Source organism: Trichomycterus rosablanca, unplaced genomic scaffold, assembly GCF_030014385.1.
Source record: "Trichomycterus rosablanca isolate fTriRos1 unplaced genomic scaffold, fTriRos1.hap1 scaffold_244, whole genome shotgun sequence".
Taxonomy (NCBI): Eukaryota; Metazoa; Chordata; class Actinopteri; order Siluriformes; family Trichomycteridae; genus Trichomycterus; species Trichomycterus rosablanca.
Window position 1 is genome coordinate 1 of NW_026947072.1, and position 57,150 is coordinate 57,150.

Here is a 57,150-nt window from a genome sequence, read left to right on the forward strand (position 1 = left end):
CAGTCTGCAAAAGACCTGAGACTGGGACGGTGATTTATCTTCCAACAAGACAATGATCCAAAACATAAAGCAAAATCTACAATGGAATGGTTCACAAATAAACTTATCCAGGTGTTAAAATGGCCAAGTCAAAGTCCAGACCTGAATCCCATCGAGAATCTGTGGAAAGAGCTGAAAACTGCTGTTCACAAACGCTCTCCATCCAACCTCACTGAGCTCGAACTGTTTTGCAAGGAAGAATGGGCAAATATTTCAGTATCTCGATGTGCAAAACTAATAGAGACATACCCCAAGCGACTTGCAGCTGTAATCGCAGCAAAAGGTGGCGCTACAAAGTATTAACGCAAGGGGGCTGAATAATATTGCACGCCCCACTTTTCAGTTTTTTATTTCTAAAAAAAGTTTAAAATATCCAATAAATTTCGTTCCACTTCACGATTGTGTCCCACTTGTTGTTGATTCTTCACAAAAAATTACAATTTAATATCTTTATGTTTAAAGCCTGAAATGTGGCAAAAGGTTGAAAAGTTCAAGGGGGCTGAATACTTTTGCAAGGCACTGTATATACAGTATATATACAGTCCCTGACAGAAGTTCTGTCGCTTATCCATGTTGTGGAAACAAAAGCTTATAACCTGACTTTAAATTCATCCATTGGTTTTAGAAATGACTCAAGTTGTGGTGCTATTAGAGCCATATTTAATATTTTGTGTGACTTCCATGAGCTTTAAGGACTGCATCCATGCGGTTCGACAATGATTCATACAATTTATTGATGAAGTCATCAGGAATAGCAAAGAATGCAGTCTTACATGCCTCCCAGAGTTCATCAAGATTCTTTGGTTTTGTCTTCCAAGCTTCCTCTTTTATCCTACCCCAAACATGCTCAATGATGTTAAACACTTGTGATTGGGTGTTTAACGGCCAAGTGTTTGTTTCAAGGAGCATTTTGTCTGTGACTTCAAAAACAAATTAAACCTCATTTGGGAGGGTTTCAGCTTTCATATGAGTCATTTCTAAAACCAATGGATGAATTTAAAGTCAGGTTATAAGCTTTTGTTTCCACAACATGGATAAGCGACAGAACTTCTGTCAGGGACTGTATACTGTATATATATACAGTGTATCACAAAAGTGAGTACACCCCTCACATTTCTGCAAATATTTTATTATATCTTTTCATGGGACAACACTATAGAAATAAAACTTGGATATAACTTAGAGTAGTCAGTGTACAACTTGTATAGCAGTGTAGATTTACTGTCTTCTGAAAATAACTCAACACACAGCCATTAATGTCTAAATGGCTGGCAACATAAGTGAGTACACCCCACAGTGAACATGTCCAAATTGTGCCCAAAGTGTCAATATTTTGTGTGACCACCATTATTATCCAGCACTGCCTTAACCCTCCTGGGCATGGAATTCACCAGAGCTGCACAGGTTGCTACTGGAATCCTCTTCCACTCCTCCATGATGACATCACGGAGCTGGTGGATGTTAGACACCTTGAACTCCTCCACCTTCCACTTGAGGATGCGCCACAGGTGCTCAATTGGGTTTAGTCCATCACCTTTACCTTCAGCTTCCTCAGCAAGGCAGTTGTCATCTTGGAGGTTGTGTTTGGGGTCGTTATCCTGTTGGAAAACCCAGTTTTGGAAGGGAGGGGATCATGCTCTGCTTCAGAATGTCACAGTACATGTTGGAATTCATGTTTTCCTCAATGAACTGCAGCTCCCCAGTGCCAGCAACACTCATGCAGCCCAAGACCATGATGCTACCACCACCATGCTTGACTGTAGCCAAGATACAGTTGTCTTGGTACTTCTCACCAGGGCGCTGCCACACATGCTGGACACCATCTGAGCCAAACAAGTTTATCTTGGTCTCGTCAGACCACAGGGCATTCCAGTAATCCATGTTCTTGGACTGCTTGTTTTCAGCAAACTGTTTGCGGGCTTTCTTGTGCGTCAGCTTCCTTCTGGGATGACGACCATGCAGACCGAGTTGATGCAGTGTGCGGCGTATGGTCTGAGCACTGACAGGCTGACCTCCCACGTCTTCAACCTCTGCAGCAATGCTGGCAGCACTCATGTGTCTATTTTTTAAAGCCAACCTCTGGATATGACACCGAACACGTGGACTCAACTTCTTTGGTCGACTCTGGCGAAGCCTGTTCTGAGTGGAACCTGTCCTGGAAAACCGCTGTATGACCTTGGCCACCATGCTGTAGCTCAGTTTCAGGGTGTTAGCAATCTTCTTATAGCCCAGGCCATCTTTGTGGAGAGCAACAATTCTATTTCTCACATCCTCAGAGAGTTCTTTGCCATGAGGTGCCATGTTGACTATCCAGTGGCCAGTATGAGAGAATTGTACCCAAAACACCAAATTTAACAGCCCTGCTCCCCATTTACACCAGGGACCTAGACACATGACACCAGGGACGGACAACGACACATTTGGGTACAATTTGGACATGTTCACTGTGGGGTGTACTCACTTATGTTGCCAGCTATTTAGACTTTAATGGCTGTGTGTTGAGTTATTTTCAGAAGACAGTAAATCTACACTGCTATACAAGCTGTACACTGACTACTCTAAGTTATATCCAAGTTTCATGTCTATAGTGTTGTCCCATGAAAAGATATAATGAAATATTTGCAGAAATGTGAGGGGTGTACTCACTTTTGTGATACACTGTATATATATATACACATTTGAGGCAGTGCAGAACATCTTTGTCGGACTAGGAGACAGGTGCACCAATAGAGTTCAGTGCCTATAGAATAAACTCTTCAAGCTGTAGACAGCCAAAGTATTGCTTTCAGTTGGTGGGTGTTTTACCCTCGTTTATCATTGTAAAGTCCCTTCAAGAATTAAGAAAAGTTTTGGAGAACTTTTGTTGTGTTTCTGCGGTGGTTACTTTGGAACTGCTAATTTTGGTTTCTTTTTATGGTGGGATTGGTGTTAGGTTTATGTATCCTTGATGCATCAGCTGAGGCTGTGAGATTAATAAAACAAATCTTGTTTCTTCTAAAGTTTAAAGTGTCCTCCATTTCTTTACACCTCACACACCAGCTGTAATCTTTAAATTTTATAGCAAAACTTGATATTTCTTAGTACTGATAGTTTTTAGCCAACTCAACTTGAGAAAGCTTTGTTTATTAGGCGATAATGTAAGGCTTACATTAACTAAATTTTCTTTGTTTGGTAAACAAAAGAAAAGTCAGTGCAACTCAAATTGTTTTGCTCAAGACTACTTGTAGTTCATAGTACAATGAATGTTTTCATGTTTGCTCAACTTAATATGTATTTTAATATTGACAAGAAAATGTCAGTCAGTTTAACAAATGTGCAAAAGTTGAGTAGACAGGAAAAATTTCAGGGAAATTTTGTCCCAAGGTTTTTTTTTGTTTACTCAACTAAATATGTCTTTTAGTGTTGACAAAAAAAAAGTCAGTCAGTATAACAAATAATTTATAAAAGTTGAGTCAACAAAAAAAAATATGGGGAAATTCTGTACCAAGTTTTTTTTTGTTGTGCAAGCAAATAAATACTATTGTGGTAGTTCAGGTGTTTTCTTATCATGAAGGTGACCAATTGACCAAGACCAACTGAGGGGTCAGGAGACAAGTGTTTCTTTATTGATGAGTCCTCTGTGTGATGAGAGTTTGGTTTTGAATCTGATGTCAGCAAATGTGTCCATGGTTGTTAAATGGGACTAAACTCACGGTCCATGTATTTGTATGTAGGCTTAAGCTGGAGTGACAATAGAAGATAGATGTAAAGAACTGGGTGGGTAATAATTCTAAATAGTTCTTCATGTAACCTGAAATTCTATTCATAAATCACAAATAACAAAATAAAAACTAAATTGTTAATAAAGAAGATTGGAGAGGAGAAGAAAACAGGAGAGGAGAAGAACAGAAAAGAGTAGAAGTGAAATTCAGAGCGTTTAGTATTTTAAGTGTTACTATTAAATGTTCTTTTATGAGATCTAAAACGATTATAAAAAATGAATGAAATGACTAATAGTTTAATGATAAAATATTACTAGCTGTAATACTAATGTAAACAAAATACAACATACATACAAAGTGTCATTCGGAATGTAAAATGAAACTATATTATTATTAATAATAAAAGATTCACTAGTAGTACTGCTCGATCATTTGCCATTTCACCAATATCTGTGACACCCTGGATTCTGGGCTAGTTTCAGCTTCAGGGTTGATTTTAGACCAGACATTAGGCTGAATAATTTTATTAAACCTGGCAACTCTTGCGATTTTCCTGCCAAATTGGGCTTGTTTAAAAATTCAGTCATGGTTGAGGATTTGCACTCACATACCTATGAACAAGGGCTGCTAGTTTTAGCATGTGAAGGGCCGGTTTAGACAGACTTAGGGGCGGGTATTTGTGCTGGACTTGGCAACCCTGGGTAGAGTTAAATTGTTTGGTGTTGGTTCCAGTTGCTGCTGGAGGTAAACAGACCGAGTACAAGTACAGTCTGTGTTCCTGTAGTTATGAACTGCTCTCATTCTCAGCAGTTTGAACAGGATTTGAACGGAAGGTAAAGCTCTTATTTTCAGGTTTTGTTTCCTTCCCTTTATTAATCTTTATGTTTCCTCAGTGAGCTCGTATCACTGCTCAGAATGTAGAAAGTGTTTCAGTAAATCCAACAGTTCACATATTTCTACACCATAAATACAGATAAATCTATAGGTGGGTGTTTCCTCTTATAGTTTTCTTATTGTTCCTCATATACAGTAGAAACTAATTCACACAAATATACATACAGCATTTTACATGACTTAGATTTGTCACGCGAGACCAGGGTAGTAGGGATCCAAATGCAGGTTTATTTCAAGATACAAACAGGTACTTACAGACAAACAATACAGAAAAGGGCAAATCCGATAATCGTAGTCGTTACACAAAAGCTAAGTCAAAAACCGGCTCAAACTAAACACACTGACAATAGATAGATCGCTCACGCTTCGAATTGAGGTATAACCAACAAGACGTTGCACCTCAGCTCAGGTGCAGCATCCTTATATACCTTGCTAAATGAGATCACGAGTAACAGGTGAGCGATTCAATATTGAGGCGAGGGTGACCTCCTCTGGCGCGGAGGCGTAACTTCAGGGTCATTTGTGACATTACCCCCCCCTTGACGGGAGGCCCCAGCCGACCGCTGCATCCCCAGCCGGGGCCGACCCCTGGGTCGAGGAGTGGGACGATCTGGGTGGTCTCGATGGAAATCCGAGATCAAGGATGGATCTAGAATGTCCTTAGACCACACCCATGACTGTTCCTCAGGGCCGTACCCCTCCCAGTCCACCAGATACTGCATCCTGCCACCCCGGCACCGGGAGTCCAACAGCATCCGTACGCTGTAAGCGGGGGTATCATCTACGACCAGCGGTGGGGGGGGTTCCTGCACTGACCCTGAGTCCGGAGAAAAAACAGGTTTTAGTAACGAGACATGGAAGGTAGGAGCTATGCGATACTGAGAAGGTAGCATTAACTGATATGAAACAGGAGTGACTTGTTTGACTATCTTAAAAGGACCTATATAACGAGGACTTAACTTCTTTGAAGGTAATTTCAGTTTCAAATCCCTCGTGGACAGCCAGACCCTCTGTCCCACTTGGTATGCTGGTGCCTCCTTTCGCCGTCTGTCCGCTTGTGTTTTCATACGCCTCACGGCGCGTTGCAACCTGACGTGAGCCTCCTCCCATGTTTGCTGGCTGCGCTTCATCCAGTCGTCCACGGTGAGCACATCGCTAGGCTCCCTCTCCGGAGGTAAGAACGGGGGCTGAAAACCGAGCACACACTGGAAAGGAGTTAGTCTGGTAGAGGAGCTGATCAGAGAGTTTTGCGCATACTCCGCCCAGGGTAGGAAGGAACTCCAATCATGTTGATGTCTATGGCAGTAGGAACGGAGAAAGCGTCCTATTTCTTGGTTAAGTCTCTCAACTTGACCATTGGCCTGGGGATGATAACCCGACGTTAGGCTGACATTAATGTTTAGCACTTTGCAGAAAGCCCTCCAAACCCTGGAGTTAAACTGCGGTCCCCTATCAGACACCACATCCTCCGGCAAGCCGTAGAACCGGAAGACATTCTCAAACAAGGCCATTGCGGTTTCCCAAGCTGAGGGTAGCTTGGTAAAGGGCACCAACCTACAGGCCTTCAAAAACCTGTCTATTATGACAAGGATGGCAGTGAATCCCTTTGAGGGGGGAAGATCTGTGATAAAATCGATTCCCAAATGCGACCAGGGACGCTTGGGTATCTCCAAAGGCACCAACTTACCCGACGGCGGGGACCGGGGTGTTTTACACTGTGCACATATGTCGCATTTTAAGACGAATCGTGTAGCGTCCTTCACAGACGAGGGCCACCAATACTTACGGTGCAACTGCTCTACAGTGCGTTGGATGCCAGGATGACCAGAACTAGGGGAGGTGTGCACAAGCGTAAGTACTCTATTACGTAACGAAGCGGGAACATAAGTTTTGCCTTCTGGACATGAAACAGGACTGGGATCATTTACTTGCGCTGCCCTAATTTCACTATCAATGTCCCAGCTGACAGGGGCTAAAATACATGAGGTGGGAATTATGGTTTCAGGATTTTTAGCATCGGATACGTTAGAGGGGGGAAACATACGTGACAGGGCGTCGGCTTTGCCGTTCTTTGATCCTGGTCGATAGGTAACCGTGAAACTGAACCGATTAAAAAACAATGACCACCGAGCTTGTCTAGAGTTCATTCTCTTTGCAGTTCTCAGGTATTCTAAGTTACGGTGGTCAGTGTACACCAAGAAAGGTTGTCGAGCTCCCTCCAACCAATGTCTCCATTCCTCCAAGGCTTCTTTCATCGCTAACAATTCCCGATTACCTACGTCATAGTTTTTCTCGGCACTGTTTAATTTACGTGAGTAGTAAGCACATGGATGTAATTTAGGAGGTGTGCCAGAGCGCTGGGATAGCACGGCTCCTATTCCCGTTTCCGATGCATCAACTTCCAAAACGAACTGTATTTCGGGGTTCGGGTGTTGGAGAATGGGTGCCGTGGTGAATTTCTGCTTAAGAGCTGCGAACGCGCGTGCAGCCTCAGTGGTCCACCGCAGAACTTTGGTGTTGCCCTTCAGCAAGGAAGTGAGGGGTGCTGCGATAGAGCTAAAACCCCTGATAAAGCGACGGTAAAAGTTGGAGAAGCCTAGAAAGCGTTGCAATTCCTTCACAGAATTGGGTTGTGGCCACTGCACCACCGCACGTACCTTGTCTGTACTCATGCGTACTCCTCCAGGTTGAACATGATACCCTAAAAAGGAGACCTCCTTGACATGGAATTCACATTTCTCGATCTTGACGAATAGTTGGTGCTCTAACAGCTTCCGAAGGACCATTCTGACATGACGAATATGTTCTTCTTCTGTAGCAGAAAAAATCAGAATGTCATCAATATAGACCATAACCCAGCGATCTAACATGTCCCTGAGCACTTCGTTCATGTAAGCTTGAAACACAGAGGGGGCGCAAGCTAGCCCATATGGCATGACCAGATACTCGTAGTGCCCTCTAGTGGTCACAAAAGCCGTTTTCCACTCGTCGCCCTCTCTGATACGGATTAGATTATATGCGCTTCTAAGATCCAGTTTGGTGAAAATGTTCGCCTTTCTGAGTTTCTCAAGGGCGGACGGTACTAGAGGTAAGGGATAGGGGTATTTTACGGTGATGGCATTAAGGCCCCTGTAATCTATGCAGGGACGGAGGCCACCATTCTTTTTCTCTACAAAGAAAAAACAGGGGAGGTAGAAGGGGAGGTAGAAGGTCTAATATGGCCCAACGCTAGAGCTTCCTCTATGTAATTTTCTAGGGCTAACGTTTCAGGTTCTGATAGAGGATATACTCTACTGCGGGGTGGCACCGTGTTCGGTAGCAAGTCAATACCACAGTCCCCAGGCCTATGTGGTGGTAACTGTGCAGCCCGTTCCTTACTGAAAACATCCTTCAGATCATAATAACATTGAGGAATCGACACAGTTTTGTTCACGTCCGGGCTTTCTATGGAAGTGGCAAAACAAGGGATGGACATGCATTGTAACTTACAAGTGTCACTCCATTCCTTTATCTCTCCTGATTTCCAAGAGATCAGGGGGTCATGTACAGCTAACCAGGAATATCCCAATATGACGGGGTGTTCAGGGGAGTCTATGATTAAAAAAGAGAGTTTTTCTTCATGGAACAGACCTATCTTGATCACCAGTTCTTCTGTGACTTGAGAAACCGTCCCTTTGCCCAAAAGACGTCCATCCAAAGCCTTAACCTGGAGTGATGAAGCCATTCTTCTCAAGGGTATCTGGAGTCCTTTAGCCAGGCCAGAGTCCATGAAGTTACCTGCAGCCCCAGAATCTATAAGGGCTGACACAAATACATTACCTAAACCCCAAGCCAGCTGAACAGATAATACCATTTGATTAACGGTAGATGATAGGGGTGATACACTTACCCCTGTCGTCCCAGAATAACTGGGACGTGTAGGACAAGTTGCGCAGATATGACCTGCCTGGCCGCAATACAAACACAGACCCTCGCGACGCCGTCGGAGTTTCTCCCTCGGGGTCAAACGGGCTCCTCCCACCTGCATTGGCTCTGGATCGGGTTCGAAGTGAAGGTTACTGGGGAGTGGTCTTGTCTCCCTTGTCATCCTGCGTTTTCCTCTCAACAGGTTATCAAGTGAGATAGCGGTTTGAATAACTTGGTCCAGTGTCTTATTATCTGTGCGAAAAACCAATTCTGCCTGAAGATCCTCCCTCAGACCTCTCTGGAAAACTGTCAATAAGGCTGGTTCGCTCCATCCACTGCCCGCGGCCAACGTGCGAAAATCTAGAGCATAAGCAGCTGCAGAACGAGTGCCCTGTTTGAGTTCCATCAAACGAAAACCCACCTCCTTTCCGGCTTCGGGGTGATTAAACACGGCTTTAAACTGCTCCAGGAACTGTGTTTCTGAGCGTAATATTTCACTGTTAGCCGACCAAAGAGCTGTAACCCATTCTCTAGCCCTCCCGGTTAGCAGGGACATTACAAATTCAATTTTGTCCGTCTCCGAACGAAATTTAGCAGCGTTATGGTTAATATATATGTTACACTGCATCAAAAAACTCACGCAACTCTCCGGGGTGCCGTCGTAACGCTCAGGAACAGCGATGAAATCCGAGGACGGGGTTGCGTTCGCCAGGGCTTCGGCCGAAACTGGTGGTTCGTTGACAACCGGAGGTTGTTGTACGGGTGGTGAATACTGTTGCATCCAACCCTGCACCAGCTGAACCAACTCGTTGAGCTTTTGTTCTTGGCTTTCCAACCGTTGTTCAAACCCTGCTGGATCCATAATAGGCAACGTCTTATGTCACGCGAGACCAGGGTAGTAGGGATCCAAATGCAGGTTTACTTCAAGATACAAACAGGTACTTACAGACAAACAATACAGAAAAGGGCAAATCCGATAATCGTAGTCGTTACACAAAAGCTAAGTCAAAAACCGGCTCAAACTAAACACACTGACAATAGATAGATCGCTCACGCTTCGAATTGAGGTATAACCAACAAGACGTTGCACCTCAGCTCAGGTGCAGCATCCTTATATACCTTGCTAAATGAGATCACGAGTAACAGGTGAGCGATTCAAAATTGAGGCGAGGGTGACCTCCTCTGGCGCGGAGGCGTAACTTCAGGGTCATTTGTGACAAGATTCTTATCATAAAAGCTTTATTTAAGTTCATGTCATTTCACTTTACAGAATAGCCTTTCAATTCCTTGTTTGTGTTTAGGATTAAATGTAAATAACTTCTCTACTCAGATAAATAGGTGTAGTTTGACTTCACCCATCATGCTTTGTGTCTTCATCTAGTTCATTTGCACACGTTCCATAGATAATGAGCTAGTACTTCACACAAGAAGGTGTGAATAGTTGTCTGATGATTGACCAATGCAGAGTTTTGAACTCGTCTTGGGTCTTTGTCCTCAGCTCTATTTAAGGACTAAACTCTAGACTTGTAGCTGAGTCACTTGGTAAGAAGGATCTTCTGCACGTTCTTCATTAGAAACGACCTGCTGGAGACGCCAGCTTTGTTAAAGTGGCTGCCAGGATTCTAACAGGAAGGTAAAGGGTTTTCTTGTTTGTTTCTTTTACATTTATGTTGCATTTGTTGTTCTTTTTATTTTATTATGTTATTTAATATTATTAGGTTAATATATTCAGATTGTTTAAAATAGCTTTATGCTCATAATTGTGGTGTTTTATGAAGCCATTTTTTACTCCCAGCCCCCCAATATTTACACTTGTGAGCTAATTATTAGTCCTGTCATGAACTGGATTAGATTTGCTTGGTGCAGGACTGATGTTGAGAAAGTCAGATCTCTTATATCTTTATTTATATCAAGTTATTTATAGTTATTTCATTATTAATATCTGCAGTATTTATAAGTATTTTATCCTGATGTTCTTTGAATTCAGATTCTCACTTAGACGTGAAGTGAATTTAATGTTTTTATTACTAGGTGAAGAGTTTAATATTATTGTGGTATTAATGTAGTAAAAGTAATTCTAATTAATCGACTTGTTTCTTTGTTTCTGTTGCTTTCCAAGGAAACAGTTTCTACAGTCTTATCAAAGCATAAACATGAAGAACTTTCATCGCTGCTCAGAGTGTGGGAAGAGTTTTACTATGCAGAGTAATTTCAAACAACACCAGCGCATTCATACAGGAGAGAAGCCATATCAGTGTTCGGAGTGTGGGAAGAGTTTTGCTCAACAGGGTAACCTTCAAAAACACCAGCGTATTCACACAGGAGAGAAACCGTATCACTGCTCAGAGTGTGGAAAGAGTTTTGCTCAACAGGGTAACCTTCAAAAACACCAGCGTATTCACACAGGAGAAAAGCCGTATCACTGCTCAAAGTGTGGAAACAGCTTTGCTGAACATATTACACTTCAAAAACACCAGCATATTCACACAGGAAAGAAACCGTATCACTGCTCAGAGTGTGGGAAGAGTTTTTCTTACAGTAATGCTCTTAAAGTACACCAGCGTGTTCACACAGGAGAGAAACCGCATCACTGCTCAGTGTGGGAAGAGATTTGCTTACTGTAATGCTCTTAAAGTACACCAGCGTATTCACACAGGAGAGAAACCATATTACTGCTCAGTGTGTGGAAAGAGTTTTATTCAAAGTAGTGCCCTTAAAGTACACCAGCGTGTTCACACAGGACAGAAACCATATTACTGCTCAGAGTGCGGAAAGAGTTTTGCTCAACAGGTTATCCTCCAACAACTCCAGCGTATTCACACAGGAGAGAAACTGTATCACTGCTTAGTGTGTAAAAAGTTTTTTGCTTATGAAAGTAATCTTAAACGACATCAACAAACTCACATAGAAAAACTACATCACTGTTAAAAGTGTGGAAAGTATTTTTGTGCATTATTATCTCAAACAACACCAGCACATTCACACAGGAGGTAAAACTGAATGGTTTTCTTTTTCTAGAACTGTTCTACTTCAATTATTGAATATACATCATGGAATGAATATGATTATTAATAATAAAATGTAATGTTGTGAAATGTACCAACCTCAGATCTGAATCTGTTTTTATTCTTTATTCAAGTTTAATCTACTTTAATAAACACAGAACAACTTTTACTTTCAAGTGGAAGAATTTTACCCTGGTCTTTATGGTCTTTGCAAGAATTCTTCATATTATAAATGTTAAGTTTTCATAAATTGCAGTTTTTCTCAATCGCTAAAACACTAAACCCCATTCTTGGAACACAACTGTCAACTGCCAAAACTTGTCTATTGAATGATTCACTAATTTCACAAAACCTTAAACCATTTTCTTCTAGTTTGACACTGTTTCACGTCTGATTCAACCTTTTTGCAAAACTCTAAACACATTCTCACTGACTAACACACATTTCTCATGGCAGTGCACTTTGATGCAAAATGGCACACACATGCCACAAAAGTTAAACACAACAAACACACTATTGTCATCGTTAACACACTACAGGTAAAAACTGTGCACACGTGTCATATCAGTAAAAAAGTGTTAAAATGATTAGGTAAACAGAATAAAAGTTATTTCAGATGCATGTGGCATTTCTGAGCTGTATTGTGACTTTAGCAATAAAGGGCAACAATAGAAGAAGAAGAGAAGGGCATGTCAGAGGTGGTGGACGAGGAGGAAGATGAGGATGACCAAGAACAAGAGCAGTCAAAGCAGTCAATCAAATACTGTATTCTGTGTAAAGCAGCACATTTATACAACAACATAAGGTCTGTCATGATGTGTCACATTTAAACTAAAACCCCGGAGACGCCCCATGAATGTTTACATTTGAACAAAGCTGGATTTATTCTTACAAAGAGGTGGAGAAGAGGTCTCATCTGATAAACATATCAGTTTCATATATCATACATATCAAACATAACTGATCAACCTGCAATTATAGAAATGCCTGATCATTGTGGTGGCAATGTCAACATGTAGCCTAGCAGTTAAGGTACTGGACTAGTAAACTCACTGCAACGTTGCCACTGTTGGACCTTTGAGCATGACCCATAACCCTCAGTTGCTTAGACTGTACACTGTAAGTTGTCTGGATAAAAGTGTCTGCATATTGCTGAAAATGTAAAATGTATGTGCGGCCATCAACAGCAATGGGGTACTACTAACATTTCTGGAGGGTCTACAAGATACTTTGATTGGACTTGAGCAGGGGATCCTGAGCTGAGAGAGCACCACCCTGTGTACATTGTCGTTTGACCAATGTGAGCTTTCACCGTCGTCAAAACGTCGTTAGTGGTTTATCAATAAACTCTGTTTTTTAAATCTAAGCCTTCAACCATACTCCCTCTTCCTAAAATCATTTGATGAATTCTACTTGGCGTACCCAGAAAAATCTGCTCCAGTCAATGGATGCAGTATGTGATGACATTAGAGTGGATTCTTCTCAAGCCTGAATTCTGCATGGATTGTTTTTGCATTGTCTGGATAGGGAGAATATTGCCTGTGATGTACAGTGTATCACAAAAGTGAGTACACCCCTCACATTTCTGCAAATATTTCATTATATCTTTTCATGGGACAACACTATAGAAATAAAACTTGGATATAACTTAGAGTAGTCAGTGTACAACTTGTATAGCAGTGTAGATTTACTGTCTTCTGAAAATAACTCAACACACAGCCATTAATGTCTAAATAGCTGGCAACATAAGTGAGTACACCCCACAGTGAACATGTCCAAATTGTGCCCAAAGTGTCAATATTTTGTGTGACCACCATTATTATCCAGCACTGCCTTAACCCTCCTGGGCATGGAATTCACCAGAGCTGCACAGGTTGCTACTGGAATCCTCTTCCACTCCTCCATGATGACATCACGGAGCTGGTGGATGTTAGACACCTTGAACTCCTCCACCTTCCACTTGAGGATGCGCCACAGGTGCTCAATTGGGTTTAGTCAAGTCAAGTCAAGTCAAGTCAACTTTATTTATATAGCGCTTTTTACAATATACATTGTCTCAAAGCAACTTTACAAAATCCAGGACCAACAGATACAAAAACCCCTAGTAGTCCATCACCTTTACCTTCAGCTTCCTCAGCAAGGCAGTTGTCATCTTGGAGGTTGTGTTCGGGGTCGTTATCGTGTTGGAAAACTGCCATGAGGCCCAGTTTTCGAAGGGAGGGGATCATGCTCTGTTTCAGAATGTCGCAGTACATGTTGGAATTCATGTTTCCCTCAATGAACTGCAGCTCCCCAGTGCCAGCAACACTCATGCAGCCCAAGACCATGATGCTACCACCGCCATGCTTGACTGTAGGCAAGATACAGTTGTCTTGGTACTTCTCACCAGGGCGCCGCCACACATGCTGGACACCATCTGAGCCAAACAAGTTTATCTTGGTTTCGTCAGACCACAGGGCATTCCAGTATCCATGTTCTTGGACTGCTTGTCTTCAGCAAACTGTTTGCTGGCTTTCTTGTGCGTCAGCTTCCTTCTGGGATGACGACCATGCAGACCGAGTTGATGCAGTGTGCGGCGTATGGTCTGAGCACTGACAGGCTGACCTCCCACGTCTTCAACCTCTGCAGCAATGCTGGCAGCACTCATGTGTCTATTTTTTAAAGCCAACCTCTGGATATGACGCCGAACACGTGGACTCAACTTCTTTGGTCGACCCTGGCGAAGCCTGTTCCGAGTGGAACCTGTCCTGGAAAACCGCTGTATGACCTTGGCCACCATGCTGTAGCTCAGTTTCAGGGTGTTAGCAATCTTCTTATAGCCCAGGCCATCTTTGTGGAGAGCAACAATTCTATTTCTCACATCCTCAGAGAGTTCTTTGCCATGAGGTGCCATGTTGAATATCCAGTGGCCAGTATGAGAGAATTGTACCCAAAACACCAAATTTAACAGCCCTGCTTCCCATTTACACCTGGGACCTTGACACATGACACCAGGGAGGGACAACGACACATTTGGGCACAATTTGGACAGGTTCACTGTGGGGTGTACTCACTTATGTTGCCAGCTATTTAGACATTAATGGCTGTGTGTTGAGTTATTTTCAGAAGACAGTAAATCTACACTGCTATACAAGCTGTACACTGACTACTCTAAGTTATATCCAAGTTTCATGTCTATAGTGTTGTCCCATGAAAAGATATAATGAAATATTTGCAGAAATGTGAGGGGTGTACTCACTTTTGTGATACACTGTACATGAAGTCCTGTGGCCTGACCGAGTCCAGAGACATGGTCCTGTGGCAGAATAAATGATTGACTTTGCAAACTGTACATACAATAAATAATTATATTGCACTTCATATACTGTATTTCTTTGTTTGTTACCTAGTATTTAAATATGTAAACACTTCAGTAAATATGTTTTTATTTAAACAAAAAAACATTTCAGAATTCCTGAATAAAGATATTTGGTTTTGCTATGATAATAGCACAGTGTTTTGAATTGTTTTATGTAGTGTGTAATGACTGCTGTGTAGTGTTCATGCATTGGCTGGATTTGTGTGTATTTTGACAGCAATGTGTTTTAGCAACTCAGAAAAACTGTAATATGTGTGTCTACATCACTTCATGTATCTATACGTGTCTAACATATGTATCAATTCTGTTAATATTCATAAGCATACACACACACACACATACACAATACACACACATGCTTCCACATTCACATGTTTTTGCTGTATGTGTTATGTAGATTATTTAGGTAATTTGACTGCTCATTGCTGAGTACTATCAACTTAGTGAATCGACTCTTTCGAATTTATTCCTGACGTTAGAATTAAAGAACCTGATTAAAGAATCAACTCATTTGATTCATTTGAACGCGCAGACTCACTCGCTCTCCCGCTGTGAGCTTCTCAAACTGAACTGCATCTTTCTGTACATGAGGAAGAAATCTATGTAGAGATCTCAAATAACATGAACCTGAAGGTATGAACTTACATTGTAGAAAAGAAAAACAAGCCAGTAGCAGCAGTGTGCACATTAAACCATTTACAGAAGGGTCACTAAGTTTGGCTAATTTAAATAATGGCATGTTTCTGACTTGAATGAGAGGGGCATTAACCCTCCTATTACCTTTAGGGTCAATTTGACCCCATTCAATGTGTAACGTCTTAAAATAAATGATTGACATCATATTTAATGACTTTTCCTAATTTAATGGGGACAACTGGGTAAACATAGAACTAACATGATATGTTTTCAGTGTCCTGTACACATGTTGTACGCATCGGTGTTCTTTAAGGTCAGTTTGACCCCAGGCTGTTTTAGCTGTATAAAACATATAATATATATCAACATTTTACACACATTTGTTTTGGTTGTTTAGGAAGATATTGAGGTCACTATGACATGCAATTTTATAATCTTTAAAAAACGTTAAGGCCCTAACTTAACATACTCATAACTGTAGTAGTGCCAGAACCACTGATAGTTCACACAACATGGGGGAGGGGAACATCGTCCTCGTGAGATTTTTAATATTTCCCATGCTGTGGGGACAGGAAAGTATGGTTTCTGTGAATAGAGACAGAGAATGATGTTGAGGAGGACTCGGATTATGAGGCATCCTCCTCTGATGAGAATGAGACCCTCAGTGTTGACCCTTCTTTTGTTTCTCAACCACCAGCAAACACACTACCTTCCAAAACTGAAAAGTTATTATGGTCTGTCTCCCCACTTGAACAACAGGGTTGACTTAGTGCTGCTAATGTCATCAAAATGGTTCCAGGCCCCACCAGCCATGTACAAGACATAAAATCAGCATTTGAGCTCGTCCTAACACCATCACTTGAAAGGATATACGTAAGATGACAAATTTAGAGAGGTGTGTGTATGGGGACAGTTGGAAAGACTTGGATGTGACCCACTTGCAAGCCTACATTGGGTTGCTTATTTTGGCAGGAGTGTACAGGTCAAAAGGTGAGCAAGTCTTTGGGCTGCTGCACTGTAAAAAAAAAAAATAAGCGTAAAAAAACAGGAAAAAACTGTAAAATTTAAAACAGAGATAAACTGTAAAAAAACGGTAATTATATTTACCATAATTAACATCTATCACTGTAATTTTACAGGAAAGTGTCCTATAATTTCATGAAATCTTCTACTTTCAACATATATTAATTGTTAGAAGAGTGTCATACACCTCTAAAAAAAACTATCTTTAAGAATTATCTTTATAAATGATAAAGAAAAGTTTAAGTACAGACAATTACTACTGTTATCACAAAAAATTAGCATATAAAACAAAAAAAACCCTGTAATTTTAGCCCAATTTTAAATTAACTGTCAGAGGTATTGCAAAAAATATCTGTTAAATTGTCTTTTTTTATTATTTAAATACATTAATAAACTGTCAAAATAAAAGCATTTTCTTTCTCTAAAACATAAGTTAACTGTACTTTTAAATTGTTATTCTTCATTTAAAAAAATATACAAAATACAAAAATTTTAAGTAGGTTAAGATTTGTCTGCATAATACTTACTGTGATATTTTGCAGCTGTTACATGTTATATAGAACTTTAGAACATATATAGAACTTTAAAAATGCAGTATATAAATAGCTTTTGTTAATTTCAGCTTCAAAATGGATCCAAATGCACCACAGTTCAGCTATTTTTGACCCAAATAATTTTCACACAAATGAACAGTAAGTGTAGAAACAAGGAGGTTTTAATGTTATGGCTGATCAGTGTAAGAATCAGATGTCTAACACAATTCAGCATACAATAAGTGCAATCATTATTCATTTCAATGAAAAATGTTTAACAAAGCAGCACACAGTTAAGTGAAATGTCTGCAAAACATGGGCATGAAACACTTATAAATCTGAATTATGTACAAAAAAACAGTGCCAACATTGAAGTTTTCAGAAAGTGCAACCACAGTGGAATTCGATAAACAGTACGTAATACGTACAAGTGTAATACTCAGTATGGACTACATCTCACTGAACAGCTTGGTATTTAGTAATTGAGCTTTATGAGACAGTTTGTTAGCATCTAGTTCCAGAAACAGTTTTTGGAGTACATTAAGTGGAAGGTGGAGGAGTTCAAGGTGTCTAACATCCACCAGCTCCGTGATGTCATCATGGAGGAGTGGAAGAGGATTCCAGTAGCAACCTGTGCAGCTCTGGTGAATTCTATGCCCAGGAGGGTTAAGGCAGTGCTGGATAATAATGGTGGTCACACAAAATATCGACACATTTGGGCACAATTTGTTCACTGTGGGGTGTACTCACTTATGTTGCCAGCCATTTAGACATTAATGGCTGTGTGTTGAGTTATTTTCAGAAGACAGTAAATCTACACTGCTATACAAGCTGTACACTGACTACTCTAAGTTATATCCAAGTTTTATTTCTATAGTGTTGTCCCATGAAAAGATATAATAAAATATTTGCAGAAATGTGAGGGGTGTACTCACTTTTGTGATACACTGTATATACATATATATATAGTATATACATACATACATGCTACTTTGTAATAATTACAGAAATAAACTATAATGGCATTTCCTAAAGAAAGTGCATGTGAGCGCTGAAATCAATCTAAATACAGCATTATTTACATGCAGACTTTATGGCCGGTTGTAGCCGTTATGGACGGACGTAACGAATTCGCGACGAACAGAAAAATTCAAATAACGGAACAAATATTCGTCACATGAAATCTATTCCAATATGTCAGCTGTAGAAGCAATCAATAATGTGCTACGTATTTTTATCTAAGCACAACTTGCATCAAATTGGACAATTTCTCCAAATTTGCAGCCGCAAAATGCACAAGTCACTGTCCGACAGGTTAGCTTCCGTATTAAATAAATACAAACCGGCATTGGGGGAAAACATACACTAACTCGGCTACAATCTGAATGGAAGCGCTGTGTTGCGAATTCGCGACAAGCGGCGTTAAGGGGTTAAATTTTAGGATTTTAATTATTAATTAATTAATTTATTTTACTTTCAATACAACGTGACACCGGCAAGATTAAGAAAGCAAAAATAAAGTGTCCCAAGTGTTTTTGTAACATGTTGCAGACCTGCAATGGCGACTTCTTTATGGTACACAGGAAAGAAAAGGCCGAATGCAGGTGAAAATGTGTTATTTGGAAACCCAGCACTGTGTAAATATTGGACAGAACACATGATGGGTTATTTTAACTTGTTGGGTTGTGCAGTTTAACCATTGTGCTGGATTAAATAAATTTAAGAAAATACAGCATTAAAGCATAATCTCATTAAAATACACTACAATTTAACACTATAATACAATACAATACAGTGACAGTAAGTCTGTGTGTGTTTCTGTTGTTTATTCTGAATTGTGTTTGTTTGTAAACTGTGAATTAGTTCTTAATCTGGTCGTGATGTTAGTGAATTAAACCTACATCTCTCTGATGATCTGATCGATGATCTGTCTGTTTTGACCTGCTGCTTAAGCCCGGCTAGCTCAGTCGGTAGAGCATGAGACTCTTAATCTCAGGGTCGTGGGTTCGAGCCCCACGTTGGGCGAGTATCTTTATTTAACATCTACAGAAACCAAAAGGACGTTCTTCCACTTTGGACAGCCGGTCTCCGGTGACTTATCAGGTGGATATTTGTGTTTGTAGGACTGTTGTTTACTGGTTGTTTTCAGTTACTTATTTCCACTATTCTGTGGGACTACACATTGTTGTTGTGTCTCATATCCATTTGATCATCAGACATGGTTGTGCAATAGAAGGCACTCGTCTGTGGGTGGGCTAGAACTACGAACCTTTCAGTTAACAGCCGAACGCGCTAACCAATTGCGCCACAGAAACACACGCACAGATGTTTCATTGGATGGTACACATGGGTCACATGACTTGCAAGCTTTTACAGAAGGACAGTTACGTTTGGCAAATTGAAATAATGGCATGTTTCTGACTTGAATGAGAGGGACATTAAAATGATCTCACACTTTTCAGAGACAACGTTTGAAGCCCAGATCAATAGTACCTGCTAGTTAGAGAAGGTTCACTTGTTTGTTAGTTTAAGTCCAAAAGCAGGTGTGGCCCATACAGGGATCAAACCCGCGACTTTGGCGTTATTAGCACCACGCTCTAACCAACTGAGCTAAGCGGCCTGTGTGCAAGGGCAGGGCATATACCCACATACCTGATTCTACACTGACAGCCCTTCAGTTATGGACCTCACAGAAACGATGGAGAGCTTTACTGTTGGTCTCAAGTTCGTCTTGGCTGTAGGAGAGGAGACTTAATGAATGAATTCAGTTTAAATATTAATTTAAAAAACTTGATGATTTACCAGGTCGTTTGTTACAGTTTCCTTTCCAGTCGCATCTCTACAAAAACCAAAACACTCAATCTGTAAAAGAAAGACACGTGCATGAATGTGATGAGGTTCTAAGATTTTCTAATGTTGTGCTCACTATTAAAAGTCAAGAAGTTTTAAGGTTTAAAAAAAAAAATCATTTAGGTTTTTTTTTCTGCTCTTAAACATAGTAGAGGGCCACTTAAGAACACACCAGGGTTAAGTAACTTGTCAAAGTGCATCTTTTAAAGGGACTATAACAAAGTACATACATAACACATAAAAAACAGTTTAACGTAGAAAGCACTTACTAGTCTAGAGGTTCATGTCAAAGTGTCTGAACTGAGATTCGATGGCAAGTGGAGAAGTGAAATCCTCAATTTGTTTTGGATCATTTTTTCCAAGAGCATTTGTGATGGACCTGAGTAGGTCGAGCTTTTCATTATGTTGTTGTAGCAGCAGCTCTAATACAGTCAAAATTTCTCTCTCCATTACTATTAGTACCAGTACCAGGGTGTGTCATGGTATGGGGGTGTGTCAGTACCATTTGGAATTGTGTTTGTTTGTAAACTGTGAATTAGTTCTTAATCTGGTCGTGATGTTAGTGAATTAAACCTACATCTCTCTGATGGTCTGACTGATGAGCTCTCTGTTCTGACCTGCTGCTTAAGCCCGGCTAGCTCAGTCGGTAGAGCATGAGACTCTTAATCTCAGAGTCGTTGGTTCGAGCCCCACGTTGGGCGAGTATCTTCATTTAACATCTACTGAAACCAAAAGGACGTTCTTCCACTTTGGACAACCGGTGTCTGGTGACTTATCAGGTGGATATTTGTGCTTGTAGGACTGTTGTTTACTGGATGTTTATCAGTTACTTATTTCCACTATTCTGTGGGACTACAGAATGTAGTTGTTGTTTCTCATATCCGTTTGATCAACAGGCAGGTTGTGCAATAAAAGACACTCGTCCCTGGGTGGGCTCGAATCACCAACCTTTCGGTTAACAGCCGAACGCGCTAACCGATTGCGCCACAGAGACGCAGGCACAGCTGTTTCATTGGACGGTACACACGGGTCACATGACTTGCTAACTTTTACAACAGGGCAATTAAGTTTGGCAAATTAAAATAATCACATGTGTCTGACCTGAATGAGAGGGGCATTAAAACGACCTCACACTTGTCAGAGAAAACGTTTGAAGCTCAGGTTAATAGGATCTGCTAGTTAGAGAAGGATCACTTGTTTGTTAGTTTAAGTCCTAAAGTGGGTTTACAGCTCCATCTACCGGCCAACTGAGTCCTGAACTTGGTGCAATTTTCCAACAGTGGAACGTTTTGTTGTGATTTTGATACTTGGGTGGCAATGTTTAACTAAAATTACTTTTATTTAGTGTTTAAAACTTCTAAATTACCTCAGTTTGTTCAATTGATTTCAATCAATTATATCAATCACGTAAGTTTAAATCACTTGAGATGTAAAAGTAAAGTCTGAAGTTGTGTAGTTTTGCTTTATTTACTCAGCAAATGGCGAATCATTACGTTTAGTTTTTGTGGTGTCAGGGTTCCATGGTGTAATGGTTAGTACTCTGGACTCTGAATCCAGTGATCTGAGTTCAAATCTCGGTGGGACCTTACTGCTTTTATTTGGGGCCGGTGTGAGGTCCAAGATTGAGAAACATTAGCAGTTTCAGGATGGTAGCATTCAGCGCATGTGCAGTACAACAGAGCATCACAATTGCTTGTGCTAGTTTAGAGTCACCTTAAATTACATGTTAATTTCCATCCATTCATCCAGCTTGAATATCATAATATCACTAGTAGTGTTATAGTGTTCCACATGTGACTGCTCCATCCCAAAATATAATCGCAAATCATTGTTTACAGCGCCATCTAACAGCCAACTTGCTCTTAAATGACTAATTATTCACTTTTGGACTTAAGTAAGACCTCACTGTGTGGTTCCATGGTGTAATGGTTAGCACTCTGGACTTTGAATCCAGTGATACGAGTTCAAATCTCGGTGGAACCTGGTTTTATTTAGGTAAAAACACTGTTATCAATGCTGAGTAGAGAATAGTGTTCCACATATGACTGCTCTATGCCGAATTGTAACACCAAAAGCAGTGGCGGCTGGTGCTAAAAAATTTGAGGGGGCGCAAACAAAACAACAAATTAAAAACAAAACAATAAAAAAACAAGCCTTTAAAAGTAGCACTATTTGAACATGAAGTTTGCCCTCCTTTCCTTCTGTCTTGCAAATTTCTCAATGACATTATGGTTAAAGTCAGTAATCTCAGTCACTAGTCTCTTCTCCATTGACAACATGGCCAATGCATTCAGCCTGTCCTGGGTCATAGAGTTTCTCAGAAAAGTTTTAATTCTTTTCAAGGTTGAGAAGCACCTTTCAGCTTCTGCTGTGGTCATGGGTGTGGTGATGAGGATCTTCAGGAGAGTGACAGTCTCTGAAAATACTTCTTCAAGATTATTTTCCATAAACATCTGGAATAGGCCCACAGCACCACAACAGGCTTTGAACTCTTCCCTGCTGTAGATAAGACTAAGCTCTGTCTTCAGCTTACCTTGATTGAGCACTGGATAGGCTTTTAAGGTGTTGCTCGGTGCATCTTCAGGAAATGCTGTCTTGTATTGTTCAAACCTGTCCCCCTGCAAGAGTGTGGCACTAACAAGGTGGTTTGTGAAGGAAAAGCGCTCACTGGTGTGTCCCAGTATGATATCACAGACCTAGAGAAGGATAAACATGAAAATTATGAAGTGATCATAATTTATTTATTTCACATCTAAATAGTTATTTTTCTATCACTGTTGAAATTTAGTCATAGATCAAGTCATAGAAATGAGTTTGCTGCCATTTTCAAGACAAAATGTGTTAAAGCATTTTTGGAACAGCATTTTTGTGGGACAGGTTTATAGAAAATTCAGGAACCAAATGTTATGAGAATTTGTTTTATTCCATATTACCCATATATTGCAGTACAGCAAGAATAATAACATATATTGCTGACAAGCATTACACCAACATACACTGATCATTCATGCATAGCATAGAAACAGCTCTAAACAAATCTAATTGGACTGTGACTTCCACAACTCACCTCTGCAGCAATCCTTTCATGGTGTTCTACACTGAGTGTCCGACGCTTCTTTACTGGCTGACCGCTACCTTCACTGCTTTGTCCAACCATGGAATGGAGAGAATTTCTGCAAAGGAAAAAAATTACAATAACAATAATAATAACAATAATACTAATAAACAAAAGAGGAAAATGTACAACGATTACCTGATCTTTTGAATGTCCTGCTGGAACTGCTGAATGCTCTCCTTGATATAAACTGAATCTATGACCTTCTTCTGGAGTTTGGAATAGAGGAGGTCCACATGAGGCATGATATGGTGGAAAAGCTGCAGAAAGAACTTAAAATCCTGATCCTCCAGTAGCATGGCAAACGCACCTGCCTCTCTGACAGTAATGGGGTCAAAGTCACCAGAGTCTCGTATGCTTTCAAAACAGCGAATGAGGTCCTCTCTGTGTTCAAACACAGTATTGATGGTACGGCTGTGAAAGTTCCATTTGATGTTGCTGAATGCTGGTAGTCTGTGCGCCACAACTCTATCAAGAATACTTGTGCGCTTGGGTGATCTGGAAAAAAAGCTGGCAAATCCACCAAGGTTAGAAAAAAAAATTCTCACTTTGGTTATGTGAGAAGTAGCCTGCTGCATTATCAGATTGAGCTGATGTGCATAGCAGTGGATGTAGTGTGCATTTGGGTACATGTCTTGTATCTTCTTCTGAACACCTGCAGTGGCACCCCTCATCACGCTGGCTCCATCATATGCCTGGCAGATGAGCTTACCCTTTTGATCCTCAGGAAGGATAGTTGCAAGACGTTCTTTTAGGGCTGTAGCAATGGAATCAGCAGTGGCCGACTGCAAAGGGATGAACTCAAAAAATCTTTCCTGCACATTGTTTTTAGCATCAATATAGCGTAGTACAAGAACAAGCTGGCACTGCGTGGCAATATCCATGGTCTCATCTGCCTGGATTGAAAGAAAATCGCTTCCCTGGGCTTCTTTGATTATATGTTCCTTCAGAACAGACAACATACAGTCCAGTAGCTCATTCTGCACAGTTTTTGAAGTTCCCTTAAACACAGTGGCATTCTCAATGTGCTCCTTCAGCACTCCATCAAGAGAAGCAACAAAATCCACCAACCCTCGAAAAATTCCGGGATTATCTGAGCTCTTACTTTCATCATGGCCACGCAAGGCCAGCTCAAAGGCTCCACAAAATTTCACACAGTCTATTATTCTAGACAGGATGTGCCGATTCTTCATTGTGCCTTCTAACAGCGATCCTGTAACCTTCATCTAGCTGAAAGATGTTTTAAATCTCGTACCCCGGTCGTTATCCACAACGCCTCCGTGCCAGGACTTTGAAATAGTAAACAGGGAAAGCAGTAAAAGGCATTACTTACGTCGCATCCAGCTAGCCAACTCCGTTTGTCATAACAAGAGCTGGAAAAGGCTCGGGTGTAGGCTCGTCCTTGATCACTTACCTGTTGCTGAATTTGTAAATTGGGACGATCCGGTCCAAGCTCCTTTATCCTTTTTTTTTGTTCCAGTGAACGCTTTGTGAAAGCGTTTTTTTGTAAAGACAATACTGAATTTTCTTTCATTATGGAAGAAATGCTGCTCCAATCTGCAACTAATTGTTTAACGTGAACCAATCTGATAAACGATTGATCAGTTAATGAGTCGACTCGGGGATTGTCCAATCACACGGCGTTTAAAAAAAATAAGCCAATAGTGACACACTTCTAATAAGAGTGGGTGTATCCGGGACGCAGCTCTCTGCGCCCCTGTGGAAAATGTAAAACAACCAATTAAAGAGCAGCCTCAGACCACATGTTTGCCAAAAGTTTGTGTACGCACACAGACACTCATTATACCGGCGCCCCGCGCATGGGAAGTGTGCACAATGTAAACAATTAAATACAAATATTTATTTATTTAAAAAATGCTATCATGACCATTAGATTAACAGTTAATTAGACAATTAGACAAACAGACTAATTAATTTCATAACTATTTTGCAGAATGTAATTTACTTATTTTAACATCTTAATAATTTTAAGGGGGGCGGCGCCCCTGCGCCCCGTATTGACCAGCCGCCACTGGTAACTACCCCAACACTGCTCATGTAGCTTTAGAGAGGATTACAGTCAGTCCTAGACTTTCTTCCAAGCAGTTTCTCTAATGTCATGTTTTGTTTTCCAACTCACACATTCACATCAGTAGAAGCTTAAAAATAACACTACAAACCAACTAGTCTATAAGCACAAGAGGATTCATTTATTTATAGACGGTGCTGTTTATGCTTTTACACTTTTTATTACAACAAACACAACGGCAACAATTAATAATTATAAAAATACAATAATAAGGTGAAGGAGTGAAGGTGGGTGTGTGTGGATAAAAGCTTCCAGCACCTGGTATTCCCAGGCGGCCTCCCATCCAAGTACTAACAAGGCCCGACCCTGCTTAGCTTCCGAGATCAGGTGTTCTCAGGGTGGTGTGACCATAAGCGAGAAACGCTGTAAACAAGCTGCTTCTTATAGACGTCCGTCGTTCAGCCTTTCACTCCGCTGTGTGTCGTCTTTTACTTTCTCTGTTCTACATGCAGCTTTTCAAATAAAAGATCCTGAAACAGTGACAAAACACACAGAGAACCAAACACACCGCTCAGCTGCTGCTGCTGATCCTCTTTCACCTGCATTTAGTACAAAAACACCACAACAAATCATCTGGATTCAACCTTTTCTTAACCATGTACCAGAAAAGTCTCTCACTGCTGCCTACAAAATCACACAAAACACTTTATACAGAAGAACCTTTAACTATCTCTTACTTTTATTTTTATTTTATTTTTCTTGCCAGCTTCGTGTTGTATTGAAACTAAATTAAATAAATAAGTATTTAAAAGCTTAAAATTGTTTAGGTAAGGTTTGTGTATGTATGATTTGTGTACATTACATTTTCAGCATATGCTTTTATCCAAAGCAACTTACACAATGAGCAACTGAAGGTTAAGGGTCTTGCTCAGGGACCCAACAGTGGCAACTTGGTGGTGGCGGGGCTTAAACTGGTAATTTTCTGTTTATTAGTCCAGTACTTTAACCACTGAGCTATCACTAGCCCTGTACATTTTATTCATTTAAATTCTCCTCTAGGCCACCCAAGAAGGATGGAGCTCCCTGCTGAGTCTGGTTCCTCTCAAGATTTTCCTGTAATTTTAAGGGAGTTTTTCCTTCTCACTGTCGCCCTCGGTTTGCTCAACAAGGATTTTTGGTCTGTTGGTCCTGGATTCTGTAAAGTTGCTTTGACTCAAGTAAAAAGTAAAAAGTAACTAATTTAAAATGTACTCAGAGTAAAACGTTACTTAGTTACTTTTTTAACGGGGGGCGGGGGGGTGTCTCCTGTGTAATGCAAACAGGACAAGTGGATATAAATCTTACAATAGTTGTTTTTAATTAAAAGATAATAGAAAAAAACATGTTGATACAACATTTAAAACATTTAAAGATGTGTCATGTGTCACTTTAGTACAGACCATCCCATAAAACTTTTTATAAACTGTATAACCACTGAAGTTGGCATTAATTGTGGATTCTATAGACCAGCCTTCTTTTTATCACAAACAAATACCAAACAACATCATACTGCAGATCTCATAACTCAAAACAAGTCAAGGTTACAAGTGTTGTGACTTTCACTAAATGACCCAAAGAAACCTTCAAGATGTAAGACAAAACTTACTATGTTGTCAAATAACGAAGCATTAAACTCCAAACATGTTAAACTTTTAAAATCACCCTTCCCTCCCTACTCTATACCTAGATTACAGCTCCTTTATTTTAGCACCAGTAACGGATGTTATTTAAATTGTAGTGAATTACAGTTCTTAATACAAAACATACTGAAGTAAAAGTAAAATTACTGGTTGTAAAATCTACTTTAAAAAGTACAAGTACACAAAAAACTACTTAATTACAGTAACACGAGTAAATGTAATTTGTTACTTTCCACCTCTGGGTTGTACCCACACTTTACCTAGTAATCGTTAGTAGAAAGGTTTAGTTTGCATTGTTCAAATTCTATTGTTTTCATTTTTATTTCTACTTTAATTTCAGGTTCATAATTTTCTTCCTCCGTTTTATTTTCCATCATTTCTTCTTTTTCTTTAATTAAGTCAGTGCATGCCTGTGTGGGTAAAAATCTGTGTGTAAATTCATATAAAATGTCTTTTAGCTGTTTGATTCTGTCTCCTTTATATTCTAATCTTAAGGCTGGGTTCAGAAATAGGGGTTGGTTCAGGATCTGGTTTCTTTCTTTAAAAGTAAAAATAGTAAAATCCATAAAATCTTTCCATGCTCTAAAAACCTCTTTATAAAATTCTGGTATGTTTTTTTTTCCGTGTCTTTCTTTAATTTAATGTTTAAAGTGTTAATTTTTACAATTCCCCAAAAGTGCCACAAGAGGGCGACATCACAAATTTTTTTTTTTTAATTTTTTTTTTTTTATATGGTCACAAAATCTCATCACCTGCTTCCAGTCTGTAGACTAAGCTGTCCTTCTTACAATATGAATGTAATGATTGATTTGGGTGTTTGGTTTACACTGTGTCTTTTTTATTGGTATTGAGCAAAACTTTAGAGAGTTTAACAAAACATGGTGATTTTAAAGACGTGAATTTTCCTGAAAACCATAAATCTTTCACTCTGACTTATTATTATTATTATTAACATTAATTGCTGCTGTTGGTTTTTTTTTTTTTTTTTTTTTTTTTTTAAACATAAAGCGTAAAACCATAAACACTATTTATACATAAATTAATTTCATTAGTCATCCATTTAAGATTTTTGTTTACATAAGCATGCCTGAAATTTAACGAACTAACCTAAATAATTTTAAGCTTTTAATTACTTATTTCTTCTATAAGAAGCAGCTTGTTTGCAGCTTATCTCGCTTACGGCCACACCACCATGAGAACACCCGATCTCCTCCGATTTCGGGAGCTAAGCAGGGTCGGGCCTGGTTGGTGCTTGGAGGGGAGACCGCCTGGGAATACCAGGCAAGTATGTAGGCTTGTTCGAGATGAACTGCGCCTCGCCTTGGTGGTCAGCGAGAGCAGCTGGTTGCAGTTGGGGGAGGAGGTTAAAAGAAAGCCGTCAAGTCGGACAGTCGCCACCTGCAACAAACGTGAGCTACAGCGGATCTCGTGGCGTTTGCGTTCTTCGTGGCTGATGAAGTGAATGCAGTAGAAATCGCTCTGCTTTTGCGTGAAATCGAACTAAACATTCTTGATCATTGAGCAGGTTAAGCCCAGCGTTTGTTTTCCAAATCCATAGTGGTGAATATAGATGACCATAAAGTGTCAAACTAAGTTTCTGTAAAATCTGTAAATAAATATAGTTTTACTCATCATTCATTTATCTTGTAGATTGGTGAAAAAGAAAAGTTCTAACAAACATGTTATCAAACACATATCAAAGTGGCTTAAAGTCCAAACTGTCTAATTATATTGTCTACGTAAGGACTTAATCACATTTACCCTTCTTTAGGCTTGTTCCAAAAATACAACATTTTGTAGAGGATGTTGTCCCCCTCTATAGTCTCTCAGAATTTAGAGGTCATTTCAGACTCTCCAAAGGACAAGTGGAGGTACGATATGATAACCTTCTTTTCTCTCACTTACTATGTAGGATCTTATAAACACCATTGGCCCTGTCTATATGAATCCACAGCAGACAAAATTGCCACTGACAAAGAGTGTCCTAGCCTGTCTATGGACACTGTTGAACCAGGAGTCATATATATAGGGGTATTTCAGACAGATTCAATATCACAAAATCCACTCTTGCCAAACATCTCCATGAGTTTTGTACTCACATGGCACACCACATTTGCTGGCCTTTAGGACAAACCCTGCACAATTCTTTGTTAGGCTTTCAAGCAGCTGGTTTTCCAAACACTATCTGTGCAGTAGATAGATGCCACATTCATATTCAGAAGCCACACTGTGACAACCCCCTGGCATATTTTAACAGGAAACAGTTCTATTCTATCATTCTCACTGGATTTTGTAACAGTCACCAGCAGTTCACCCACATCAGCGTGGGTCATCCTGGTAGCTGGCATGATGCCAGAGCCTTTCGCCTCACAGAGGTTGCTTGTCTTTTAGAAGAAGATCCCCTGTCCCTGGTCCCACAAGGGATGTATATAATTGGGGATTCATCCTACCCTCTATTGCCCCAACTGATGAGGCCTTACAGAGACAATGGGCACTTGACAGCTAGGCCTTCGGCAAAGTTTAGGAGACTCCAATGCCTGCACATGAGGAATGTCCAGTCCATCAGCTCAGCAGTGTCTGTTGCATTCTACACAGTGTTTGCTTGGAGCCAGGAGACCATGGTGATGATGTGCAGGATGAAGAGGATGATGAACAACATTCACTACAACCTCACAACCAAGATGTAATTCATTATAGAGACATAATTAAAAAAAATGTTTTTGTGTCATCTGTAACTTCATGCCTTTTGGAGATAATTTTATCTTTAACTTGCTTAACTGTTCACAGTAACAGTAATTTTAACCGGGGTGCCCAAATGTTGGCATGCCACTGTATTTTATAGATGCATTGTTAAACAGTAAACTTCAGTATGCTCACCGATGTGCCCAGTATGAGTCACTAATGAATAATGTGGTTAATATGCACATTGTACAATTGTGTAGAAGTTTGTGCTTCTTCAAGCACTGACAAATCAGTTATTTAGGCATTGATAATGAATAGTGGCTGTGGTTTATTGAAGATGAATCTCTTAACACAATCATCTTCTGAACAAGATTGTTTTGTTCTTCCAGAACAGCTTACCTTCTGGCCTTGGTTCTTGTAAACATCCACCATGCACATCCACACATTTTTATTAATGTAGCATATTTTAAAATGTTTACAAAGTTTACAGAGAACAATGAAAAATAATCAAAGTGTAATAGTGATAGTGGTATTAAAACAGTTAAGATATAAAATATTAAAGCTATTTAGATTGCTTTATATTAATAAAATTAGAAGACAAGACCCATCAGAAGTTCTAGAAAAACATCAAGATTAAAAGATCTGTTACATTAAAGAATATCAGGTAGCTTACTTGAGTCTTTTCATGATATGGAATGATAATTATGAAATGTTGCAATTTGTACGAAAATAAACTGTCATGCTACTAGAAAGCATGATAGTATTTCGCACATATCGGGTCTTTAAGACAAATAAACTGAGATTTACATTTTAGAATGAAACGAAACAACCGCCAGAGGATTCAGCGGCGCTTCTAGCCAATGAGGATTAAGCTCTGCCGTCATCAAGCCGTCTCTCAGGCAGCGCAGCCCGTGGAGAGCAACTGCAGGGAACCGGTTCCGCCGCCTGCAGCCGCCCCGCTCTCGCGAGATTATAACCAGTCTGTCATCGAGACGCGCCGGTGGCGCCGACGCAAGCCAGGTGGCGATCGGTCTGCGCAGCGCCGGGTTAAGTCGAACAAGCCTTATAACACTACTAGTGGTATTATGATATTCAAGCTGGATGAATGGATGGAAATTAACATGTCATTTAAAAGGTGACTCTTAACTAGCACAAGCAATTGTGATGCTCTGTTGTACTGCACATGCGCTGAATGCTACCATCCTGAAACTGCTAATGTTTCTCAATCTTGGACCTCACACCGGGGCCCCAAATTAAAGCAGTAAGATCCCACCGAGATTTGAACTCGGATTGCTGGATTTAGAGTCCAGAGTGCTAACCTTTACACCACGGAACACCGCATTAAAAAAGAAAAATACACACAACTTTAGACTTTACTTTTACATCTCAGATTATTTATATTTAAACTTTTGTGATTGATATAATTGACTGAAATCAATTGAAAAAACTGAGGTACTTTAAAAGTTTTAAACACTAAATAAAAGTAATTTTAGTTAAACATTGCCACCCAAGGATCAAAATCTTAACAAAACATTCCAGTTTTGGAAAATTGCACTAAGTTCAGGATGCAGTTGGCCAGTAGATTGTGCTGTAAACAATGACTTGACGCTTTGTGTTCTAATTTAGCATAGAGCAGTCACATGTGAAACACTATTCTCTACTCATCATTGATAACAGTGTTTTTACCTAAATAAAGCCAAGTTCCACCGAGATTTGAACTCAGATCGTTGGATTCAGAGTCCAGAGTGCTAACCATTACACCATAAAAGAAGAAATGAGCACAAAGGTTAATAATTACACTATTAACTCCACATGTTTTTATGTAGTGTTTATGGTATTTAAGCTGGATGGATAGATGGAAGTTAACATGTCAGACATCCCAAGTTGCAAAAACTCATTTCACGGAGCTAAAAAAAAGCTAAAACCCTCTCGCACACAGCAAAGGATTATGGGTGATAACAGAACTTTTAGGAGCTGCTTACTGAGCTACTAAACTAACTGTTGGCATCACAAACACATTACTGTGTACTACATAGTGCACTAGATAGTGTGCAAGATAATAGATTCATGTTCCCTACATAGTGCACTAGATTGTATATTAAAAAATAATTTGTTTTTTACTTAGTGCACTAGCTAGTGTACTAGATAATAGACCTATGTTTCTTACATAATGCTTTAGGTAGCGTATTAGTTAACGGATTTAGGTTCCCTACATAGTGCTCTAAATTGTATATCAGATAATGGATTTATGTTCCCTACATAGTGCACTAGATAGTATTTTAGATATGAATTTATGTTCCCTTCGTAGTGAACTAGATAGTGAATTAGACAATTGGTTAATTTTCCCTACACAGTGCACTAGAAAGTATAACTAGATGATGATTTGTGTTCCTTACATAGTGCACTAGATAGTGTATTACATAATTATGTACCCTACATAGTGCACTAGATAGTGTATTACATAATTAATTATGTTCCCTACATAGTGCACTAGATTGTATATTTGATCATAGATTTATGTTCCCTACACAGTGCGCTAGATTGTATATCAGATAACGGATTTAATACGCGATTGTATTAATAAAATCTGTGTCGCCTGTGTGTGTGTGTGTGTGTGTTCTCTTGGCCGCTCGTTCTAGATTCCGGGAGATTTTATCTGACTTGTGGGAATCAGGGAGCCGCTATGTATATGCTGGAGACTCCCGGAACTTTTTCTGTACTTTATTTTACAAAAAGCCAGAGTGTACAATGAGAGGGGGAATTATGTTTCTTATTATATAATTGTTTCTCAACAAAAACCCCAGACTTCATTAGTTTATAACATTAATAAAATTACTTTTTATTCACCTATAAACTGTAGTGGGTTTTCACTGCACATGATGAACTAATTAACACAAAATCATTTATTAGTCAAAGCAAATTGATGATACATTCACCTCATAAATCATGATACACTGCTCTTCCCTACATGAAAGTAAGTACAAAATATTGGTATCTGATCGATATCGGCGATACTGACCCTGTATTTACTTGGTATCGGATCGATACCAAATGTTGCAGTATCGCACACCACTAATACAGATGTGCTAATGGAGATGTTTTACTACTAAGCTGCTGTTCAACTCCAGTCCAGTTGGTGGCGCTGGTGCGTCTTAAGTTGTTCTGCCAACCGCCATTAAACATCATAAGAAGAACAAGAAGCTGCTGTGTTTGTACTGTAGAGCCTCATCTGTAAGTAAAATAGGTAGACTGATTCAAGATGGCGGAATGAGCAGTTGCACTTTGCAGGCTTCGGTGTAAATAGTTTTTTCTTTCAGTCCTTGAGTAAAATTTTGTGTGCATTTTGATACAGACAGTGAGTTATTTAAAAGTTTTTGTGAAGTCTGGTGAATTTTTGTGACAAAATACGAACTCCATAAGCCTATTGTTAACTTTACCAAACACGGGTGATAGTTACAATGGATGACCACGACTATGGACTGGCCGCTCTTCACGGAGCGAGTGATGAAGAAGACGGCGAGGTTGCTGACATTGAAATTGACGAGCAGATATCTAAGGCTGAGAAAATCAACCAGGCACACACTCCAATTAAATCTCCTAATCCTAAAAAATGTAAGAAAAGCATTAAAAACCCTCATGGTGATGGTATCGGAGAGACCATTCTGCTGGCAGTGAATTCATTGACGAAGAAGATGGATACACAGACTGAACTTCTGATGAAGTTTGAGAGAAGAATTGAGGAGAACACTGCTGCTATTATTGAGAACAAAAAAAACATTGGAAGGTTGCAGGGAAAAGTCAGTGAGCTTCAAGAGGAAAACAAACGGCTCAAGGAATTTGTGACAGAACAAGCTCGATATAAAAGAAGGTGGAATCTGAGGTTAAATGGCCTGGCTGAAAAAGAGGGAGAGGATACCAGAGAGGTTGTCATTGGCATTTTGACAAGAGTGGTGCCCATTTCAGTGGATCGGCTTCGCGAGACGATTGACGTCGTACATCGCTTGGGTAAGAAGAGTAATCCCACTACTTCAAACAACGCTCCGCGGTCAATAATAATCCAGTTCGTGGCGAGGGTGGTTCGAGATGACGTTTGGAGGAGATCCAAGGATGCCAGGGTCTGTAAGGAGCTGCATATTCAGATTAAAGAAGATTTCTCCAAAGAAGATAGGGAAGCTCGCAAGAAGCTGTGGCCGCTGGTATGGGATGCCAGACAGAAAGGGCAGAGAGCTTTCCTAAAGGAAGGATATGCACTGATTAACAATCAAAGGGTCGACCCTACTTAGGCAGAGTTATTCATTTGAAATATTTGTTGTTCTGATTCATCTGACAAGTTTTGAAGGTAAAATGCACCTTATTCTGACTGTTGATAGGACGAGAATTCTCATTCCTGCGCATCTTATAATTTAGTGTTTCATCTAAATACTTAAGTATATTATCTTTTATTTCTTTAAATGCTAGGGGGCTAAGAAACAATGTGAAGCGAAAAGCTATTTTTCTTTTTTGTAAGGAACAAAAAGCTAATTGTGTTTTTCTACAAGAAACTCATTCTGTTGAAGATGATGTGAATTTTTGGAAGTTACAGTGGGGTGAGTCAATTTTTGTCAGTCATGGGACATCACACTCAGCTGGTGTTATGGTTCTGTTGAACAGATTTCCTGGTAAAATTATAACTCATACTAGTGATACAAATGGGCATTGGTTGATAGTGATAACAGAAATTAATGATGAAAACTTTATCCTAGTGTGTGTTTATGGTTACAATGAGAGAGGCAAAAACAGGACTTTGATTTCTGACTTATGTAAATATATCACAGATAGTATGCATTCTTATTCAACTGATAAAATTATAGTTGGGGGGGATTTTAATTTGGTGCCCGATCTTTGGCTAGACAGAAATCCACCTAGGGTCCAATGTCATAAATATGATGACCTAATTGTTCAATTGATGAATAGTGCAAATTTGATTGATTACTGGAGGGTTAAAAATCCTGGGACTTCACAGTTTTCCTGGTTCAATGCCTCTGGGAATGGTCTAAGTTCTAGAATAGACTACTGGCTCATTTCTACCTCCTTAATAAATTATATTAATAAGTGTGATATCTCTGCTTCACCTTTAACCGATCACTGTGTTATTTCTATATCTCTGTTGTTTTTAAGGTCAGATCCTGGTCTTACTCATGTTTGGAAATTCAATAATACTCTTTTAGAGCATTCTGGTTTTTGTAAAGATATAAGACAACTGGTTATGGAAATCAATGCCTTGGAAATGTCACCTGTAAGCAAATGGGAATGGCTTAAATTTAAGATAAGAGAACTGGCTATTCATACGAGTAAAAAATTATCTAAAGTTAAAAAACAAAAACAACTTAAAATCATTAATAATATTAATAATCTTTGTGAAAAGACTGATTTGTCACCTGAGGAACTTGCTGAATTAAATAAATTTCAGAGCGAACTTGATAACTTATATTTAGAAAAAGCCAAGGGTGCTTTTGTACGTTCTCGAGCTCGCTGGATTGAAGAAGGGGAGAAAAATACTTCTTATTTTTTTAATCTTGAAAAACATAGGCAGTCAAAAAAGAAAATTACTAAATTGAATATAAATGGATCTGTTTCGGAAGATGAAAGCCAAATTAAGAGAGAAATACATGACTTTTATTGCAACTTGTACAAATCCAATTATTCTGAGATAAATTGCTCTCTTTTTATAAATGCTATAAGGGATTTTGAAAAAGTGATTGATACAGATTTTAAAAAAATTATGGATGAACAAATTAAGATTGAAGAGTTAGATAAGGTTATTTTAAAGATGTCCTCTGGGAAGTCGCCTGGCTTGGATGGGCTAACAACCGAATTTTATGGGTTTTTTTGGAATGATATTAGAGAGATGTTGTACAAAGCTTTCTTAGAGTGTATTGAGACAGGCAATCTCTCTAATACAATGAAACAAGGAATAATCACTTTAATTCCAAAACCTAATAAAGATATAATTTTTTTAGATAATTGGAGACCCATTACTTTGCTATGCACTGATTATAAAATTTTGGCTCATGTCTTTGCTGACCGAATGAATAGAGGATTGAAAGATATAATTGATGAAAGTCAATCAGCCTTTGTTAAGGGGAGAAACATACATAATCACATTAGATTGGTATTTGATATGTTAGATTATTGTGACTTTATTGACAGTGATAGCCTGATTTTATTCCTTGATTTTTATAAGGCGTTCGATATGATCGAACATGCTTTCTTGTTAGATGCTTTAAAGTTTTTGGGATTTGGGAATAATTTTTGTGGACTAATAAAGATGTTATATAGTGATATATATAGCTCGATTTCCTTAAATCCAGGACTTACTTCTAGATTTAAGATCCAGCGAGGTATTCGTCAGGGTTGCCCTATTTCCCCAAAGCTGTTCATTTTGACTACTCAATTATTAGCCCTTCAAATTAATAATAGTTCCGAGTTTATAGGTATTAATATTTTTGATCGAGAATACAAGATTAGCCAGTTTGCTGATGATACAGCGCTGTTTTTAAAAAATGATTTAATGGTTGAAAGAGCCCTTAATACAATTTCATTATTCTCCAAGGCTTCAGGTTTAGGACTTAACATAAAAAAATGTGAGATTCTCCCTATTCATAATTGTATACAAAAAAACATTTCGTCAATCAGGGTCGAAAATGAAGTGAAATATTTGGGAATATTAGTATCTAAGAATGTACTTAGAAGAGAAGACGTTAACATCTCAGACCGCTTAATAGATATGAAAAAAAGTCTTAGCCGTTGGTTGACAAGGGATTTGACTATTTTTGGAAGAAACCTGTTGACTAAAGCAGATGGCATTTCAAAGGTGGTCTATCCAAGTCATTCTATGTATATATCACCACATAATATAAGGAAAGCTAATTCTATTATTTTTCAGTTTTTGTGGAAAAACAAGACTCATTATAAGGTCCCAGTTAGTAAAAAAAAATATGAATTTTATTATGCAACAAAATTCAATGTGGTTTCATATTTCTGGTTTCATTTTTAAGAAACTGGGAGGAATTAAATTCTTTGCGAAGTGTGACTTTGAAATGAGTAAGATTCCAGTTAAACTATTATACTTCCAAAAACCAGTTCTGGAAAATTATATTTCAACATAACTTCTTTCCTCATGGATCAATTTTATGGAATAATAGGGTAATCACAGTTGGTAGGAAGTCAATATTTAAAAAAGATTGGTATGAAAAAGTTATTATATTTGTAAAGGATCTTTTAGATTGTCATGGAGATCTTTTAAATTTCTCATCCTTTGTTGGAAAATATGATCTTAGTTGTAGTTATAATGATTTTAAGGTGTGCAAAGTGATTCCTTTAGCATTGATTCAACTAATTAAAAATGTCATGGTATATTCAAAGGTGGCTGTTTCAATGCCTACATTAAAAGTGAATGGCTATAACTTAGTTGACTTCAAGTGTAATAACAATATTATCAATGATGGTCAGAGACAAAAGATTCACTATGAATATAATAGAGATTTTTTCAAGAAACTTCCTAATACAAATTATAAAACCATAATGACTTTTACTCATTACAAATTTGTCAAATGGCCCCTATTTTCTAAAGTGAAGAGACTCATTTCAAAATAATAAATAAGATATATCCTGTAGCCGTGTTTCTTGAAAGAAGATTTAAATTTGATGTTGATTTATGTGCCTTTTGTATGTCAGAAGAAGAATCCCTGGAGCATTTGTTTTTTTCATGTCAATATTCAGAAAGTTTTTGGACGGACATTAGAAACTGAATTAATCTTAAACTTAACATTCCTTCTTTTGAAATTGATGCCATTTTATTTATGTGGAAAACTTAAGTTCAGCTTGCTTTGATGCTATAAATGTAGTAGTACTTTTAGCAAAATACCACATTCACTGCAGTAAGTGGAGGGGTAACAAGCCCTCCTTCCTCTGCTTCATGACTGAATTTAAATCATACTAGTCTGTATTAAATAGATTGAAAAACTGGAAAACTGCTAGAATCATCTCACATCAGATCTCTAAAAACTTACTGTTTTAAGTTTCTCATTGTATTATTGTATGGCTTGTTCCTCTGTTTTTTGATCTTATTTTCTTTTTATTATTATTATTTTGCGCCCCCTAGATTGTAATCTATAGGTATGACATCCTCCACGAGAAATTGTATTCTTTTTTATTGTTCTGTATGTTATGTTGTTTAAAATAAAAATAAATAAATAAATAATGCGCAAACGGAGGCGGAGTGAGTAGGGAGCGGATTGAGATTGTGTGTGTGTGTGTGTGTTGCTCGCTCTCCTGTATATCGACAATAAACAGCTCTCATTACGATAATTCCCTCTACTGATGCAAAGCTGAATGGGTGGATTACAGTCGATAGGAACTGTGCAGAAATAAAAGACTCCTTTCGTTCATTTCAAAGATCCGTTCAATAGAATCGGATCGTTCGCAAACGACCCATCACTATATATGCAGTTAGCACTGAGCATGTGAGTGAGAGGGGAGCACCTGTATAGCAGAGCACAGCCTGGTGAAGTCAGGAACGAGATTAGTGAGCTCTGGCTCTGACAAAAGCGAGAGAGCTACTGATAACGTTTCGGAAATTTCGAGATGGAAACCACGAATGTGAAGTATAGACGTAATGAAGTACGGTGTCTGCGTAGCCCCGAAAAATTTTAAAAACACATTCGTTTTAATTCAATTTGTTTTAATTAAACTGATTTTATTAAAACAGAATTATAAGAACTTTGAAACAGATTTTATTATTAATTTACACATTTTGTTTCATATTTTTATTTTTTTTATAATTATTAAATGATTTATTTTTTCGGTGCATATAATTACTTTTCCGAGATTATCTGGCGTACCACCTCATGCTGCTTCAGGTACCACCAGTGGTACGCATACCACAGTTTGAGAACCACTGATTTAGATGATAAATATTTAAGAAAAGAAGAAATCAGGAAAGGGGGTAAATACTTTTTCACAGCACTAAATAAATGGTGGTTAATAAATTAAATAAATAAAAAATCTTCATAAATGTATCACTGCCTCACAGATTCTAAAATCACTCAAACAGTTTAATGTTACACTTTCATGTAAATTTTACATTTAATTTGTTAAATCTGACAGTTTCACTTCTGATCCTAAACAAAGACCAAACCCCGGGTAGAGGAGATGAGTGAACGTGGTCTGAACTCTGTGGAGGAGCTTCATTGTATCAGAGACGCTGTAGAAGGACAGAGTTCCTGCGTCATAATCCACATACACTCCTATTCTAGAGGAACTCGGCATTGTGGGAATTTTAGTGTCTTTGTTATTGTGCCTGAATGACAATCCGAATAGAGAACAGAACAAACTCCAGGACTGATCATTACATCCAAACACACACTCATCACCACGTCCCTTCCTGCTGATGCTTTTATATGACACAGCTATATAAACCCCAACATTCCCACTCCACTCAACCTCCCAGTAACAGCGTCCACTCACACTCTCTCTACACACAAACTGAGAGTAAATATCAAATCTATCTGGATGATCAGGATACGAATGTTCTGTTTCACTCCGGGTCACCACTTTGTTCTCCTCAGACAGACGGAGGAATTTGTTTACTGTGTTTGGATCCAGTGTGAACTGACAAACATCTGGAGAGGAAACACAAAATAAACCAATTAACATAGAAGAGAGAGAGAGAAAGTGTGTGTGTGTGTGTGTGTAATTATACATACAGTGCTGGCCAAAAGTATTGGCACCCCTGCAATTCTGTCAGATAATACTCAATTTCTTCCAGAAAATGATTGCAATTACAAATGCTTTGATATTAAAATGTTCATTTAATTTGTCTTCAATGGAAAACCACAAAAAGAATTGTCAAAAAGCCAAATTGGATATAATTCCACACCAAACATAAAAAAGGGGGTGGACAAAAGTATTGGCACCCTTTGAAAAATCATGTGATGCTTCTCTAATTTGTGTAATTAACAGCACCTGTTACTTACCTGTGGCACATAACAGGTGGTGGCAATAACTAAATCACACTTGCAGCCAGTTAAAATGGATTAAAGTTGACTCAACCTCTGTCCTGTGTCCTTGTGTGTACCACATTGAGCATGGAGAAAAGAAAGAAGACCAAAGAACTGTCTGAGGACTTGAGAAGCAAAATTGTGAGAAAGCATGGGCAATCTCAAGGCTACAAGTCCATCTCCAAAGACCTGAATGTTCCTGTGTCTACCGTGCGCAGTGTCATCAAGAAGTTTAAAGCCCATGGCACTGTGGCTAACCTCCCTAGATGTGGACGGAAAAGAAAAATTGACGAGAGATTTCAACGAAAGATTGTGCGGATGGTGGATAAAGAACCTCGACTAACATCCAAACAAGTTCAAGCTGCCCTGCAGTCCGAGGGTACAACAGTGTCAACCCGTACTATCCGTCGGCGTCTGAATGAAAAGGGACTCTATGGTAGGATACCCAGGAAGACCCCACTTCTGACCCAGAGACATAAAAAAGCCAGGCTGGAGTTTGCCAAAACTTACCTGAGAAAGCCAAAAACGTTTTGGAAGAATGTTCTCTGGTCAGATGAGACAAAAGTAGAGCTTTTTGGGAAAAGGCATCAACATAGAGTTTACAAGAAAAAAAAACGAAGCCTTCAAAGAAAAGAACACGGTCCCTACAGTCAAACATGGCGGAGGTTCCCTGATGTTTTGGGGTTGCTTTGCTGCCTCTGGCACTGGACTGCTTGACCGTGTGCATGGCATTATGAAGTCTGAAGACTACCAACAAATTTTGCAGCATAATGTAGGGCCCAGTGTGAGAAAGCTGGGTCTCCCTCAGAGGTCATGGGTCTTCCAGCAGGACAATGACCCAAAACACACTTCAAAAAGCACTAGAAAATGGTTTGAGAGAAAGCACTGGAGACTTCTAAAGTGGCCAGCAATGAGTCCAGACCTGAATCCCATAGAACACCTGTGGAGAGATCTCAAAATGGCAGTTTGGAGAAGGCACCCTTCAAATCTCAGGGACCTGGAGCAGTTTGCCAAAGAAGAATGGTCTAAAATTCCAGCAGGGCATTGTAAAACACTCATTGATGGTTACCGGAAGCGGTTGTTCGCAGTTATTTTGTCTAAAGGTTGTGCTACCAAGTATTAGGCTGAGGGTGCCAATACTTTTGTCCGGCCCATTTTTGGAGTTTTGTGTAAAATGATAATTGATTTGACTTTTTTTCCATTCTCTTTTGTGTTTTTTCATTGCAAGCTAAATAAATGAAGATATTAATACCAAAGCATTTGTGATTGCAATCATTTTCTGGAAGAAATTGAATATTATCTGACAGAATTGCAGGGGTGCCAATACTTTTGGCCAGCACTGTATGTCTAAGTGTGTGTGTGTGAGTGTGAAACTAGACACACAAATGCTACACAAACACATACAAACCCTACACATATACACAGACACTACACAATCACACACATACAAACCCTACACATACACACAGACACTACACTATCACACAAAAACATACAAACCCTACACATACACACATACACTACACAATCACACACATACAAGCCCTACACATACACAGACACTACACAATTACACAAACATGCAAACACACACATACACACAGACACTACAGAATCACACACATACACACCCTACACATACACACAGACACTACACAATCACACAAACATGCAAACACACACATACACAAAGACAATACACAATCACACAAATACTAATACTACACAATCACACAAACACATACAGACTTTACACATACACACAAACACTACACAATCAAACACACATACACAAAGACACTACACAAACACACGCATACAAACACACACATACACAAAGACACTACACAAACCCTACACATACACCAAACACTACACAATCACACAAACAAACGTTACACATACACACAGACACTACACAATAACAGACACTACACAATCACACAAACACTACACCATCACACAAATACACATTTAAACCCAACACATACACACAGGCACTACACAATCACACAAATACACACATACAAACAATACACAGACACTACACAATCACTACACAATCACACAAACACACACATGCAAACCCTACACAAACACACAGACACTACACATTTACACACACACATACAAACCCTGCACATACACACAGACACTACACAATCACACAAACACACACATACAAATACATACACACAGACACTACACAATCAAACACACATACACAAATACACTACACAAACACACAATCACACAAACACACACATACAAACACACATACACAAATACACTACACAATCACACAAACATACACACAAACAAACCCTACATATACAGACAAACCATACACACACAGACACTACACAATCACACAAACACACACATTTAAACCCAACACATACACATAGGCACTACATAATCACTACACAAAAATACACACATACAAACACTACACATAACACAAACACACACATACAAACCCTACACATACATACAGACACTACACAATCACACACACACAGGAACTACACAATTACAAACACATACACAGACACTACACAATCACACAAACACACACATACAAACCCTGCAAATACACACAAACCCTACACATACACACAGACACTACACAATCACACAAACACACACATAAAATCCCTACACATACACACAGGCACTACACAATCACACAAATACACACATACAAACAATACACAGACACTACACAATCACACAAACACACACATACAACCTACACAAACACACAGACACTACACAATCACACAAAAACATACAAACCCTACACATACACACATACACTACACAATCACACACATACAAACCCTACACATACACAATCACACATACACACACATACAAACGCTGCAAATACACACAGACACTACAGAATCACACACATACACACCCTACACATACACACAGACACTACACAATCACACAAACATTCAAACACACACATACACAAAGACAATACACAATCACACAAATACTAATAATACACAATCACACAAACACATACAGACTTTACACATACACACAAACACTACACAATCAAACACACATACACAAAGACACTACACAAACACACGCATACAAACACACACATACACAAAGACACTACACAAACACACACACAAACAAACCCTACACATACACCAAACACTACACAATCACAAAAACACACACAAACAAACGTTACACATACACACAGGCACTACACAATAACAGACACTACACAATCACACAAACACTACACCATCACACAAATACACATTTAAACCCAACACATACACACAGGCACTACACAATCACACAAATACACACATACAAACAATACACAGACACTACACAATCACACAAACACACACATACAAACCCTACACAAACACACAGACACTACACATTTACACACACACATACAAACCCTGCACATACACACAAACACTACACAATCACACAAACACACAAACACACACATACAAATACATACACACAGACACTACACAATCAAACACACATACACAAATACATTACACAAACACACACACAAACAAACCCTACAAATACACACAGACACTACACAATTAAACACACATACACAAAGACACTACACAATCACACAAACGCATGCAAACACACATACACAAAGACACTACACAATCATACAAACACACATACACAAATACACTACACAATCACACAAACATACACACACAAACAAACCCTACATATACACACAAACCATACACACACAGACACTACACAATCACACAAACACACACATTTAAACCCAACACATACACATAGGCACTACATAATCACTACACAAAAATACATACATACAAACCCTACACAACACAAACGCACACATTCAAACCCTACACATAACACAAACACACACATACAAACCCTACACATACATACAGACGCTACACAATCACACACACACACACACAGGAACTACACAATTACAAACACATACACAGACACTACACAATCACACAAACACACACATACAAACCCTACACAAACACACAGACACTACACATTTACACACACACATACAAACCCTGCACATACACACAAACACTACACAATCACACAAACACACACATACAAATACATACACACAGACACTACACAATCAAACACACATACACAAATACATTACACAAACACACACACAAACAAACCCTACAAATACACACAGACACTACACAATTAAACACACATACACAAAGACACTACACAATCACACAAACGCATGCAAACACACATACACAAAGACACTACACAATCATACAAACACACATACACAAATACACTACACAATCACACAAACATACACACACAAACAAACCCTACATATACACACAAACCATACACACACAGACACTACACAATCACACAAACACACACATTTAAACCCAACACATACACATAGGCACTACATAATCACTACACAAAAATACACACATACAAACCCTACACAACACAAACGCACACATTCAAACCCTACACATAACACAAACACACACATACAAACCCTACACATACATACAGACGCTACACAATCACACACACACACACACACAGGAACTACACAATTACAAACACATACACAGACACTACACAATCACACAAACACACACATACAAACCCTGCAAATACACACAAACCCTACACATACACACAGACACTACACAATCACACAAACACACACATAAAATCCCTACACATACACACAGGCATTACACAATCACACAAATACACACATACAAACAATACACAGACACTACACAATCACTACACAATCACACAAACACACACATACAAACCCTACACAAACACTACACATTTACACACACACATACACTACACAATCACACAAACACACACATACAAATACATACACACAGACACTACACAAACACACATACACAAATACACTACACAAACACACACACAAACAAACCCTACACATACACACAGACACTACACAATTAAACACACATACACAAAGACACTACACAATCACACAAACAAACGCATGCAAACACACGTACACAAAGACTACACAATCACACAAACACACACATACAAACACACATACACAAATACACTACACAATCACACAAACACACACACAAACAAACCCTACACATACACACAAACCATACACACACAGACACTACACAATCACACATTTAAACCCAACACATACACATAGGCACTACACAATTACTACACAAAAATACACACATACAAACCCTACACACATAGGCACCACACAATCACACAAACATACAAACCATACATATACATACAGACACTACACAATCACACACACACACACAGATACTACACAATCACACAAACCACAAACGTTTAAACCCAACACATATACACAGGTACTACACAATCACACAAAAGCTACACACATACAAACCCTACACACACAGACTTTACAAAATCCCACAGACACTACACAATCACACAAACACACACATGCAAACCCTACACATACAAACATACTCTACACAATCACACAAAAATACACATACACACAGACACTACACAATCAAACAAACACACATATACAAACATACACTACATAATCACACATACAAACACACAGACACTACACAATCAAACACACACATACAAATCCTACAAATACAAACATACACTACAAAAACACACACATACAAACACACACACACTACACAATCAAACACACATATACAAATCATACACATACAAACATACACTACACAAACACACAGAGACTACACAATCAAATACACACATACAAATCATACACATACAAACATACACTACACAAACACACATGCAAACTTTACAGACACTAAACAATCACACACACACATACAAATCTTACACATACACACAGACACTACACAATCACACAATTAAACACATTCAAACCCTACACGTACACAGACACTACACAATGACACACACATCCATACCCTACCCATACAAACAGACACTACACAATCACACAAACTCAAACAAACCCTACACATACACACAGACACTACACAATCACACAAACACATACATATAAACCCTACACATACACACAGACACTACACAATCACACAAATAAATTACAAAAACACATTCACACAGACACTACATTCACTGAGACTCTGGATCTCTCCTGAAAGAAAATCTCTTGGATCAGAATTATACAGACAGAAGTTTAAATGATTGTTTTAGTTGTTTTAACTTCATGACCTCTATTTCAAGTTCTTAGTGATTTTAAATAACTATTGAAGATAAGTACATGGAACAGTGGTCTTTAGCAAGGTCTCAAAATGTTCCTAATCTGAGGATTCTGAATGATTCACCACTGTCCAAACAAATTCCAAAATAAACCAAAAAGTAATTGTAACATATCAGTCTGAAAAAAGTTACAAAGCCAATCCTAATGTATTAGTACTGCAGTGAACCACAGTAAGAGTCATGATATCCATATGACACTTGGAACAGTTAAGATACTTCAAGAGCTCATCAATGTCTCATCGAGGAAAACATACAAGAACCCAAACAAACATTTAGGAAACTGCAGGACCTGCTGACCTCAATTTAGATCTGATTGAATGATTCCAGTATTAGAAGGAGACTGAACACAAATAAAATCCATGGGAGAGTCACAAGGTAAAATCACTGTTAACTAAGAGGAACATAAAGCCTCGCCTCTCATTTAGCAATATAAGAACCTTAATGACCCTCAAGCCTTTTGGCGATGATGTTCTGTGAATTGATGAGTCAGAATTCTTATACTTGCAATGAAGCTATAACAGCATTTTACAATAAAAAATCTTACTAACAGTCAGTCATGGTTGTGGTTGTGTGATGGTGTTTCAGGGCTAAAGAATGTCTGGTCATCAGTTCATGATTTAAAGATTAAACACTTGTGTAAAACAAAAACACAACAATTCCAAATAACAAGAGCAGATCTTTGTTAAATTAAATCTAAGGAAATAAAGTTTAGGTTTTGGACTTAATCAGATTTAGACTTAGATTTAGACCAAACTGAGCTGCTGTAGCATCTGAACTGACAAATCTGTAAAAATACAGATAACTGGGGGTGCAAATACTTTTTCACTGCACTGTGTATGTTTGTGTGCTTGTGAGAAACTTACAGTGTAGAAAATCTTCTCTGATTTTAAGTTCAGTAGGCAGAGTGATCCAGACTTTCTTCACTGCAAAAAAAATGAACAAAATGGGGATTTGATTGTTTTGTTTGATGTTTGAGTACCGAAGCATTTTGGAGACAATGGAACACTGAGGGCTTGAACTCACCTTCATCTGGTATCTTCGCACACTGCTCTTTGCAGAATTCTTCTACTTTCTCTCTCAGCTGAGATACAGACTTTGTAACATCATCAAATGAGGGGAAAGGACTGATTGTGATGGCGGCTGATTCTGCAGATCCAGCAGGAGCCGAGAGAGATTGAAAATTCTACATCCAGACAAATAATGTTCACAGAGAAACAACAAGATGATGATGAATCACAAATAATAGACGACTGACATGAAGCACAGAGTGATGTTTCTCCAAATAACATTAACAGTATTTCATGATCTCTCAAAAAAGCTGATTCGGATTCTTACAATTTCTTAGAACCCCGAGTGTTACGACTTTATGGGTCATAATGTGTCTTGTGTAGAGGGGGGTTTCCCTATGTTATAGAGTTGTGGAAGATGAACAAAGATGCGCAAAGCTACCATCAGGGGTGAGACGCCTTTAAATGCTTTGCTGTTGCGTTTCCGGCTCTCCCCAACATGTCTGAATGAATGAAAATAATCGAGTTTAAAAGACCAAACTTCTTGACGAAAGGCATCAACGTTTTAAAGATTTTGAGTTTAGGGGACGTCAAGTTACAAGATACCGCTGTAATTTATTACTTGGACTGGTGCAGCAATAATATAATTATTTTTAGTGCTGTTACCTGGAGGAAATGGACGGGATCCTCTGTGTGTGAAAGCTGTTCCAGTTCAGCATCTTTCCTCTTCAGCTCTACAATCTGCTGCTCCACCTGCTTCAGGACTTTTTCAGCTCGACTTACTTCTGCTGTCTCTCGATCTCTGATCAGATCTTTTAGCTCAGAGCATCTTCTGTTAATTGAGTTGATTAGTTCAGTACAGATCCTCTCAATGTTCTTCACTGCTGTCTGTGCAGAACACTGTTAGAGGATTTAGAAAGAGGAAAACGTTTCTCACTCAGATATTTGTCCATCCTTCACATTCATATGTAGCTTACTGGCCAGACTAAGACTTATCACTCATAGCTTGGTGATGGTGCTAAATGACTTGATTTTTCATACTCTTGTAAATGTTACCATCATCATCATGTCCATATGATGCAGTATTTCATACTCTACTTCCCGAATATAAGAGAAAGTTCCAGTTTTACCTTCCACCTTAAACTCCAGCACTTCTTCAGTGTTCATCATCACTTTAGTTTTTACTGCATTTATCAGCATGTTATATTTCCTCACAGATTTTGATACAAAACATCTGCTCCTGTATGTCCTTAATTCAAAATTATATGTCTGGATTAAATCTAATAAAAATAAAAAAACACCATATGTACTGTAACATGTGCTGGTGGTAGCATACTGTTACAGAAATTATTTTGAGTATCAGTAAACATTATTAGCACAACCTCAGAATTGTTGTACAGCATCAATCATCAACTAACCAGGCATAATTTAAATATTTTTTAAATTCATTAACAAAATTGCTCCATCACTTGCAAAGTTACCTGAGATATAAAATATCTCATTTTTAATGGAGATTGGTTTTATGGAGGAGAGTCGGACTGATCCTGAGAGCTTTTTGTTTATAAAACTTACCTTGTGAGACTCCACAGCGTTTATCAGTTCACAAAGTTCCTTCTCTCTGTTCTGGATTTTCTCCTGGAATTTTCTCTGGATCTCCAGCAGCTGCTTCTACACAAAATAATTTAGGATTTACTTGTATTGTGTACGAGCACCACATAAACAATGTCAGTGTAAATGCTAATGAGTTGTTACTTGTTAAAGAGAGCTGTATAATATTTTTACCTGTTTCTCAGTTCTTTCTGCTGCAGCTGATATTGTATCATGTCCTTTATGATCCATGGTGCACAACACGCAGATACACTGCTGATCAGTACGACAGTAAACCTCCAGCAGTTTATCATGCTGAGAGCAGATCTGATCCTGGAGTCTTCTGGAAGCCTTAACCAGCTTGTGCTTCTTATAAGACAGAATTTGATAATGAGGCTGAAGGTGAGTTTCACAGAAAGAGGCCAAACACACCAGACAGGATTTTACAGCTTTGGATTTTGTCCCAGTGCAGGAATCACAATCCACATCTTCAGGTTCAGAAAAACAGTGACCAGGATGTGGAGCTTGAAGTTCTGTTTTCTTCAGTTTCTCCACAACTCCAGCCAGCATGGTGTTTCTCCTCACAACAGGTCTTGGAGTGAAGGTTTGTCTACACTGTGGACAGCTGTATGTTCCCTTATCATCCTCCCAATCCCAGCAGTTGTTAATACACACCATACAGAAACTGTGTCCACATGGAATAGCAGCTGGATCCTTCAGTGTTTCCAGACAGACTGAACAGCTGAACTCATCCTGAGTTACTGAAATTTTGGACTCCATTTTTCTACACGTAAACAGAAACAAAAAAGTTATTCACAGCAGCTCAGACTTCCTGGTTTCTTTTGTGAGTGTTATGTTCATGTTTACGTTTCTCAATTTCTGTTAATTAAAAAAAAAATTTTATGACCTATTGTACTCATGCTGTGGGACTTTTAATTTGCAATGTTGTTGTAGTAAGTAGTACAAGTGACTAGTTAATTACTACAACCTTCGTTATATGAAAATTTGTGTTTTTCAATTGTTCTTCTATATTTTATTATTACTGTACCTTTACTGTAGTACATTTTATGATTCGTTATTGTACCCATTCTGTATGACTTTTATAATGCGGTTGTAGTAACTAGTACAAATGACTAGTTAACTACTACATCCTTAACATTTTTTATTACTGTACCGGGTCATTACTAGCATTTGGTGCCATTTGAGTCCCCGTGACATAATATGGTATATTTTGTGTAAAAATGGGCTAATACATATTTTTAAAAGCTTGTCTTACATGATTAACCCCCTCTACCATAGAAAACAATTGTGTTCCCAGGATTATTTAATTTAAAATAATTACTCAATTTTAGCGCAAGAAGGCTAAACTGCCATGTCCCCAATCACGTTTTCTCAAATTCATTTACAAATATAAGTAATAAAAAACAAACAAATTCTACATTTTTCATTATTTTTGTATAGCCTTATTTGTAATATTCCTCACCAAATGTTATTTTTTTGTTATTAATACATTTTTAATACTTAAAGTCTTTAAAATAAGTTGTGTCCCAGAGTCGACTGTCCCACCTGTTACTGTGAAGGAAAATCTGTCTGGACTGTCTTCCTGACTCTTCCTCTAGTCACATGACTCTCAGGAAGTAGCATACATTTTGGAGGATAATCATCTAGAGTAAATATCATTCTTTAATTAATCTTTTTCCAATGTTTTAAAAAGGTTCACTGATGTGGTAAAGCATAACATGTCCACTCTGTTATGCTTATTTATAGAGGAAACTGGTACATTTTTGTAATTTTTACAATATGGTTAATAAACATGTTAAAAATCTTCATCTGTGGTCACCATGAACTAGCCTGTTGTTCATCACATGAGCAGTAATGGTAAGTTTAGAATAAAATGTCCCTCCTGTTACTGTCCACCCTGTTGCTGTTTTGCACAGTGACAGGGTGGACACATAGTAGGGTGGATGTAAGATGAATAGGTGTTTCCAGCAAGTATTGTATTTATTATTAGTGACTTTCTGCTCCATCTCACCTTCCAAGTGGCACAATCACCCAGCTATCTGGGCCCACCTCAGCCCTGTGTTAGACATGGTGAGGGAGAGATATCTCCATATCTTCAGTGATGGCCCAGATACTCAATACAAACAGAAGGGCAACTTTTACCTACTATCAAAAGAACCTTTCAAAAAAGGCTTTAAAGACATCAGCTGGAACTTTTTTTTTTTTAAGGCCAGCCTTGGAAAGGGGGCTCCAGATGGTGTTGGGGCTACCCTTAAAGAATCAGCTGACAAATTTGTCCACTATGGAGGAGACATTCCCATTGCAGAGACCATGTTCTTCCATTTAAGGAACATGAACACTTTGGTGGAACTTTTACTTGTGGGAGAAGGAAATGTTTATAGCCTGGGAGAAGACGAAGGCCACATTTCATTGAAGAACTATCACGGCCTGAGGTCATCATGAAAGGCAGTGGTGCATTGTCAACAACGATGGTGAACCCTACCCAGGAATCATTCTGGAGGTTGAAGAATGGGGCAAACAAGTTCTATTGGCCAAGTCCACGAGAGGATATTAGCTGGTACAGGGATGAACAGATTATATGCCTGATGAAAGAGCCACAACCTTTAAATAAACTAGAGAAGACAGTGTGGAATTTCCTAGAAAAACACTTGGGCTGCTGGGTTGTTACATAACGTACTGTTGCTGAAACATCTATGAGATCACTAGACTGAAAAATGTTCCTGATAATTACTTTAGGTGTTCAGTACATTTGACGGTTGAAGGTGGGGGGTCAGGGTGGGGGACACGAGTTGCTCTTTTTTTGTGATGTACTGTTGTTCACTGGTATGATGTCCAACCTGTTGATGAAATTAACATTCATTGATTTAAATGAAATCAATTAAAATGGAGCCAAATTCCACTGAAATTCCTTTTTATTCTAAAAGAAATGTATTCAAATTACATTGTGCCTTAAAAATACAACATATCTGTTTTTAGATAATGCTTGTTTATTAATTCATTCTTAAAATACATTTGCAGGCTAAAGTGAGGGACATTTAAGCTCTTAAAAAATGTAAATATTGCAATAACTGTGCATTCAAAACACTTAATAATAAAGACGAGAACGTCCTGTAACAGGGGAGACATTTGTCCTATGTCAACTATGTCCTATGCAAATATTTTGGTCAAAATTATTAGAGTATAATATCCTGAGCTGGACTAATATATATTTCTTATAGTTTAACAAGCCCTCCTTCAGATAAAATGATAAAATTATGGAAAGTTTTGCATTTTTGATAGAAAGTTACCAAGCTGAAATGGCACCAAATAGTAGGAATGACCCTACCCATACTGTAGGGTTTGTTTCTGTAATTTAAGTGTAGTGGGTGGTACATGTCACTAGGTAACTCTTGCATCTTTTATTATATTATATATGTTATATATGTTTGTAGAATTGTTGACACTAGGGGTGGGCGATATGGCCCTAAAATAATATCACGATATTTCAGGTTATTTTTGCGATAACGATATTTTTGGCGATATAACAAAACACTGAAAAATATTTTATTTATTTCAAGAAAACACTATTGCAAAAAAAATAATGTTCAGGTTTGATTTAGAATTAATATAAGTTTCAAACACTTCGTAGAAAAATGTAAGAAGTATGTAAGAATTACGCACACTTTTCTGAATTTTGTCTTTCCAATAAAAATAATGTAACAATGTAATGGCGGAGTCAGACAATTTTCATAGGGGTGGCCAGACTGACCATTGCTCACACACAGGGGTCACACAGAAACTGATACCTTTTTCTTATGTAGTCACTCACTCATTTACCTATACAGGCAGTGAATGCCATGTAGAATTACATCACGAAGACCCGCATAATAATAATAATAATAATACGCTTTTTTTCTTTTCATTTTCCCTGACAAGTGAAAAACCAAAATATAGCAACCTTAACATTATGAGGAAGAAAGATATTCCTTTGCAATACTTTATCATTTGGCTGCCAACTTGTGTGTAATGATGAGACTCATTTGAACCCCAGAGCATGCCAGTGTGAATGTATGGTAAACTAAGTTTAATTTTCTTTCAACAATATGATACAGACTGACCAACACTATTAAGCCAAATCAGCATTGAAAATTGACTTTACTTTAATAGCCTTCTACAATGCTGGAGCTTCTTAAAACGGAATATTTTCTTTTAAATAGAAGTGTTATTTAACTGCTATTAAATTGTTTCCCAACAAAATCCGCCCAATTTGGTGGATAACCGCCCAATCTGGCAACACTGGAACGAGCAGAGCCCGGTGGCGCCTTTACTTGTAGCGCGCCACAATTACTACTAAGTACAGTAGTAGTAGTGCTAAGTAGCAGTAGTAATACTTCTGTGTTGGTGGTTGACATTAATGTTAAGAGTATTCCTGCACTGTTTGGTGGAGGTGCGCTGTTGAATTGAATCCCTGTGCAGAAATACTTCCGCAAAAAAGTCGCCGGCAAAGCGGTGGTTGGGGTTTGGGTTGCCAAATATTAATTTATGGTGGACTTGGAGTTTGTGGAACGAGCTCCTCCACTGCAGAGCCGCTTTCCGCCATACTCGTTGCTGTGCCCAAATGATCCACGTAACGAACGTACGCCATTTGCGTAGCTGTGTGACGTCATTACGTAAACAACGCAGAATATCGCTGTTATCACGATATGGGATTTTTTTATCGTTTTAAAAATTATACCGGTATTATCGTAAACGATACGATATAGCACACCCCTAGTTGACACTACATATTGTTACTGTACCCATACTGTAGGACTTTATACAGTTGTATTGAATGGTACATGCCACTGGGTAATAACTACACCTCGGCTTCATGCACTTTGTAGACGCTCCCTTAGCACTTCCTTATCATTTCAACACAGATGAACCTCACATTTAAAAAATAACAGAAAATAAACATTTACAGAAAAAACTTTTTAACATATTTGATTGTAGTTTGTTCCTTGTTTACTGCAGAATCAGTTAATGCAGTTTCACTCATTTTTGGATGTTTATTAGCCGAGAACGAGCCGAAAGAAACTCGAATGTCAGGCGAATGTCCAAGACTTCCTGGTTTAGTTCGTGAGTGTTCTGTTCAAAACAAGTGCGTTTAAATCAAATCAACAATCTGAACTACATAAAGTAACAATACACAGTAATGTACAGAAGTGTGGAAATGTATAAACTCACCTGCGTTCATCAACTTCAATTATCAACAAAACTACAAACACAGACACGGAACAGATCCACACTCTAACGGTACAGAATCAGATCAGTTTCACTTCTGCTGAACTTCTTCTTCTTCTTTTGTGTTTATTGGCGGTTGGCATACCAGCTTAAAGGTGCATTACCGCCACTTACTGTTTTGTGTTTGGAACAGAAGATTGTACAGAAGGAAGGAGGGAAATAAAATAAAATAAATAAAATAATAAAATAATAAAATAAATAAAATAATAAAATAAAATAAAATAAAATAAAATAAAATAAAATAAAATAAAATAAAAATACATAAATACATAAATACATAAAGAAACACATAAAAAATAAATAAAAAAAATAAAAAAAAATAATAAAAAATAATATACCACATTTCTGTTAGATTCTTTCCGCTAGAGCTGTTTCTGTTAAGAACTTGATGTAATAACTTATCCTCCCTACCTCTTTTCCTAAGAGTCCTGATAATGAAAGATCATTATGTTTTGCCCGCTGTACTGATTCAAACAGTTGTGTTCTGTTGGTACTATATTGCTTACAATTATGGAGTGTCACGTGGGAAGAAAGGGACACAAATGCAGAAGTAAAATTATATAAAAAGATATTTTATTTAATTAATAAGGACAACAGAAAAGGTAAACAGCTAACATAAAACAAAACAAAACCCAATCGGAAACTCCGACGGAAGCTGACAAACACCGATCTGAAACAAGAGAAAAACAAATGAGAAAGGTTAAGCAACGGTAGAGTGTGGATTCGAACCGGGGATGCTGGCGTGACTACCGATTACTTTCCGGAGTTGCCACCCAGCGGTTGCAGAATCCAATGTTCCGTTTAACTAACGGCACTGATGCCGGAATTACTACCACGCTAAAACAGCGCGGAGTGAAAGCCGCTAAAGCTAAAGTTAGCGTTTTAAAGAGACAGCGATAAAGAGTCTACCCAGCAACTACACGAGAGCTGGGCAGCTGTAGAGAGTGTGGATTCGAACCGGGGATGTTGGCGTGACTACCGAGTACTTTCCGGAGTCGCCACCCAGCGGTTGGAGAATCCAATGTTCTGTTTAACTAAAGGCACTGATGCCTAGGATATAACCAGCGCTAATAGAGCACTGAGTGAGACCGCTAAGCTAATGCTAGCGCTGAAACAAACAGCAGTTCGAGGACTGCGCGGCGTCGCACCACACTATTTCTAAGAGGCAGAAAGAAAACCCTCACTACCTCAAACCTTGCGGTTTTACTTACCCTAATGGCCTAGCGCCACCAGGGCTACCACCTATGGCTAAACAACAGTGTGGACGAGCTGCCACAAGAGACCACAAAACAAACAAAGGTGCGACACCCACTGCTGTGTAGAGCTGGCTTAAATAGCCAGCCCCACAGCTGTGGGTGATCAGCACTAATTGGGAGGTCTGGTATAAGAGCCCTTTGTTTGCTGAGCTCTGTAACGTCTGTTTCGCTGGGAACCCGGGGCACGTTCACCAGCTACCACAGACCTCGTTATATGGAGTATATGTTCTACTGTTTCGGGTTCTTTACAAAAGCTACACCTTCCGGTTGGGTGTTTGCCTATTTTCCATAAAGTATAGTTAAGTCCTGTGTGACCTATTCTTACATGTGTGATGATGTTTTCTTCTCTCCTTCTAGAACCTGCCATCCTCCCATCGCCAACCTGTCTTTGAATATTGTACATATGTCTTTCAGTTTCAACAAAATCCCAATGCTCCGGCCATATTGCATATGTACATGTGCTAATTATGGCCTTAACTTCATTTTTGCTCAAAGGTACCGGTAGATTTATTTGTTTTAATCTAAGGGTTTGTTTGGCTAGGATATCTACTGTTTCATTTCCCTCCACTCCTACATGGGCAGGAACCCACAGAAAGCTGGTGGATATACCTTTATCTTTCAAATTGTGTAACATATAGAATATTTTGTTAACAATATCTGTCCTGGCTGAGGATTTACCATACTTTATGCTTATCAGAGCTGAAAAACTGTCCGAAAGAATAACTGTATTATTTATTTCCCTTTTTCTATCAATTGTAGTGCTAAAAATATGGCCAATAATTCTATGGGGTATACTGCCAGATGGTCTGATGTCCTTTTCTTAATATGTATATTATTTATTGGTATATACACTGCCACACCTGTAATTCCTGTTTTGGGGTCTTTGGAACCATCTGTAAACACGAGAATAAAGTTTGAGTAATATCTATCTATGTATTTCTGTACTATGTCGCATGCAAAAATTTGTTTTTTAATTCTTTCTGAAGGTTAAGATCTACCTTTGGCAAGGGAAATAGCCAAGGAGGAATGTGGGATATTGGTACTGTGGGACTATACTGTAATTTATGTAATCCCATGCTTCTTGCCTTTGCATTGCCAATCCATCCAAAACTTTTATAATTTGTCTTATTGTGTTCCCAGCAATTTCTTATTATATTCTTGGCAGGATGTGTATCCCATTGTCCCTGTAGATTAGCCCAGTATGTCATCATTAGCTTAATTCTTATTCTTTCTCCCATTTCCACTTGCATTGCTGCTAATGGGGATGTTTTGAATGCTCCACTACATATTCGCAATGCCTGGGCTTGTAATGTGTCTAGTTGCTTAAGGTTTGACTCTGCTGCTGACATATAAGCTACACATCTGTAATCAAAAACTGTTCTCATGAGTGCTTCATAAATATTTTGCATTGATTTTCTACTTGCTCCCCAGTCCTGTCCTGCCATACATCGAAGTATGTTGTTGATTTTTTTACATTTGTTCTTAACTTTATCTAAATGTATGTGCCATGTTAGTTTTTTACGGTGGCCCGCTGAGTCAAAACACGATAACATTTACAAAACAAACAAAAGCTGACAACACAACAACATTAAGGAAAAACGCAAATACAAAAAGAACAACACAACAACATTAAGAAAAAACGCAAATACAAAAAGCACAACACAACAACATTAAGGAAAAACACGAATACAAAAAGGACAACACAACGAAATTAAGGAAACACGAATACAAAAAGGACAACACAACGAAATTAAGGAAACACGAATACAAAAGGACAACACAACGAAATTAAGGAAACACGAATACAAAAGGACAACACAACGAAATTAAGGAAACACGAATACAAAAGGACAACACAACGAAATTAAGGAAACACGAATACAAAAGGACAACACAACGAAATTAAGGAAACACGAATACAAAATGACAACACAACGAAATTAAGGAAACACAAATTCAAATCCTACAACGGAAATGCTCCCGGTCACTAGAGGGCACCTCTATCATTTTTTATCTGTATGAACATTGCAGCAAAGAAAGCAAGAAGCAGAGCAGCGTAGTGCAGAGAATCTGGATTCGGTTTAACTTTAATGTTCAGTGATATAATTCTTAATAAAATTGAGCTTTTGATAAATTTATTTCAAACCATTTTCATACAAACACATTAATGTTTCTCACCTACTACAAACTATTT

At 38.6% G+C, this 57,150-nt stretch overlaps 1 protein-coding gene, 3 non-coding genes and 2 pseudogenes across 4 annotated transcripts; 4 read left to right on the forward strand and 2 right to left on the reverse strand.

Annotated features, from left to right (window-relative positions):
• Positions 1 to 19,047: 19,047 nt before the first annotated feature.
• trnak-cuu (transfer RNA lysine (anticodon CUU)) lies at positions 19,048 to 19,120 on the forward strand. Its single transcript has one exon. It is a non-coding gene; the product is annotated as a tRNA-Lys (tRNA).
• A 2,339-nt stretch (positions 19,121 to 21,459) lies between these two features.
• Positions 21,460 to 21,531, forward strand: trnaq-cug (transfer RNA glutamine (anticodon CUG)). Its single transcript has one exon. It is a non-coding gene; the product is annotated as a tRNA-Gln (tRNA).
• A 325-nt stretch (positions 21,532 to 21,856) lies between these two features.
• trnaq-uug (transfer RNA glutamine (anticodon UUG)) lies at positions 21,857 to 21,928 on the forward strand. The gene has a single exon. It is a non-coding gene; the product is annotated as a tRNA-Gln (tRNA).
• A 3,467-nt stretch (positions 21,929 to 25,395) lies between these two features.
• Positions 25,396 to 25,504, reverse strand: LOC134307073 (5S ribosomal RNA; annotated as a pseudogene).
• A 2,438-nt stretch (positions 25,505 to 27,942) lies between these two features.
• LOC134307075 (5S ribosomal RNA) lies at positions 27,943 to 28,064 on the forward strand (annotated as a pseudogene).
• Positions 28,065 to 38,212: 10,148 nt separating this feature from the next.
• Positions 38,213 to 53,721, reverse strand: LOC134307072 (tripartite motif-containing protein 16-like). Its single transcript, XM_062990427.1, has 7 exons — positions 53,644 to 53,721; positions 48,613 to 49,201; positions 48,403 to 48,498; positions 47,497 to 47,730; positions 46,847 to 47,006; positions 46,687 to 46,746; positions 38,213 to 39,112 (listed from the first exon to the last, which is right to left on the reverse strand). Exons 2-7 carry the CDS (start codon positions 49,195 to 49,197, stop codon positions 38,577 to 38,579), a joined length of 1,671 nt encoding a protein of 556 aa, XP_062846497.1. The 5' UTR covers positions 49,198 to 49,201; positions 53,644 to 53,721; the 3' UTR covers positions 38,213 to 38,576.
• Positions 53,722 to 57,150: the final 3,429 nt, after the last annotated feature.

Excerpts from the sequence above, each read along its gene's own strand:
- LOC134307072 (XM_062990427.1), bottom strand. The coding sequence starts at position 49,197 with ATGGAGTCCAAAATTTCAGTAACTCAGGATGAGTTCAGCTGTTCAGTC. Across the intron at positions 47,731-48,402 it reads ACGCTGTGGAGTCTCACAAG|TGTTCTGCACAGACAGCAGT; the intron begins GTAAGTTTTATA and ends ATCCTCTAACAG. Across the intron at positions 46,747-46,846 it reads TGCGAAGATACCAGATGAAG|TGAAGAAAGTCTGGATCACT; the intron begins GTGAGTTCAAGC and ends TTTTTTTTGCAG.